This window comes from Mercurialis annua, linkage group LG3, assembly GCF_937616625.2.
Source record: "Mercurialis annua linkage group LG3, ddMerAnnu1.2, whole genome shotgun sequence".
In the NCBI taxonomy this organism is placed as follows: Eukaryota; Viridiplantae; Streptophyta; class Magnoliopsida; order Malpighiales; family Euphorbiaceae; genus Mercurialis; species Mercurialis annua.
The window spans coordinates 4,341,621-4,402,568 of record NC_065572.1 but is presented as its reverse complement, the minus strand read 5'-3'; the positions used below and the strand labels follow the sequence as shown (position 1 = coordinate 4,402,568).

At 31.8% G+C, this 60,948-nt stretch overlaps 5 protein-coding genes across 6 annotated transcripts; 3 read left to right on the top strand and 2 right to left on the bottom strand.

Annotated features, from left to right (window-relative positions):
* Window positions 1-1,184: 1,184 nt before the first annotated feature.
* LOC126675325 (dehydration-responsive element-binding protein 2C-like) lies at window positions 1,185-1,927 on the bottom strand. The gene has a single exon (XM_050369945.2). It carries the CDS (start codon window positions 1,904-1,906, stop codon window positions 1,349-1,351), a length of 558 nt encoding a protein of 185 aa, XP_050225902.2. The 5' UTR covers window positions 1,907-1,927; the 3' UTR covers window positions 1,185-1,348.
* A 2,025-nt stretch (window positions 1,928-3,952) lies between these two features.
* On the top strand, window positions 3,953-30,695 carry LOC126674123 (protein ILITYHIA). Its single transcript, XM_050368504.2, has 60 exons — window positions 3,953-4,280; window positions 5,477-5,853; window positions 5,942-6,070; window positions 6,202-6,583; window positions 6,708-6,854; window positions 7,008-7,192; window positions 7,295-7,421; window positions 7,512-7,585; window positions 7,667-7,743; window positions 7,830-7,866; window positions 7,958-8,124; window positions 8,573-8,756; window positions 10,803-10,880; window positions 11,261-11,380; window positions 11,488-11,547; window positions 12,331-12,456; window positions 12,592-12,688; window positions 12,782-12,951; window positions 13,495-13,797; window positions 13,881-13,997; window positions 14,100-14,201; window positions 14,291-14,440; window positions 15,818-15,982; window positions 16,110-16,286; window positions 16,713-16,835; window positions 16,970-17,050; window positions 17,141-17,257; window positions 17,355-17,527; window positions 18,279-18,356; window positions 18,441-18,588; window positions 19,075-19,197; window positions 19,290-19,346; window positions 19,422-19,532; window positions 19,626-19,817; window positions 19,911-20,084; window positions 20,877-20,987; window positions 21,069-21,138; window positions 21,231-21,309; window positions 21,639-21,741; window positions 21,834-22,004; window positions 22,130-22,252; window positions 22,334-22,447; window positions 22,806-22,912; window positions 22,999-23,050; window positions 23,135-23,241; window positions 23,344-23,403; window positions 23,490-23,604; window positions 23,797-23,907; window positions 23,980-24,117; window positions 24,189-24,311; window positions 24,403-24,474; window positions 24,981-25,093; window positions 26,393-26,551; window positions 26,782-26,878; window positions 26,958-27,140; window positions 27,836-28,030; window positions 28,121-28,300; window positions 28,400-28,532; window positions 28,709-28,787; window positions 30,271-30,695. Exons 1-60 carry the CDS (start codon window positions 4,172-4,174, stop codon window positions 30,311-30,313), a joined length of 7,875 nt encoding a protein of 2,624 aa, XP_050224461.1. The 5' UTR covers window positions 3,953-4,171; the 3' UTR covers window positions 30,314-30,695.
* A 13,837-nt stretch (window positions 30,696-44,532) lies between these two features.
* On the top strand, window positions 44,533-52,107 carry LOC126675258 (uncharacterized). 2 transcript variants are annotated; one of them, XM_050369869.2, is made up of 8 exons: window positions 44,533-44,614; window positions 44,860-45,335; window positions 45,440-45,526; window positions 45,904-46,188; window positions 47,272-47,442; window positions 49,309-49,362; window positions 50,902-51,048; window positions 51,629-52,107. In XM_050369869.2, the coding sequence occupies exons 2-8, from the start codon at window positions 45,138-45,140 to the stop codon at window positions 52,004-52,006; spliced, it is 1,320 nt and encodes a 439-aa protein (XP_050225826.1). In that variant the 5' UTR covers window positions 44,533-44,614; window positions 44,860-45,137; the 3' UTR covers window positions 52,007-52,107. The 2 variants fall into 2 exon arrangements, with proteins under 2 accessions (XP_050225826.1, XP_050225825.1); XM_050369868.2 differs by lacking the exon at window positions 44,533-44,614 and having other exon boundaries at window positions 44,654-45,335.
* Window positions 52,108-52,942: 835 nt separating this feature from the next.
* Window positions 52,943-55,189, top strand: LOC126671276 (uncharacterized). Its single transcript, XM_050365032.2, has 6 exons — window positions 52,943-53,177; window positions 53,719-53,793; window positions 53,949-54,037; window positions 54,186-54,270; window positions 54,490-54,571; window positions 54,835-55,189. The coding sequence occupies exons 1-6, from the start codon at window positions 53,004-53,006 to the stop codon at window positions 54,924-54,926; spliced, it is 597 nt and encodes a 198-aa protein (XP_050220989.1). The 5' UTR covers window positions 52,943-53,003; the 3' UTR covers window positions 54,927-55,189.
* Window positions 55,190-55,442: 253 nt separating this feature from the next.
* On the bottom strand, window positions 55,443-57,795 carry LOC126671153 (DNA-directed RNA polymerase II subunit 4). Its single transcript, XM_050364871.2, has 6 exons — window positions 57,654-57,795; window positions 57,346-57,454; window positions 56,603-56,680; window positions 56,149-56,182; window positions 55,995-56,063; window positions 55,443-55,763 (listed from the first exon to the last, which is right to left on the bottom strand). The coding sequence occupies exons 1-6, from the start codon at window positions 57,700-57,702 to the stop codon at window positions 55,686-55,688; spliced, it is 417 nt and encodes a 138-aa protein (XP_050220828.1). The 5' UTR covers window positions 57,703-57,795; the 3' UTR covers window positions 55,443-55,685.
* Window positions 57,796-60,948: the final 3,153 nt, after the last annotated feature.

Sequence of the window (60,948 nt, the reverse complement as noted above, 5' to 3'; positions counted from 1 at the left end):
CAAATTACTGAACTTTAAAATGTTTTAAACTCCAAATACTTTTTTAAAAAATTCAGTCAACTTATATAGTAATGGAGGTAACACTTTTTAGTTTATTACCAATTATATCAACATTATGCATATACAAGATGTATATGATGGTCAGTTGTTTGACTAGTTTTTAACATATTAAAGGTTAGAACTAAGTATTTTTACGGCACCATATTATAATTTTCTATAAAATGATTACTTAATTATAAAAATTAGAAACTGATTATCGACCTAAAGTTTTTGTAACAAGGTCCCACTGGAAATCGATAATAAGCTGGTTGTTGAAAAGCTTGTCGATGACTCATATGGTGCTTTTATATATGTTAATACTCAGACCGCAATTCGTGCTATCATTCAGAGAAACTAGAAAATTAAAATCTCTCACATTTACAGGAAATCTAATTCTACGGCAAACCAATTAGGCGGAAATTTAATGACAATTGGATTGACCGTACCTCTCACGTTTACTCCTCCGACGAGTTTCTTTTACCAGATTTACCATGATTTAACTAGTGTTTCCTATAATAAGTATGTTTGTTTGAATGTTTACGGCAAACCAATTAGGCGGAAATTTAATGACAATTGGATTGACCGTACCTCTCACGTTTACTCCTCCGACGAGTTTCTTTTACCAGATTTACCATGATTTAACTAGTGTTTCCTATAATAAGTATGTTTGTTTGAATGTTTACTTAAGTCTTGGCCTTCTCTTGTAAAAAAGAAGACGTTGACAAAAAAAAATGGAAAATTATTCAATACAACAATCGCGTGATATTATCTGTATAATAATTCAATTGTGCGTTAGTATGTGATATTTTTAATAATTAAAAAATTAATAATAATTAAAAATTTCTCTCATTTACTTGTTGAAAATATAACATGGCACAACCAAAGTATAGTACAAACACTCAAAAAAAAATTATAACTTAATCTTTTTAATAAAAAAATAATAATTAAATAACTTTTTTTCTACTTTCAAAAAAAAAAATAACTTTTTTTCTAAAAATCCGGTTACTTCAAAAATATTTAACTTTAAAAAGTCAGTTGAAAACTCCATCTAATTTAAAATCAAATCTCATAAAAACACAAAATCAATATTCCAAATAACAACTTGCAAAAAAAACTCCAACTATATACATATCACTTGATAAAACAAACAAAATATGTACAAAATACTAGAGATTAGAGAAGAAAGGTGGCATATTATATGAGCTTAACAAGAGCTCAAGAGCTGTGATCATAGCTAAGTTACTAACATGTTTTGCCAGAGAAAACATTAGACAAAACAAGTAATTAACTATGAATTAATAAAATTTACTCAGAAGCTCCAAAGATCTCGAGTCCCATCCCAATTAATCAACCCTTCTCCACCCATTAATGCAGAACTCCCATAATCATTCGTATCCAAGAACTCATTATGATCACCAATCCCAAATTCCGGCCACTGAACTACATCATCCGACACTGAACTGCATGAACTCTCACCGCCGCCACCGCCGCTTCCACCCCCACCGATCGATGACAATAACGAACTCACATCAGGCTCAGTAGAACAGATATGATCTCGATTCGAACTCTCATCGAACACACTAGGGCTCGTTGCGCTGCTGCTGTTCGTAGTCCCAGCAGCAGATGGTTGTGGTATTAAGTTAAGGGCAGCAGAAGAGCCGTAGAGTTTAAGGGCGGCTTGATCGTAAGCTTTAGCAGCATCATGGGATGTACCAAAAGTACCTAACCAGATTCGGTTTCCTCGGTTTGGTTCTCTGATTTCAGCGACCCATCGTCCCCATGTTCTTTGGCGAACTCCTCTGTAAGTGCAGAGTGCATTTTCGGGCCCTCCTTTGCCTTTCATGCACCCTTTTCTTGATCTTCTCATTGCTACTTTCTTTTCCTTTCCTTGTTTTTCCATTCTTTTTGCCCTATGAACAAACAAGTGTTCATACTTATATGTACTATTTTTAAAACCGAACCGATGATCGAATCGAAGGTCATTGATTTATGGTCAATCACCAACTAAACCGATTGAATAAATATAAATATAATTAATAGTTATACATAGTAGTATATAAGTTTATACTTTTAGAAAATTATATATGTAACCCATCTCAAAATAACTAACAAATATAATTCAAATGATATAAATTCTATACAATGTTCTGTTGAGTTATAGGTTCACTTTTTCCAACAAACGCCCCCTCATGCTTTCAATTGTATAAAAAAAATCTATTTTAAAATAATAGTAAGATATATAATTCAATTAATAATTAAATCTTTTTCATACATTATATTTTTTGCTTGTATAATTTGTTCAAACTATTACTTTTACTTTTGAATAGTGTCGCTGATCTGATAAAGAACCAGCATTAAAAAAAACTAACAACAATTTTAAATTATCATTCCGATATTTTTATAAATAAATTCATTTAAATGAATTAAACTTTTTATATTTGTATTGTCATAAATTGTTTATTGTTTTGAAATAAAGGATATTAATATTTATTAAATTAATTAATTTTTATGTTCGACATACGGATCAAAATTAGATATTTCATATATTTTTTTTATTCAAACCGGTTGAACTATATTTTAAATTTTTAAAAGGGACCAAACCATATTGGCCGCTAGTTTATGGTTGAACCGGTAGAATTGATCGGTTCAATTCTTAAAACATTGCATATATGTATGGAGATGTTGGACACTTGTCCTTTTCCAAACCCCAAGGGGAAGCTCAGTGAAGTAACGAGGTGATGGGCGTTTGACACGTGTACATGCATAACTTGGTGATTGGGCATGTTCGAGAAATATAAGGAGACAAGTAGCTGCAGTCAATCAACACTTGTCTACTATACTTTCAGCTCCTTCACCGTGAAGTACTTCAAATTTTTATTTTACTTTTTAATTTATTTTAATTACGTCCTTGGAGAATTGAATTTGTTCAAGACAACATTGCATCATAATAATATTTGAGTGTCGCTTTTTCTTAAGCAGAGCAAAAGCTGGCGTGTGACGTCTGGTTTGCGGCTATGGCTTTTCAGGAGAAATAGGGGCTAATGACTGAGCAATACAGCAAAACATGAGTCATTGTTGAACAAGTTTTATAGAGAGCCACGTGTCGATTTCTGCTCACGAGATGGATCGAGAATTTCTTCTTCTGTCATTTTTCTGGAACTTTCTGCTATTTAATTAATGTTCACATCAGCGTATTCGGGCGCAGATAAGTTGTTAACTTTTTTTCTGACTTAAATAATGCAACGCCCTCTCATGGTTAAAATCCATTCTGAATGATGTATTTTGTAAAAAAAAAAAAAATCATCGTGAAAAAGAACTTCCATCTTTAACCACTTTTCGTTTATATCTCAACGTTGTAATATCTAAAAATGTATCTATTACAAATATTTAAAAAAACATTTCAGACATGTATACTAAAAGTTAATATATATTTAAAAAAATTATATTTGAGTTGTGTTTGACATGTATCAATTATTTATTTAATATGTATCTCAAACATATTGATGCATTAATTCGGTGATTTAGTGCTAGCGCGTTGGACGCACTAATGCATCTGATTGACACTAACGCAACATATGCTAATTTTTTATTGAGGGGGGTAGAAAATATAAAAATATAGTGATTGTAAAGATTTTAGAGAGAGAATATTTTTTTAAAAGTCTACCTTGTTTAGAATTTGTTTTGTAATTTTCTCATAGAAAACCTACGAAGGCATATAAAACAGTTGTAAGCCCAATTTCATAACATTCACAGAAAGCTAGCCAACCTCCCAAATAGCTTGAACTAGACCATTCTTGTCCTAGTTCATTAATTGGCCCATTAGATCAGGCCCATTTACACTTGAAACAGATTTATACGGGCCATATCCAAAGCCCAAAAGCTCAAAACATACATCAAACAAACAAGAAGTTCAATGTTCTTCTCCGGGTCTAATTCCGTAAACATTCTCTACACATAAACTCTCAGTTCAGTGAACAGCTAATCTAAAACCCTAATCATACCAACAATTCCGTTACACTATTATTGCAGTCTTCTTCATCATTGCTTACTACATGCCTCACACTTCAATTGACAGAGGAGCTTGAAGACCCGTTGAAGTTACTCGGATCCTTATTTTCGGATCTTCAAAACAATGGCGGACTCTCTCATTTCCGTTGCCGCTTCCGTCTCTACTCAGTCCACCAAAATACGAGTCCGGATTTTCCGAGATGATATACCTTCGATTCTCAGTAGCATTTCAGGTAACTTTTAATACACTAGCATTTATTTAATTATCTGTTTGTGAATTTATGAGCTAAGCTACACATTGAACTCATTTGATAATTGTAATGTTAAGATATGCAATAGTTTCTTATGTTTGTGTAATATGTGCTGTTGAGAATAATGTAATTGAATTTATTATGGAGACTGACGAAAATGTGGCCTGTCTGAAAGTAAATTATCATGTCTAAGCGTTGAAGTGAATTGTTGCAGAAATTGTGTAGTTTTGTCCAAGGTAATTAAAAGCATCAGGTGCACTCAAGGCGAGATAGCCATATATCGCCTTAGTCGAAAAATCATCTTAATGAATAAGTATAGAACATTCAACACATAAATAAATTGAATTCTTGCAGAAATTGTGTAGTTCTGTCAGGATATAGCTTTGTTGTTGATATAATTATGGATTGTTTTCCTTTTTCATTCATTTATGAAGCTGAATGAATTGAATTTTAGCGAACATTTATCTTTTTTTTTTTAAAAATGAATGAATGTTATCTTTTTCAGGCAGTATACCTAAAAACTCCCTATATCTGCATTAAACTGAAAAATGAAACTAAAAAGAACGTGGAAAATGATACTCCCTCCGTCCACAAAAGATAGGCTTGTTTCTATTTTAGGCGTCCCAAATTATAGGCCTGTTTCCATTTTAAAAAGTAGTTGACTAGATAAATATCTAAAATACCTTTAATTAAATTAGCTTTAGTCAACTAAATTAAATTGATAATGGCTTTGATAACAACAATAATGAATGCTTTTTGCTAGTTCCAATATTAAAAATAATTTTATATATGCTTTATAAGTGATTTTGAATTATTTATTAATAAAAATACATTGAGAAGAAGAGTGCATTAATTATTTAATAAGGGTATTATAGGGAGTTAGTATTATTCTAACTAAATAAACTAATTTTCTTAATATTTGTAAACGAAACAAGCCTATCTTTTGTTGACGGAGGGAGTATTTATTAATATATTGTAGGATGGAGTTCTTCTGACCTCATTATGTTAATTGATATTGTATTTTATTAAGTTTGCATTCTAAAGTCGGCACTCCTATAAACATACTATTTATGTGTCTGAGTTGTTATTGAAGGCAAAGCTATAGTATTTTCCAGATCACATACTGTACAGTGTACATAGTCTTGTTGTCTAACATTTGCAATGTTGCACTTTGGCAGAGATGACTCCTGAGACTTCTGCATTGTTGGTAGATATAATTTTTACGACGCTATGTATATATGAGGACCGTAGATCGAGGAAAGCTGTTGACGACTTGATTGTAAAAGCTTTAGGTGAAACCTTATTCATGAAAAGTTTTGCTGCAGCCCTTGTTCAGGGCATGGAAAAGCAGTGCAAGGTTCAATCTTATGTTGGTTGCTATAGACTTCTCAAGTGGTCATGTCTTTTGTTAAGCAAGAGTCAGTTTGCTGCAGTTTCAAAGAATGCAGTATGCAGAGTTGCTGCAGCACAAGCATCTACTCTTACTTTAGTTATTCATAGATCTTTTCGTGAGCGAAGAGCTTGCAAGAAATTGTTTTTTCAGTTATTTTCACAGGTTGCTTTACCTACTTGCTTACAATCAATAAATTTAAGTTATTTTTGTAGTCCAATTTATCGATCATATTAATGTTTTTCTTCCCCAGTCGCCGGACATATATAGAGTCTACATTGAGGAATTAAAGGAGTCACGAATTCCCTACAAAGATAGTCCTGAATTGATGTCGCTATTACTGGAGTTTTCAGTTGCATCTTCTTCTTTTGGACAATACAAGGTTATTAGCCTTCCATTTTTCAACTTTTAGACCTATATTTTTAAGTATCTTTCCAATGGTAGTTTTATGTTTAATTCCTCGTGTCTTAGTTTTTTTTTGCTAAATATTTGACTCCATTTTTTTTTTTGCAGCAAATTTTTTTAGACACATATGTTAAGTCGGTTTTAAATGCCAAAGAAATGCCTGCAGCAATCCTTAGTGAATCTTTCCATCCACTATTTATCCATTTATCACATGAAGATTTTCAGAGTGTTGTCATTCCTTCTGCAGTAAAAATGCTAAAGCGCAACCCTGAGATTGTGTTCGAATCAGTTGGAGTTCTTTTAAAATTAGTTGACCTTGATTTAAGCAAATATGCCAATGAACTTCTTTCCGTAGTATTATCTCAGGCTCGTCACACAGATGAAAGTAGAAGACTTGCGGCATTGGCCATAGTGAGATGTTTGAGCCAAAAGTCAAGTAATCCAGATGCTATGGAATCAATGTTCAATGCTGCTAAATCTGTAATTGGAGGTACTGGTTTGGTCTATGAAGCTTTTCTTAGTTATATAGAATACTATTTAACACAGTTCCAGATGTTGTATTGTAATTTTTTAATCTTGACTGAGCTTGTATTTTCTCAACTTTATGTATTCAGGCTCAGAAGGAAGACTTCAATTTCCTTACCAAAGAACTGGCATGTTCAATGTCATTCAAGAGTTGTCATATGCTCCTGATGGGAAATATTTAAGCAAGCTTTCAGTTACAATATGTGGGTTTCTCTTGTCTTGCTACAAGAATGAGGGTAATGTATTGCTGATCACTTTTTCCATTGCTGTTGACTTTAATTACTATGTTTGGTAGCGGTGCGGCTGTGCCTTCTTTTCACATCCACTCCCGGTTTTCATTGCATTGAGTCGTTCTTGGCTCAAATTGTGTTAACTGTTGCATTTTTCAGGAAACGAAGAGGTCAAGCTTGCAATTTTGTTTGCTATTGCATCTTGGGCAGCAAGATCTGCTGATGCAGTTCAGCCAGATCTTGTCTCTTTTATTGCTTCTGGTCTCAAAGAGAAGGAGGTTTTAAGAAGGGGTCATCTTCGATGTCTACGGGTCATATGCAAAAATGATGATGCTGTTTTACAGGTAATTTGCGTCGTGCAAAATTTACTTCTCTGAGCTTTTTGTAGTTAAAAATAGTCTAAGCCGACGCTTTGTCAATTTGGTGGATCTTAATTATGGTCGCAGATATCCTCTTTGCTTGGGCCTCTCATTCAACTTGTTAAAACTGGTTTTACGAAAGCAGTTCAGCGTTTGGATGGTGTGTATGCTTTACTTATTGTTGGGAAGATTGCTTCTGCTGACATCAAAGCAGGTTGCTCAAGCTACTCTTACTACTAATAATTGTTCTAGTTTGCGATATGCACTTTTTGAATTGCCTTTTTTTGTCCTTTTTGTTTCTTAGAGGAGACTCTGGCAAAGGAAAAAATCTGGTCTCTGATATCTCAAAATGAGCCTTCACTTGTCCAAATTTCTATGGTACCTAACTGCTCACTATTTGCTGCTCAATATTTTCATTAATTATGTCTATCAATGTAGCTAAATCTGGTAATTGTACAGGTTTCGAAGTTGTCAGCCGAGGACTGTGCAGCATGTGTTGATCTTCTGGAGGTGCTCTTTGTTGAACATTCACGCAGGTAGTTTTGTTTATTGTATATCATTTTCTGTCGTAAATCATATCTCACTGTTAAAAAATTGAGTGTCCCTTTCATATGATGTGCAGAGTGTTGGAAGCTTTTCCCGTCAAATTACTGTTACAGGTACCATGCACAACTAGCAAGCATTCTATGCCTTTTCGCTTTTTTTTTTCCTGATATGATTATGTTATAACTGGTGCTAAATTGGCTGCAGTTAGTAGTCTTCTTACTATGCCATCCAAGTTGGGACATTCGGAAAATGGCACATAATGCTGCCAGGAAAATAGTTTGTTCCGTTCCACAATTATCTGAAGCGCTTGTAACAGAGTTTACAAATTTTCTTTCTGTAGTTGGAGACAGAGTTGCTTTATTGAAATCAAGGTCAGTTTTAAACTGATAAATCTCGTCTCCTCTCTTTGTTTAGTCTAGCTAGTTATAGTTAATTAAATATTAAGAATGCTGCATAGTGATTTAAACCAAGCAGTGATCTGTACGTCCGGTGGTATTTGTGAACACAAGATTAGACTGAACACTTTTGAGCTAGGCAGTACAAACACGGACACAGGTACAGTGAAACTGTGTTATTTTAAAGCATCCTATGTAAAAATGAAGTTTTGTGTCCGGAACGTCAAGTGTCCAACACGTTCCCGAAACGGAAAACGTTGATTATATGAAGGTTCCGTGCTACCTAATTTGAGTGACCCCCCTTTTCAGACTCTTCTAACTGTCAATTGTTCAAATTTTGCTGCTTAAATTTTTGTTCTTGTGATATTACATCATATTGTCTACCTAGTCTTTAGTGATAGAATCTGACATTACATCTATGTAGGGACACAGATTCTTCAATCGACACTCAAATTCCTTTTATTCCATCCGTCGAGGTATTAGTGAAGGCTCTCGTAGTGATATCATCTGCGACTTGTGCTAACTCTCCAAGTATATCCATGCAAATTTTATTATGCTCGCATCATCCATGCGTTGTTGGCACTGCAAAGAAAGATGCAGTTTGGAAGGTAGATGTCATTTTCGCTCACAGTTTCCTTTCTTTTTTCCTTCATAAAGTGTGTATATAAGTTATATCAGATATGCAACCTTGTCTGTTAGAGCTATTATATGTAAGATTATGCTGATTCCTGAAGGTCAAAGTGAACTAAGAAGCTGAACCTGTTATATTATACATCTTTATGGTTGTATTGGTGTTAGGCAAAGGAGTTTGGTGAAATTACTGAAGACTTCTGGTTAGATAGTGCTTGTTCTTCAGCCATCACATTTGAATATAGCTGTTGAGCTCTTGGGTCTTCCTGGTTACAATTAAGTAACAATGCCTAACAATGCTCCATTATACTCTTTATTTTCATATAAATACTTATAATTGTCTGCTTTAAATTGTCTTGAAAATTGCACATGTTAAAACAATACATTTTTATTCCACTCTCTATTATTTTTTCTTGTTAATCCAATTCAGTTACTCTTTTAACTTGTATTGAGCATTGTTCATGTCTCTACCACAAGTCTTGAAAAGTTAATATGTAACTATTAAAATAAGACATGGAGTCATTTGCCTCTTAAAAATATTGAAGGAAGGAGTTGAAATATAAGAGGCTGTTGTAGCAGTGGTTTAAAGGTCTCACTCCCTATATCATCCATAGCATAAGTAGTTAAAGCAAGTGAATGCTTTAAAATTCGAGTTGTTTCACGGAATAACACTCGTATAGAAGGGGCCAGGCTCCCGGTAGAGCAGAGGAGACGGTTAGGATAACAAACTTGAGAAAGAACCAAAATAAGGAGGCTGTAAGAGTTGTTCTTACAGGCTCTTGGTAATCTACTCTTTAAATCTTACCTGTTGATCCCATTAAAGTATGCTGCGCATGAAGTAGTTTTCTGATAGTTCACTAATGCCTAAGAATGTGTGAATTCTCTTTGTGCATTTTTGGGAATTGTTTTTATGCTTTTACAGGGTAATATTTTATTATGGGGACCATAGTAAGGTTCATTTTTATTCAAGTTACGTTTTCATACAAATTAATTGAGGTAATAATTTCCAACTTCATGAGGTTTGATATATTACGCTTGTTAGACCCCGACATTTATAAATATACTAAAACATCCCTCAATTTTGTAATTTTATACTTACTAAAATAACTTTAGCTAAAATAAATTATTGTGTTCTCCCTGATGTTTGACATATTATGCTTATCGATCCTTTTATTTGACATATTATATACTTTACCACCATCTATGTTTTTTAACACAGTTAAATGTGATATCATTAGAAAACATATAAATAGTAGAGAAATATAATTCTCATATCTTTTTTTCTTATTTAATTATACTTTTTGGTAATAATTTGTGATTTATTTTCCAATATAAAATAAATTTAAATAGTGATAAGTGCACATTGCTGACATTTATATGTTTACATATTTTTATAGGAAAAATAGACAAATGAGAAAAAAGTTTAGTATAATATTAGAAGATGAAAAGTTATAGATTTTAATAACAAATAAATGAAAAAAAAAGAAACAAATAAGACAGAATTTTAGAAAATAAAATAGATGATTAATAAATACACATTATTTTCAATTTTTATTTTGATAAACATATGTTTTTTTTAAAAAATATCAAGATTCGATGAGTATAATATATAAAACCAAAGGTGTTGACAATAATTTTCATTCTAGAAGTATTAAAAACTAATTAGCATGAGGGTCTAAGTATATTTTCATTGAGAGATGTTCAAGTATATTTTTTAAATGTGAGGGTCTAACTAGTGTATTATATATATCAAACTTCAGGGCATTGAAAGTAATTACCTCTAATTAATTTGATGAATATGGTTAGAGAAGTAAAATTAATGATTAGTTTTCTTGTTTTAAAAGCAATACCAGGTTATCCTATTTTGATGAAATGGGCCTAGCGTATACAATAATCAACTGTTGGACCGATAAAGTAGGGAATTGGTGTAGTTTTCTGGTGAAAAAGCAGTCACCCTTTAGCAAATAATGTGATCTTTTTGCAATATATATGTTTGATAGATAACAATCATTTTTCATTTGCAGAGAGTCCGCAAATGTTTGCAAACACTTGGATTGGATGTCTTTGGCATTATTTCTGCAGATGTTGCGGTTTTATGCAAGGTGCATTTTAAATCTCATCTTACTTTTAATTTTTAATGCTATGCAACTGTGGAGGAGACTTCATCTACTGTTCACATGCTTTTCTTGCATGGTATAAGTCGATCATGCTAACGGAATGCATGTGTATCAATTATCCCCACTGTACTTCAAATTTAAATGGAGATCAGAAAATTGAAGTTTTTCTCTAAAACCTATTTGCTATGTATAATAAAAAGATATGTAAAGTTGAGTCGTTGTTATCACTTGCTGTAAGGTGAATCTTCCAATTTAATTTGAATGATGAAAGTTTTGTATTTCTTTCACAGCATTGCTATCTGGATCCAGTAGGATACAGCTTTACTTCTGATCAGCTACTAACACTTTCTAGTTAATCTTTATAGGGTCTACTAGGGCCGATGGGGTTGATGAGTTTGAATGTCTCTGAACAAGAAGCGGCTATTAATTCTCTATATACTTTGATGTCAATTACGCCCCGAGATACCTATTTGGAGTTTGAACAGGTTTTGCTTCATTATATAATGCTTCAAATGGAAAATACTGAGTTATGGATGACGTCCCCCTTTCCCACATTGATACTTGACAAAAACTTTCTTTTTCTTATCGTCAGCACTTAACAAATTTTGAAGACCGTTATTTACATGATATGCTTTCGGAAAACGAAATTCAGGTAAAGTATTTATATTCTATTTACTTTGTGTCCTTGATTCCTTAAATGAAAAAGCAGTTTACTTTTGATTGATTTATTTAAGAGTTACTCTTAGTTGTTGGATGCAGACTGTAGCTTCATAGCTTTTACTATATGTTACACTCTCTTGTTTCATAGCATCATAGATTGGGAGATTTGTTAATTTTTGGGTCGCGCCTTCTCTTTTATTTCTGCATGACAAGACTTTCCAACCGAGTAGTATTATAGCCTGCTACATGGCTTTGCTACTCGGGAGAAGTTGAGGTGTAGGATACAATTGCATCTGACTTCTAAATGTAAATGGAGAAGTAATCCTTGAGTCGCAAATGTGAGGCGTTGATTTCATGTTATGATTAGGTTTAGGAACATAACTTTTGTACTTAGTTGCTTTGTTGGAATATTCTGTCGAATACTCGATGCTGTTACTGAATCTATTTGTTTAATGCTTTTACTGAATCTGTTTTCTTGATGCTATTACTGAATCTAGCTGTTTGAATATTCTGCCAAATACTTACTGGTATGAGGTGATGGGGATTGTGTTCAAGACATGTCCTCTATTGGAGATTTTAGTAATCCTTCTATGTTCTGTTTAATTTCTTCATTTTCTTGTTCACATTTCAATTTTAGAGATTTAATATGTCGCTTATAGTTACTGGTGTGTTTTTTCCATGCATCGATTCTGCTCATCTTCATGTTCATCTTTACCAGGCATCTGAAGCACCTGAGTTTGCTGCTTGATTATTTCCTTTTCTTTGTTTCCTCCAGATTTTCCGTACTTCTGAAGGAATGATTTCCACTGAGCAAGGTGTTTATGTTGCAGAGTCTGTTGCTACTAAAAACACAAGACAGGCCAAAGGCCGTTTCCGTATGTATGAGGACCAAGATGACATGGTGATTATTAATTGTCTTCCGTTGTGAATTATCACTCTATTTGTTTTTCCCCTCAATTCTTATTTTATCTCGTGGCTCTCCTTTTCCTGTGTTTTTGAAATATTTGCGTTGTCCAAATCATCTTGCTGATCCCAGGATCATATTAGCTCTAATCATTCTGTCAAGAGAGAACCAACTGGTAGAGAAGCTGGTGTGGGGAAAAAAGATGCTGGGAAGTTAACAAAGAAAGCTGGTAGGTTATTTGCATTTCAAATTTTGGTTGATTGCCCATGTACAATTGTTTTTTCATTAATATATTTTAGCTCTGTTACCTTTACCTCTATAGAGAAAGGAAAGACGGGAAAAGAAGAGGCACGTGAACTATTGCTGAAAGAGGAGGCATCAATACGTGAGAAAGTTCAGAGTGTGCAGAACAATTTGTCTTTAATGCTCAGAGCACTTGGAGAAATGGCTATCTCTAATCCTGTATTTGCACACAGTCAATTGCCTTCTCTGGTCTGTGTCTTGACTCCTTCGACCAGCTTTTCCTCATTTTTCTATAAATTCTATATGCACAACAGATCCTCGTCTAAAACAAATATAGGTTGGCAAAGTCAGTTTCAAAATTGTATTTATTCTCAGCATGTTTGTCTATGTGTGAAAAATCAATGCTGACATCATGTTATAAAAATGAATACCATAATAGCTGCAGCAGATGCCCCAGATAAATGAGTTTCCTTGGTTTCTAAGCTCCAAGATAGTTTTACGTCGATCTAGCTATAAGCAGTACATGGGAATATTATTATCATTCGACTTGCACCAACTGTCTTGTTAGGGGATGCTCTTTATTGATTTGTACTTTCTGATGGATTATTCAAATTTTTTGTCATTACATGGGCATGCTTTCTAATACTTGAATAGATGCATGATCTACAAGATAAACTTTTATACACTCTTATTCTTTTTATACAAGTTAATCTCCTTACTTCCTTTTATATGTTGTTTCTCGTCTCCTTTTCCCCCTGATCATTTTGTTCTATTTCCTGGGTTTTACATCAGGTAAAATTTGTTGATCCTCTTCTCCGGTCACCTATAGTAAGTGATGTGGCCTACGAAACCTTTGTGAAGCTTGCCCAATGTACAGCTTCACCGCTTTGTAATTGGGCCCTTGACATTGCCACTGCATTACGCCTTATTGCAACAGAGGAAGTCAGCATTCTACTGAATCTAATTCCAGCAGTAGCTGATGGAGAAGCCAATGAAAGACCATCTTTGGGCCTTTTTGAAAGAATAATTACTGGACTATCTATCTCATGTAAATCTGGACCTCTTCCTGTAGATTCTTTCACTTTTGTCTTTCCGGTAAGTCCTTTTTCGGGGGGTGCAAGACTGTTTGATCAGTGATGTAACTTTCTTACTAATACAAAATTGACATGCATTGCCAGATAATGGAGCGTATTCTGTTATCTCCTAAGAAGACTGGACTTCATGATGATATTCTTCGGATTCTCTATTTGCATATGGATCCCCAGCTGCCCCTTCCAAGGCTTAGAATGTTATCAGTTATATTTCTTCTTTTTGATGTTTGAATATGTTAATATGCAATCATTAGACTTAAATGCATTTATTTTGTTGCTTAACATTGTTTACTTCTTGCATTGCAGGCTCTTTATCATGTACTCGGTGTTGTTCCTGCATATCAAGCATCTGTTGGAGCAGCTTTGAATGAATTGTGTCTTGGTCTAAAACCGGATGATGTTGCTTCTGTATGTTCATTGCATGCTGCTCGTATTGGTTATTCATGTAAATTGTAATGCAGTTAAACTTCTTTTAATTGCTAACTCTTTTTTTACAGGCTTTATTTGGAGTTTATGCGAAAGATGTTCATGTAAGAATGGCCTGCTTAAATGCTATAAAGTGCATTCCAGCTGTTTCTAACCGTTCTCTTCCTCGGAATGTTGAGATTGCAACCAGCATTTGGATTGCCCTACATGATCCAGAAAAGGTCTTGCTTGCTACTTTTATTCCTCACATTCTATATCTGAAGAAAGCATGTATATTATGTAATGTGTATGAAAAGGCCATACTCTGCATACCAGATACGCTACATAATGCTCAATGAAATCAAACAGAACTTTTGCTTGCAACATAACACATGCCTCACTGGTGCTTAACCCCAAAGCAGATTTTTTATAAAAGATATCTTTTATTTTAGAGACTAGAGTACATTCCCATTTGGAACAAATTATCGTCTTTAACTTCAATAGAACTTGGAAATATATGGCCGTGTCCTTCTGCTTGCGCCAGCGATGCAATTCTTTCTTTGCAGCATCACTTTTACATGCTTAGAAGTATGAACAAATTCCAATAATAGCAAAAGTAGTCACTCATAAGCAACTTAATGATAGAAATGACTGATAGTTTCTTGTTCCCTTAGACTCGTAATTCTTTTGTTATTGTAGTCGAAGAGAAGTCCAAGCAAGCACAGATATACAGAGCATGCTATCCTAAGCAGTTCTTTCCATGCAATTATGCAAAGATTTTTATTCAAACTTATCATATTTTTGTTCTTTCACATTAACTATCATATTATGGATTGAAGAAATGCTCTCCTGAAAATTTTGTCACCAACCTCAAAGGAACTTTTAGATCTGTTACCCTCTTTAAATTTCTCAAGGAAAGAAAGGTCATTCACTGACTAGATACAGGCTTCATTATCATAAACCCTGATTTTTTTTTGTTGAATTCATCAAATCTCATTAGATCGAATATGAAACTCTTACATTTGTAAGAAATTTGGGAAAATTAAAAAACTAAACTCGATGATCAGACATGGAATAGACAACGCACTGCCTACGAAAATAAAAAGTTAATTATCAACTGTTTCAAATAAACCACTGATTAATTTGAAATTCTATTTAAAATCACTTATATAATTAATAGGCATTTAGCCACTTCTGCCTTCTGCTGTCAGCTATTTTCCCATTGGTTTGATTTTTAACTTCTTTCTTTTCACTTCTAAGGTTCTGTCGAAATAATATTTAATTATTAATTAGGTTTTATGCAAAATTAATCTGCTGGCTTGCTGATCGTTAGATATTGTGTATTGACAGCCATTTGCCTATTTGATCTGAAGTTAGTTTCTTAGTGAAGTTTCTTTCATTCAAGGCACTTACTGGTTTTGTTTTGTTTTTGTTTTCTTCGCAATCAATTACGTTTTATTATTCACTTGTTTATATGCTTTTAATACTAATAGAAAGAAAGGCTGGTACTAGAAGCAGGTGTTTCCAGTGCTCTTCAATCACATTGCTCTTGAACATTTTGGTTTTATTACTTTAGTAATTTTCTAATTATCTGGCCCATGTTCCATTTCTTTTTACAGTCAATTGCTGAAGCTGCGGAGGATATTTGGGATCGTTATGGACATGAATTTGGGACTGATTATTCTGGATTATTTAAAGCGCTTGCTCATATAAATTATAATGTTCGTATAGCTGCTGCTGAGGCGTTGGCTGCTGCATTAGATGAAAACCCAGATTCTATACAGGTTATTTTGAACAAATTACTTGTTTCAGCTCCCTTTGTTTTTTGCTGGTTGTGATTCCTGCAAATGAATGAGATAGTCATATGGTTGTTTTGAACGAGTTATTGAATTGAAATTTAAATTATCTCAGGAATCGCTTTCTACATTATTTTCCTTGTATATTCGTGATGCTACTTCTGATGAGAACAATGTTGATGCTGGGTGGATAGGCAGACAAGGAATTGCATTAGCTTTACATTGTGCTGCCGATATTCTCAGAACAAAAGACCTCCCTGTTGTTATGACTTTCCTCATATCACGAGCACTGGTAAAGATTTACTTTTTTTTTCTCTGAATGAACTTAAAACTTGCCCAGTTTTACTAAATATTGTGGACTGGTCTCATAGCTTTGTCTGTAAAATTTACAAATTGATGCGCATAGCTCTTTATTATGCATTCTTAATCCATATGTTCCATTAGCTGCGCTGTTGCAGTAAGTACAGCAACACCCTCTGAAACTTTTTATGCTTGCAGTTGCAATTTATTGTTGATGCAGGACATGGTCCAGCGCCAATGCGCTGTTCCTCAAAACCAAAACAAGATTTTATGAATCTGGATTTTAGATGATGATGTGTTCTTTTAGTTAAATATTATGATCATGATAGTATGATTAGCCTTTTACCTTGGACGGTTCTATTTTTGTAAGAAATTTTGATAAATGGTCCAACTCTTTTGATTGCTTTTGTTGTTGTAGGCTGATCCTAATGCAGATGTTCGAGGACGAATGATCAATGCTGGCATAGTGATCATTGATAAGCATGGGAAAGAAAATGTTTCTTTGCTATTTCCTATTTTTGAGAATTACTTGAACAAAAAGGTTGTATTTTATTTTGAGTTATAAATGCTTGTGTGTAGTTCTTTTTGGTATTTCTTTTTTTTAATTAATTCTCGGCCTTTCAAAGCAACTGTGTAATGATCTCTTATGCTGTGTTGCATCTCTCCCTTATGTAGGCTTCGGATGAGGAAAAATATGATTTGGTTCGTGAGGGTGTTGTAATTTTTACAGGAGCTTTGGCAAAACATTTGGCAAAGGTTTTAAATTCTGTAATATCATTATTCTTCTTGAGGTTATGTCTGACACAATCGTCTTATTATAGCTTGGAGATGTAAATTGTGTTGCAGGATGATCCTAAAGTCCACTCTGTGATAGAGAAGTTGATGGAAGTGTTGAACACTCCATCAGAAGCTGTTCAACGAGCGGTATCAGCGTGCCTATCTCCGTTAATGCAATCAAAGCAAGTATGCACAATTTTTTTCTCAAACTTAAAGACTTTATAATTGTATACCTGGATAAACTTAAAAATTTGTATTGTAATGCAATGTCTTCTTGTGTCAGGATGATGCAGCTTCTCTTGTTTCTAAGGTGTTGGATCAATTGATGAAGAGTGATAAATATGGTGAACGCCGAGGAGCAGCTTTTGGACTGGCGGGAATGGTCAAGGGATTCGGAATATCTAGCTTAAAGAATTATGGCATTGTTGCAGCATTAAGAGATGGCCTCGCAGACAGGTATGTGTGTGCTCTTCCATTTTTAACATCATGAACTCTTAAAGGGAAGTGCTGTTATGGAATGCTGAAACATGGAGCAGATATGGGAATTTGAGTACAAATAAAATATTAAGAATCGTGTTTTTATTTATTTGTAACAATGATCAGTATAAATATCACTGTATATACTCAACTGATATTTAGAATAATAGGGGTATATTTTGATTATTGATTTTAAGATAGTAAACAATAAATTAAGTTTTTAAATACAAAGAGAAACAATGTGTTATGATTTTCATAGTAACAAGTGTAAAAATTCCATATATGGGACTTTGATGTAGTGATCTTCTTTCTTTCCTTTTCGGTTTCTTTGTTCTTTCCTTTTCAAATTGAAAAACATTTCCAGTTTAGAAATGAGTTCTTCATTTTGATAAATTATGGAAATGGATTTGAAACGTTTCAGAGAAAAGTTTTTTTGGAGTTTAAATTATGAAACTATTTTGAAGTAATGTTATAGGTTCTGTATTAATCTCAGACCTCATGCACACTGTGGTACTGGCCCAATGGCATTCATCGTCTTGTTTATGATTTTTCCTGCTGCAGCCCCTTTTCCAAAAACTTATGTGTTATATAATTAATAAGTCTTATGGTCCTTTTCAGGTTTATTTTCAAATCACATGCTACAATTCATGAGTATTACTAATATTGTCATTATTAGTTTATATCTATGGGCTATGACAGTTGATAAGTTTACATTTATTTAAAACTGTAGGAGTTCTGCAAAATCTCGTGAAGGAGCTCTTTTGGCTTTTGAGTGCCTCTGTGAAAAGCTTGGAAAATTGTTCGAACCGTATGTATTGGAGCTAACTGTGGCAAAATAGTTATCTCTGTTTGTTTTACAGCTGATTTCTTTCTCTTTCTCTCTCTCTTCCAGGTATGTGATTCTAATGCTACCACTACTATTGGTGTCTTTCTCTGATCAAGTAGTTGCTGTCCGTGAGGCTTCTGAATGCGCTGCTCGTGCTATGATGTCTCAACTTAGTGCTCAGGGTGTTAAGCTCGTTCTTCCATCACTTTTAAAGGTGATCATTGATAATGCTTTCATGTGGCATGTGATTATGATGAGAAATGTACCACCTGGTACTTAGAAATCATATGACCTGATGAAATCATGAATATAGAGTTGTTACACTTGTTATAACGAGGGTTAATAGTATTCAGTTTGGGAACCTTGCACAAAGTTGAAGATATACTGACGTTTTCCCTCATGGAAAGACCAACCTTATCAAATTTATTAGCTGGAACTGTTTAAACTTAGAAATTTTGATCTCAAATGATAATGATACATGACAGTAACATCAAGTACACTTCTTCTGTATCTTCACATGCTGAAGAATTACATTGGTATACCTTTGATATAGTTTTGTAGTAGTAATTACTAGTAGCTTTACTTGTGTTCATTTTGCTCTTTAACTTATTAGTCATTACCTTACCCTGCTATGGAAAACTTAAATGATTACCAGAGTGTTAAATCAACTGCTATGTTGTACAATTGCATGTATATTTAGGGACTTGAGGATAAAGCCTGGAGGACAAAGCAAAGCAGTGTACAGCTTCTTGGTGCTATGGCTTACTGTGCTCCTCGACAATTGTCACAGTGCCTCCCCACAATTGTGCCAAAACTTACAGAGGTTTATCTAAATCTGAACATGTGTTTGATAGTTAGTTATCTCAAAATAAAAAAGGATTCTGTTAACTCTAAAATTTTGTGGTATAATCATAGGTATTAACCGATACACATCCCAAAGTCCAGTCGGCAGGTCAAACAGCACTTCAGCAGGTTTTATTCGTCTTCTGTTTCATTTATCCTAATTTTTTTAATGTGGTCACTAATACTAGTTAGTTCTGTTCCTAGGTTGGAAGTGTTATAAAGAATCCTGAGATATCATCTCTTGTCCCTACACTTCTTCTGGCTCTTACAGACCCCAATGACTATACCAAGTATTGTCTGGACATTCTCCTCCAGGTCTGCTGCTAAAAGAAACTAAAAGAACATTATATCTTATAAGATTTTTTTTTGATAAAACCCTGATTTGTTAAATGCTAATCTTTTCTGCAGACAACTTTTATCAATTCAATTGATGCCCCTTCACTTGCGTTACTGGTACCAATAGTTCATAGAGGGCTAAGGGAGCGAAGCGCTGAAACTAAAAAGAAAGCTGCACAAATTGTTGGAAATATGTGTTCTTTGGTTACAGAGCCGAAGGATATGATTCCATACATTGGTTTACTTCTTCCTGAAGTTAAGAAGGTATCTCACTGTAGTTGCACATGCTGATAGTGGTATTTACCTTTTTTCTTGTATAACATATTATTCGCCATGGTGTTTATGCAATGAAAATAGGTTCTTGTGGATCCAATTCCGGAAGTTCGCTCTGTTGCTGCAAGGGCTATTGGCTCACTTATAAGAGGATTGGGTGAAGAGCACTTCCCAGATCTTGTCCCATGGCTGTTTGATACACTAAAATCTGATACTAGTAACGTTGAACGCTCTGGAGCGGCTCAAGGACTGAGTGAGGTTAGGCTTGATCAGATGCTAACTTTTGGTTTTGCCTTTTCTTCTATAGGATAAATCATATTTTTTGGCCTAATCACTCAAAAACCCCTCACCTTTAAACTTTTTTTCAATTCTACCCTGACGTTGAAAATTTGTCAATTTTACCCACTTTTGAATTTTCCGTTTTCAATTGTACCCCAATATTTTAATTTTTGTTAATTTTTTTACTTAAATGATGAAATCATTCAATTAATTAAGTCTAAACATGAAATTAAATTTTTTTTTATTCAAAAAAGTACTAATAAGTCCTTTATTTTTAAAAACTAATTAAAAACCATAATCAAATTAACACTAATTTAAATTCTTAATTAATTTAACTAAATTTAAATAAATTTTAAAAATATACAATTAATATATGCGAGACATGTAGAATGTTTTAAACAAATTTCCAAACGCAAAAGACGTTAATTTAATTTTTCAGGGTACAATTGAAACACAAAAATGCAAAATAGGGTAAAATTGACAAATTTGCAACGTCAGGGTATGATTGAAAAGTGGCTAAAAGGTCGGGGTTTTTTAAGACATTAGGCCTATTTTTTTTATTTGGTTATGTAAATAAGTAATTGTATTACATGAGGTATTTGATGAAGTCCTAATTGCAACTTATGATATTAGAATTGTAGGGTGAACCTGTGCCTCTAGATTTTATATGCATTTTGATATTGATATTGTTAGGATTGTGCAGTGGCTTTAGCTAGAAAATATTTCTTATTAGCTGTACTTTGTGGGTTGTTTTCTGTGTCTGTCCTCCAGGTTTTGGCTGCATTAGGAATAGCATACTTTGAGCATGTACTTCCTGATCTTATCCGGAACTGTTCTCATCAAAAAGCATCTGTACGAGACGGCTACCTAACACTTTTCAAGGTGAAGATAATTGTACTTGTCAAATGTGTTTTGCTGCAGATTTTGTTTACAGGAACATTCATTTCCCTTTTATTTGTGCAGTTTTTACCAAGGTCTTTAGGCGTTCAGTTCCAGAACTATTTGCAGCAGGTGCTGCCTGCTATCTTAGATGGTAAGTTACTCACCTCTTACTTCTTATGGATCTTTGTGCTTAAACTAATTATAAAATTAATTTGTACATACTCTATGGGATTCTTATTTTAGGTCTTGCCGATGAAAATGAATCTGTGCGCGAGGCAGCGTTAGGTGCTGGACATGTCCTTGTTGAGCACTATGCAACAACGTAATGCACCCTTTCCATTCTTTTTTTTTCTTTTACCTGGTCGAAGGCCAAAATTTAGGTCTAAGATCTGTGACATTGACATATCACTCATTGATGGAAGGAATTCACATTTGAACTATAGGATCCAACAACATTGCCTTTCTCTTTCAAATGATGTGAAAACTAGTCAAATTTTAACTATAATATTTTATATTCCTTCATTCCATTTGCTTGATGGGCAATTTCATAACGTGAAAAATCTAGCTGTCCTAAGCATTGGACTTCTTCCCAATAGTGTAATTTCCAGATGAGTTCTGCTTTTCTCTGATTTATTGACTTTTCATTCACAGATCTTTGCCTCTTCTCCTTCCTGCTGTGGAAGATGGTATCTTTAATGATAGTTGGCGCATACGACAAAGTTCCGTGGAATTGTTAGGAGATCTCTTGTTTAAGGTTTCTTCTACTTGAGACATTCAAGTTATTCTCTGTAAATATTTCGAAGTATGCAATTTTCAGGTTGTTCACTGCTGCATTTCTGTATCTAGGTTGCTGGAACTTCTGGAAAGGCTTTGCTTGAGGGTGGCAGTGATGATGAAGGTTCTAGTACTGAAGCGCATGGACGTGCTATAATTGAGGTTTTAGGAAGAGATAAACGTAATGAAGTGCTTGCTGCACTATACATGGTTAGGACTGATGTGAGCCTATCCGTACGTCAGGTAGTGACCAGTTTATTTGTTTAATTTTTTAAATTTTAGATGACTTCAAATATATGCATTTTGTACGTTTGTATGGTACTTGACAATGACGTGTAGATTGAAATTTTCCCATCAATTCTTCTTAGGCTGCCTTGCATGTATGGAAAACTATTGTGGCAAATACTCCAAAGACTCTCAAAGAAATTATGCCAGTTTTGATGAATACTTTGATAGCTTCCCTTGCATCATCTTCATCCGAAAGGCGACAGGTTTGTGCTTCCATCCGCCTGCTCTTACTTTTCTCCTTTACTGTTCATGAACTTCAAATAAGAAATCCGGTTCTACTGTAGGTTGCTGGACGAGCATTGGGTGAACTAGTGCGGAAGCTTGGTGAAAGAGTACTTCCTTCAATTGTCCCAATCTTATCCAAGGGGCTAAAGAGTCATGATCCCAGCAGAAGACAGGTAATGTCTCCATTGTGCAGCTATAATTTTTATACTCTATCCCTCGCAGTTTTACTTATTTTGCTACGATTTTCTGAGCAATGTTTGCTTGCAGTTATTTGTTTTGTTCTACTGTTACTTCCCCTTGAATTTTCCATTTGGCATATGTTGTATTGTATGACCACGAGGTCAAGTATTTACGATGATTCCTATAATTTTTTGGGGCGACAGACAGGTAGCCTCAGAAGATGTTAACCATCACCTTCCCCTGTTTTGGGTGGATTTATGTTTGTCCGTAATTGTAAAATAACCGAGGGCTTTTTTGTTTGGAATACACTGCTATATAAGTAAATATGTTGCTAATATTTACTAGTGACAGGGTGTATGCATTGGTCTGAGTGAAGTAATGGCAAGTGCTGGGAGGAGCCAGTTGTTAAATTTCATGGACGAGCTTATCCCAACAATTAGGACTGCCCTATGTGATAGGTAATATTACTGATTCTCGTTATCTATTTTTTTGCACGAATTTTTTTGATTTTTTAATTTTTTAATATTTTAATTTGTTGAAACAGCATGCCTGAGGTCCGCGAGTCTGCAGGCATAGCATTCAGCACACTGTACAAGGTGCCGTTTCCGATTCTTTTGTTTCATTATCTGTTTGCAATTTTTTTGCAAGATGAAAAAAAATTAAGCTGTCATATGATTCAGAGTGCTGGAATGCAAGCAATTGATGAAATCGTTCCCACATTGCTGCATGCTCTGGAAGATGATAAAACTTCTGATACTGCTCTTGACGGCCTCAAACAAATCCTAAGGTATAAATCTTCACGAGTTATCTACTGTTAGTCTGTTATTCCTTTTAATTATGTTATCTTATACTTAACCGTATTATCTACTTTTTCCTTCATCAAATTCAGTGTCAGAACTGCAGCTGTCTTGCCTCATATTTTGCCCAAGCTAGTCCATCTTCCTCTATCGTATGTGTCACTACTAGATTTTCTATAAACTTTTTCCATCTATTTATTCTAGTAATTGTGCATCTATTAAACTATCACATATGCAGCGCTTTTAATGCACATGCTCTAGGGGCATTGGCAGAGGTTGCAGGGCCTGGACTTAATGTTCATCTCGGTACTGTGCTCCCTGCTTTGCTTTCAGCAATGGGTGGCGAGGAGAAGGTATGCGTGAAGTTTTATAAACTTTCTTACTTATCATATTCTAAATATTTTGTTCTCAATCAAGATCTTGTTTTATGGGAACTTAAGATTTTAATTAGGTTTGATACTTCACTCCGTTTTTTTTATAGAGAATTAGAGATCATCCTAATCGCTACTTATTGCATTAAGTTGCTTAATGTTTTGAATTTGCAGGATGTTCAATCTCTGGCAAAGGAGGCTGCAGAAACAGTGGTCTTGGTCATAGATGAGGAAGGTGTTGAATATTTGATATCAGAGCTGCTTAAAGGCGTTGGAGATAGTATGGTATGTCATGCAAATTATACATGATTTTTAATGCCTCTCTCTCTTTCTGACTTTTTCCCTTTATGGTCACAGGCTTCGGTTAGAAGGTGTTCATCTTATCTAATAGGATACTTCTTCAAAAACAGCAAGTTGTATTTGGTTGATGAAGCTCCAAACATGATATCTACACTGATTGTCTTGCTTAGCGACACAGATTCTGCAACTGTGGCGGTATTTATTATACGTGTTTTAAGATGGTCTTCTATCATTCTATGGATCATATTAAATATTATATTTAACAGGTTGCTTGGGAAGCCTTATCAAGGGTGGTTGGCTCGGTTCCAAAGGAGGTACTTCCTTCATATATAAAACTGGTCCGTGATGCTGTGTCTACATCCAGAGATAAAGAACGTAGGAAAAAGAAGGTTGGTGGCTTTTATTCTGCTCAAAAGTGATCCACTTTTTACTAATCTGTGACTGCTGATTTAATTAGGATCCACATTTAATTATTTGCAGGGAGGATTAGTTCTCATTCCTGGATTCTGTCTCCCAAAGGCTCTTCAGCCACTGCTTCCAATATTTCTTCAAGTATGTCTCTAAATCTTATTATTATTGTTAGGATTTTTTCAAGTAGTGGCTTTTTCTTCTGTTTAAAATCCATTCTTATTTTTATATGTTGGTTCTTAAGCTTGTTGATTTTTTTTCATTTTTCCTTTTCAGTATCAACTCCAAGACTAAGGGTTGCATATCTTTATAGTTCAATTATCTTTCTGTTCCTTTTGCTGTTGAATGACTGTACTGTACTTTTTTTTGTTTGGACGTTGTGATTTCATTATTAAACTCTCCGCCACCATGTTCTATATTCTCAATATATTTGAGACATGAGTGGAATTAGCATTTGGTTCATGTATGACTATTTACTTTTACTAGAGAGTGAGCTCTGTTGACTTGATAATCCTTTCCTAGTATTATTTTGCTGTGTTCCATTTATTGTTTCATTTTTAAGTCATTGTATTACTTTGTTGTGTTTCATTTATTGTTTCATTTTTAAGTCATTGAAATTAGACTGACTTTTTTTCTTTTTGGCATTTCAGGGCTTGATTAGTGGCTCTGCTGATCTAAGAGAGCAGGCAGCACTTGGCCTTGGTGAGCTTATTGAAGTCACTAGTGAACAAGCACTGAAAGATTTTGTCATCCCGATAACAGGGTACATACTATGTATTATAATCTTTTGCAAAACATAATCTACGACTTAATGTTTATGCTTTGAAAGTTGGATTAGTTAAATATCAACTAAGATAGAAGAACTAGATTGGCTTGGATATGAAGCACCGACACTCCTCCGGAGTGCCGTATTTAGGGGGACACTTCGGGGACACGGGGACACGCCGGGGACACGCCGGGGATACGTACCCGACACGCCACGTGGCGTGTCCCCGTACCTTTGACTGGTCAAAGAGGGGGACACTTCGGGGACACTTCGGGGGGACACTTCTAGTGATATTTAGCTAATTTTAAGTCTTTTTTTAGTATGAGTTTTTTAATAAGAAATTTAACTAAATGGGCCCAAACCCAAATACAATTAGATAGTAAGTGAAACTAAACCCTATTTTTAATTTAAAAAAAAACACAGCAGCCCCTATATCTAAACAGAAGCAGTAACCTGCTTTCAAAGAAGAAAACCCCTGATGTAAAAAAAGAAAGCAGCTAACCTCCTTTTAATTTTCAACTAATTTACATATTAATTATGCATCTTATAACATAAGATTCATTGTTTTTGCATCTTGAAAGCTTATATATGACTAAATATATATTTTAAAAAAAATAAAAAAATTGCCGTGTCCCCGCCGTACCCGTATCCTATTTTTTTCTAAAATGCCGTTCCCCGTACCCGTACCAGTGTTCGTACCCGTACCCGTACCCGTATCGGTGCTTCATAGGCTTGGACCTGATTTCTTAGCTTTAGTCTTATTTGTGGCAATTCATTCGTTTTATGTTTGTGTTTTGATAATGAATCTAAATCACAAGTACTTAAGTAATCATATTGCATAAAATTAACTCTTTTTTTATGGAGTAGCTTGCAATTTGTTGCTAATCTTTGTGGCTTTGACTTGGAAACCTAAAGTCAGTTTACTATTGATCTCTTTTGCATTTTATTTGTCAAATGCACATCCAAATGTGTTTGAGCATTCTGTTCTTGAGATCAATCTTAAAATAAAACAAGTAGTTTGTAATTAAGCACCATTTTCTGAAGGCATGTCGGCATATGACCGAAAGGCAATAATGGTCTATGAAAGAAAATGAACCCTGAAAATTCCATGTAGGTTTAATTTATGATCAAGACCATTAACCACGGCACTGCAGTTATAATAGACTGTTGTATAGACATTCTCCATTCGTTATTTTAGTTAAATGTCTTCTTGGCCAAAAATTTCCTTAAAGCTTTTACAGTTTTACCTGACAAATACTGATGTCTGATGGAATATAACTTGTTCTTCACTTTCAGGCCTCTTATCAGGATTATAGGCGATCGGTTTCCTTGGCAGGTGAAGAGTGCCATATTATCTACCTTAATCATCATAATAAGAAAGGGGGGAATGGCTCTAAAACCTTTTCTTCCCCAACTTCAAACAACATTTATCAAGTGTCTACAAGATAATACAAGGTATGTGGAGGAATGTAAATTTCGTATTATTCTAGCTATAGAGCTTTCCAGTATACACTGGTCTGGATGTATTTTAAACAGATGGTAGCTTTTTATTTATTTTTCCTCTTTTTGTGTTGTTCTGTAAGATAGGTGTGGAAGTTATTTGAACATTGTTTTCCACATATGTTTCTTTTCAATTTTGCTTGTTATATATACCATATTGCTTATGAGATGTTATGTCCATGCAGGACGGTTCGTACAAGTGCTGCCCTTGCACTTGGAAAGCTTAGTGCACTCAGTACTAGGGTAGATCCTCTAGTTACTGACCTCCTTTCCAGTCTGCAGGTAGACTGGCTCGTCTTACTTTTTTAACAGCACATTGATCTTTTCATGATCTTTACATTGCTATTACATACTGTTTTAGGTGTCAGATGCTGGTGTAAGGGAAGCAATTCTAATGGCTTTAAAAGGCGTCCTAAAGTATGCTGGGAAAAGTGTGAGCCTCACTGTCAAAATTCGTTTAATCGCTCAACTGAATGATTTAATCCATCACGACGACGACCAAGTTCGGCTTTCATCTGCTAGCATTTTGGGTATCACATCACAGGTCTGTTGGAATATTCAAGTTCTCCTTGTTTTTCATAAACTATGGGTTTCTCGTTGGGAATGTATGAGTAGTAGTAACGAGAACTTATTGAGGCCCACGAAAGTTCTTTTGGACTGGTTAGCCTGGCTCACAATGTGATGTAAGGCCTTATCTAATTAAATGAAAAGAGTGATAGAAGCCCATTATTCATCTGCTGGTCCCCAACCCTAAGTATTCTAAGTTGTTTATGTAACTCACCTACAGTGTTGGATCTGATATTGAAGAATTCTAAGTTGTTTATGTGACTCACCTACAGTGTTGGATCTAATATTGTCTTTAATGTGTGGAATGATGCCAAAGGAAAGATCAACATTAAAAATGATTATCAGTTTCAATCCACAAGCAATTTGAACAGATCAGCTGTACTGCAAAAATCCTAAAATGGCATTGATACCTAAAAGACCCTAAAGGGGGTTGTTCAATTCATCTGGAGTAATGGACCCGTTTAAGTCGCAAAATTGGAATGTGGCTAAATTTTAGTATGGCTCAAGTTTGCAGCAGAAATGACTGAGCAATATATCCAGTTGTAGTAGTGGGTTTTCCAGCCATACAATCTCTCTAATCATGATGTAGTGATCTATTATTTTCTCAAAGCCTTCTCTACTTTCTATTTCTTCTGATTTCTGTTTCTCTTGTCTTATATGATGAAAATACAGTACATGGAAGCTGCCCAGCTCATTGACCTGCTTCAGCAACTCGCGAATGCAGCTTCTTCTGCAAGCTGGGTTTCTAGGCATGGTTCAGTACTTACTATCTCTTCATTGCTCAGGCATAGTCCTACCTCTGTTATGACTTCTTCTGAGTTCCCATCTATTGTGAATTGCCTTAAAGATGGCTTGAAAGACGAGAAGGTATTTATGCTGTTAAAATTTCTGACTAAAAAAATTTGAATGCTCGTGTATCTACTGATTTTTGAAATCACAATTGCTTCTGCAATTTAGTTCCCTCTCCGAGAAGCCTCAACCAAGGCACTAGGAAGGCTTCTTCTTCATGAAGTTCAAAGTGATCCTTCAAAAACATCTGCTCATGTGGATATCCTTTCATCAATAGTCTCAGCTTTGCGTGACGAGTCTAGTGAAGTCAGGAGAAGGGGATTGTCTGCTTTGAAAATGGTCGCAAAAGTATGTATAGACTTCTTTAGCGCAACTATTAATTTGTTTAATGCTCTACTTACAGCTGTGAATTCCTGGGCACTCGAACAATGACAAATGTTTTTGCAGGCAAGTCCACCATTCATTATAGCCAATATTTCACTTATTGGCCCTGTACTTGCTGAATGTTTGAAAGACAGTAGCACTCCAGTGAGGCTAGCAGCTGAAAGATGTGCCCTGCACGCCTTCCAGCTGACAAAGGGTATGTCGATTCCATTTTTATTTGTCATTTTATTAGCTACTCGACCTTTCCATTGGCCTAAATATAACATTCACAGATGCTCTATATATCTTTAACCTGGTCTCGTTTTCCTTTTCATTTTTCTCCATTGAGTATTGGTAAAAATAAAGAGTGGTCATATCCATAATTCTTTTCAGGTACAGAAAATGTTCAAGCTTCTCAGAAGTTTATCACTGGGCTGGATGCAAGGAGACTTTCCAAGTACAATGAGCATAGGTAATATAATCGAACATTTACTTTTGTTTTGGATTAAGTGCTGAGAAATCCGGCTATCCTAGATATATCTTTTTCTGGTCATGAAATTGTTGCTTTTTTTTTTAATATTTTCTTTGTGTCATATACTTGTGTGCAGATTTAGATTCTACTAACTGATGGTCTTATGCTACCTGTTGCTAGGGGTGTTATTGAATCGAATGCTTAAATGTTTAGACCTGACTCACTTTTTTTAGCAACCTCGAGAGTAAGATTGAACTCAATAAAAATTAAACTAAAGTCTGGTTTGAGTTTGAATATAACAACCTTAATATGAGCTGGAGTTGGGATCGAGTTTGGCTCCTAATTTGCTTGCTATTAAGTTCAAGTTTATTAACAGACTTGTATTTAACTCAGCTGATTTTGGATATAATTGATAATGCGAATAAATAAGTAAAACTCAAGATCAACTTGACATAAACTCAATATCAACTGTAGATACACTTAAAATATTTAAAGATATTAAATTTAAATAAATAATATTTCATTCATAATGGATAAATGACTCAATTTAGGAGTCCTTAAACAAGGCAGCTCACGGACAACAAATTTGACTAAGATTGCAAGTTCAACCAAGTCAAGGATCGCTAAGCTTTAAGTTTCACTCGTTTATGAAAACAGCTTCTAAACTAAGATTAAGTTTGGTTAGTTTAGTTTGAATAACAAACTCGAAAGAATTGTTCTTTGAGTCGAGTTCTGAATAGCTTGCGAGCAGATTGATTCATTGATTGACCTACCTACTGCTTTCACTTCCTTGAATTTTGTATTGATGCCATGCATGCCTATAGATATGGATTGTGTAATCTCTGTTCTGATTGCATTTTTTAGGATCATATTGCATTGGTTAGGTAACTACACACATTTCTCCAAGAGATACCAAAACAATTTCACGATTTGAATTTTCCCCTTTGACAAAATGGGGAAAAGTGCTCCAAGTGTGTACTTTGTTTGCTTTCCAAAGAAGCCGAAACGGCTCTAATTTGTTGAAGTCCGATAATCAATAGAGCTAACGACAATGCACAAGCATAAATGGTAGAAAGACCGAGTAAGTGTAAAATGCATGACTTCTATTTTTGAGATGTACTAAATTGATCGAGTGCTGGAGTTCTCAATCCAACAATCAAATGTTGATCTCATACTTATCAAACAAGACTGCCGGAGCTGTTCTTTATCCAAACAGTAGTTAAAAATTTGTTATGTTTGCCATACTTTCTTTTCTGGTAGAATATGCTTGGATATCTCATAGCACTGTTATCTCGTAACTCAGTAAACTTCATATTCCACAGAAGAGTCGTCTCAGAAATGAAATAAAAACTGCCTGACAGCATGATAAATTTCAATTTTGTCTACACACCCATATATTCTTTTTATTTAATTAGATTTATTGTTCATTGTCAAATGTTTCTAAATTTGGTATTTATGACGATTATTTGTCTTGGACATGCAGTGATGATAGCGACGATAGCGGAGATGACTTGAAAAGTGGCTGAAAGATTGTTGGTGGTCATTCTACTTTTTGAAATTGTTCTGGAACGTAAGTAAACAGCTCATACCATCATGATGAAGTTCATTTAGCGGCATCTTGTGTCTATAGGGATTTGAGTTATATACACATTGTAGCAAGATACAGGATTTTGATACCCAAATTTTCTCACTTGGGTCTTATTTAGCTTTCAAGTAGAGTCATATAATAGAAAATGGCACATGTCGGTTCTTATTTTTGTATAATTATTGCAATTATCAGTTGAAATAGGAAAGGCTAACTGTTAAAAAGACCCCTTTTTCTGTAATTTATGTTCAGTGTTACCAAGGTGACAATTTTGTTCCATGGCAAAATAGTATTAAATACTCGAAATGTAGCCATTTCTATCAGATGTTTATTTGCAGTGCTAGTTTTGGAATAAAGTGGTGATCAGAATCGCACTGCTTTATTATTTGATCAGTGCATGCTAAATTCTTTTGAGATGCAATGGTGAACTGATTTTCATTACTGAGTTTGACGCCAGTCTAAAATTTAAAGCTTTAATACAAACTTGATTGTGTTTTATTTTAGAAACTCAATTTCTAAGTCAACAGGATAATTGAGATTTGAGTTCTACTTGACTTGTTTATTTGTATAAATGTTTAGAAATTAAATTTTAACATTAAAATAAAGGTACAATTATAAATAAGTATAATTTTTTTTCTGATAAATTATAAAGAAGTATAATTATGAAGGGTAAAAAGTAATTTAACAAAGCTCAATTAGGCTTGCAAAGTTATCAAGCTGAATATTTTAATATTCTAATTTGTATTGACTATTTTTCTTTTTCCAATATAATAATTCTAAATTAACTCAAAAACCAAAAAAGGGTAAAAAGGAAGAATTGTTAGTATTTAATATTTTCTTAATATGTTTGAAAATAGAAAGTGGACAAACAAAATGGGATAGAGGGAGTATTTGTTTTGAGTTAATTCTCGCTGGCTCGTGAGCTGGTTCGGCTCAGTTACATCCTAAGGAGAGATGACTGTGCTTGTATTTACAAATAGTTCTTTACTTCAAGCAAGTTAAAGTATTGAATTCAGTTGAAGAGTATTCAAACCTGATAATGAAAAATTATTTTAGAAATTTCCCTCTAATGCGGTTGTGGTGGGTTGCTTAGACTAGGTTTTGAGCACATAATAGTAAAAAAATGAAATGTGTTTTAGCTTTTTGAAAAGACTGAACTTTTACTGCTTTGATATTTATCCACAAAATGTAATACAAGTTTGTTTAAACCTGTTAAGGCTATGCCAGAAAAAAAATCAAGCCTTTTTGACATTTTGAAAATGGCTTAATGGTAAAAAAAACTCAAATCTTTACGACTTGTTGCAATTTTATCCAAACCTTTTAATTTTTGAGATAAATTCTATATTATTATACATCAAAATAATAATAGCCTAATATCTTAATTGAAAACAACAAGTTTAGTCATCAATTTGGCTATTATTGCAATAAAAAATGCAATTTGAATATTATTGCAACAAAAAAATGCAATTTGGATATTATTACAAAAATTAAAAGATTTGGATAAAATTGCAAAAAGTCGTAAAGGTTTGGTTTTTTTTTTTTACCATTAGGCCTTTAAAAATCTATCAAAAAATTTCAAATGCTGTAAATTTATCGTAATTTGATTAATCCGCTGAGAATTTTTTAAAAAAAATTAATTTAATTATGCATGCATAGTAATTGAATGTATAATATTTTTTTGAAAAAAATTGAAAAGCGGAAGAGCTTCCAATTAGAATGTCACATGGTCTAAATAAATTTATTTAAAAAAATAATAAATCAATTTAAAAAAAATTAGATAGATTTTTAACAAATTGAGATAAATTTACAACTTTTAAAAAAATTTAAATAAATTTCTAAAATCTATATCTATAATCTATAATCTACATTTATGATCTATATATCTATATCTATATATATCTATAACATATATAAAAGTGTATTTATGGAGGTAACACTTCCATTAACGGACAAAAATATCCTTTCCACAATTTATAGACTTTAATTATAAAAAATCTTTTTCAATCATAATCAACAACTAACACCTATATAGAATCTTTTTCAATCACTATCAACCACTAACACCTATATAGAAAAATTCTTAGATAAACTCAGTTTACCACGTCATCCATGGACTAAGCCTATCACGTAATAACACGTCATTGAAATGATGGCAACCTTTATTATTATTCAAATGTGTAAATAAGTAATAAACAAATTTATAAAATTGCAATCATTTTAATGACGTGTCATTACGTGATAGGCTTAGTCCATAGATGACGTGGTAGACTGCGTCTACCTAAGAATTTCTCTACCTATATAAATATAAAAATTCTCTACATATTTTCACTTTTAAAGAAACAATCCCTAATCCTAATCAAACAATTAGAAATCTGTTTGAATCCTAATTCAATAGACAATGTTATAATATCTTAATTATTGGAGTATTTTTATATGCATTAAGTTATTTATGTTATTGATTTAATTTTTAATTTTTAATTCTATATTTAAATAATATAAAATATAAATCACGATAAATATAAAAAAAAAACTACGAGCAACAATCTCAATTATAAATTACGATAAGTATAAAATTAAAAATTTACGCTCAATCTCATAAATAAATAATTAATTAATAGATAATATATTAATGGATCATAATATAAATCATTATATTAATTAACTATGTCTAACAAACAGGTTCACGAATATATATGTCACGACCCAAAACTATCGAGCCGCAACCGGCGCTAGGGAACGGGAGTGGTTGCTCCGGAACCCGTAGCAAGCCTAAAATCACAAATACATTTTTTTTTAATTAATAAATGAATACATTAAACATTAACCAACGGAAGCAACACATTTATATATATCACGTAATTAAACATATACACTAACTGTTTCAAAGCCTCGCGGGGTCTAGTTACCGTACCATGTACGAACTGGCCTCGCGGTACTATATACATCAGTTAGTGTCTCAAAACATCACACCGGCATCTGGGGCCGTGGATCATATACTAACCGCGTAGCCTATCAAAAAGCATTTAAACAATGACAGCAGTTAATATATACAATAAAAAATGAACTGCTATCTAGGCTACTATTCTATTGACGCAGGACCACTACTGCAGCATTCACAGAAGTCATAAACTAACATATACAGATGACTTCTGCACTCCAAAATTGGCTTCTAGCTAGGTTCACAAACTAAGCACCTGTAAGACATCAAAGGTGAGGGGTCAGTATTTGGGAAAATACTGAGTGAGTTGACATTTACTAACAGTATTAATATAGAAACATAGCATCGCATCTCAAGAAAATGTTAATATAAAACATATAAACATGTATTTGATCCGTACGAAACTAATATCCTAGCATGCGACACATTTCTCGAATAATCATTATCATTCAACCCAATCGTAAATATCAATCGCGAGTCCAACTCGCTGGTGGCCCAGCCACTAGATATGGGGACTCCAGACTACACCGTAGCCGAGTGCTCACTCGTATCGAAATCATAAACTCAATCGTAAATTTCATAGTCATCATCAGCTCCCAGCTGAGTCACATCATTTCTCAAATGCAAACATACTAGACTGACTCGATACTGGTGATCACACAGCCTATTGACACCCAATAGGTAGCTAGTTTCTTCGGATCGCATACTAGTTCTCATATATAGAAATTAAATAAACATATAACATTTCAATCAATTATATATAGTGCGATGCGTGAAAACAGTATATATATATATCAAATAGTTTTAATACATGATAGTAAAAGTACAACTCACAGTGACCGCAATCCAAGAAATGATATGATCGATCTGATGGTACGCTCTCGCTAGTCCGCCTCTACTGACTCCACTACTCGCTGACACGTCTGATAAATCTTTAATAATTAGACGTGATTCTCGCATTCTTATACGTATAATACTTTTAGGTTTTAGGATTTAGTTTCGTTTTACACTTATTTACGTATTCAATAACTTGAGTCGTATAAACGACTTAGCGAATACTATTTCTCATAATTGAGAATCGCTTAACGTCCTTGACGTTTTCCATTATTATAATTCATTTAAAATGTCGAGAAAATCTCGAGATTAATAACTTTCCAAGTCCGAAATCCATCCTTTCGCGTCCAATTACTCTAGGCGTCAAACACCTAGGTCAATTACAGCTTGTATTCGCGTGGGGGCGAGTTGGGGTGCACGAGTGTGCGTTTTAGTGGGTGCACGATCGTGCAACCAAGTACACGTTCGTGCACCACAGGGGTACACGTTCGTGTACTTATTGTAAACGTTCGTGCACCATTAAAAGTGCACGTTCGTGTACTTCAGTACACGATCGTGTACCTTGCTAGGTGCACGTTCGTGTACTTTCAGTACACGTTCGTGCACCCGTGGTGCACGGTCGTGCACCACGTGCACAGCCCCAGAAATCAAGTTTTTCGGGGTTTTTCCACAATCCCGACGTGCTTCACACACCCACACTCAATACCCATATCTCGGTTTCTTCAAAAAACGCCATAATAAATCCAAAAACGTCAAATTTCAACTTAAACTTAATCCTAACTCAAAACAGCCAACAAACCATCGTTTTCATACCATAACCCGACCTCTTACCTTAATTTGATGACCGGAAATGATAGAGCTTTCGGTTCTGAAGAAATCGCCGCTTGAATCGGACGTTGAACGGAGAAACGGCGGCGAAACGACGTAATCGAATGAATTTCTCTCGCTCTCTCTGGATACTTCTTCCTTCTTTCTGATTCAATTCTAAAACCTTATATGTTAAGGTTAAAAGCTCACTTTGATCCTTATTCTTTTTCTTTATTATCATTTATCTTTTAAACTTTTCAATCGTACGATTTAGTCCATAACTAAATCGATAAACTCTTTTATTACGACTTATACGTATTATTTATATCCTATAAATAATACAAAGCCCGACATTAACACTTTCCCGTCAAAATCCAATATTTCTATTTTCGACATAAAGTGGCTAAATTACCACTTTGGTCCCTGTGCCCTATTTTGGACTTTTCTTGCCATTTTTCCTTTAAATTCCAATTCTAACTTTAGAATTGAAATATAATATAAATTTTCTCCATAATAGTCTATTCTAAAACCGACCTATTAAAACTTATTTATCGGAAAACTTTCCAATATCGCCACTTCTGCGACTCAAAACTGGACACGTGGTCCAATTAGCTAATTAATTATTTTTGGGTATTACAATATATATATTAATTTTTGAAAATTATAAGAAATAAATTTAAAAAAAGCATGTATAACTAAAACATTTTATATTTGTATGGTCATACGTATTTATAAATCATGTTATATTTATAAGGGTTAATGTCAAAAAAATTCACGAACTTTACACGTTTTCTCATTTTAATCACACAGTTTAAATTTTCTCATTTTCATGCACGAACTGCCACTTTTTCTCAAAATCATGCACGGTGTTGAGGTGTCACGGCACCATTAGTGTAATTTGCTGAGGTGGAGGTCATTTTACACCAATAAATGTGTGCCACCTCAGCACCATGTATGAATTTGAGAAAAAGTGGTAGTTCGTGCATGAAAATGAGAAAATTTAAATTTCGTGATTAAAATGAAAAAATGTGTAAAGTTCATGATTTTTTTGACATTAACTCTATTTATAATTATAAAATTATATTCAATAATCTCATATATAAATTATGATAAATAAATAAAATATGACCACGTGCAGCGCACGTACACAATAAATTAGTATTAAAAGAATTAGCTTTTAGCATCATTAGTCCTTACTTTAACCTCCTAGTACAATAATTCAACAATTGTGTATACCACCATCATTTTGGAGACGGTTGCTTGAGGGTTAGTTCTGCCCGGTTCTGGCGATGTGGATGCTAGAAATGTATTTGGGTAAATATAGAATAGTAATAAGTCTTCATGCACATGTCACTCATCCTGTTAGCCTCTTTCTTTGTTGATACATTTATACTTGCTTACGCTACATAAACTTACAACCGCCCAATTGCCTCTGCCATCCATGTTGTATTAAAATGGGAAAAAAATTGAATTAAAAGAACTATCATATCGACCCGATAAATTTTAATTCGGTTCAATTTTTGTCATAAAAAATTATAGTTCTTATTGAAAATACAACCGAACCGACTAGTTTGATTAGGTTTGTGCAAAGATATATATCTTTATTCATTCAATTCAATTCAGTTTAGTTTAAATAAAAAATAAAATCTGATTTGAATTAGTTCGGTTTGAACAGAATGCATACATAACACATCCCTATGTGCAACAAGTATGGTGGATTTTATATAACTAAGGAAGATGGTCTTAAAAAGTTGATTTTTGCAAAATCTTTAAGTTGGAATAAAAATAAAGTCAATAGATAAATTAATGTTAATTTTGGCTAATATCTAAGCATAATGAAAGCTTAATTAATCTACCTAAATACTAATAGACATTTGTTGAAGTCATAAATTGCAAAGGTTTATTTGGATTAAATATAGTAAATTAATGGAAATTCTGAAGCTAGGATAAGTAGACCTAACTGGAAAATAGATTTTATTCTCTCAAATGCTCCAAATATAAAAACCTATGCTTTTTAGTTGAATATCAATTATATTCATTAATGCAAACTAAAGATGTAAGTCCTTTTGTTCAATATGAATAGTCTCATCTACAGTATTTCATAAGTGTTTTTTAAGAAATATTTATAGATGTAAAGGTTCTGCTTTAGACTTTACACCTAAAAAAAGGCAGAAATTCCGTTTAAAACAGCTAGTTATTTAATTTAATGGATGGAACTACCTTAATTGTTACTTTACACTGTTTATCATGAAACCTACATTCATAATTTGAACTAACAAAAAATTGAAAAGTTTTATAAAAGTTATCCATTTAAACAAAATTAAATCATTTGATTAAATAACAAGTTGTAAAAATTTATAAATTTAAAAAAATTAAAAAAGCATACATTTTTCATATTTACAATCTCATGTCTTAAAAGAGTAAGTGATGGATTGTTATAAATTTTTATCATTTAAAACTTATTTTTATAATATATTGAATTTTTATTCAATTACAATAGTGAATTTTTTAAATCAATGTTTTTATATATTTATCAATTTTAACTCTCAATCCAACGAGTACCATAGTCTTATTCTAGTAAGTTTTAGTATATACCAACCAATTTTAAAGCTTAATTTTTTTTTATTTCTTTACTGGTAAACCCTTATTATTATTAAATAATTCTGATTTGCTTCCGGTAATAATACATCCAATTATCAGAATGATTGTTAACGGTAGTTTTACTATTAATGTTAGGCACACCTGACCACATAATTAAAATTAGGAGTATTGGTAAAATAAATTCTAATATTTTATTTTTTTAGCGATTTAAGCCTAATGTTAAAAAAATTAAGGAAAAAATCTTAACCTTTCCAATTTACTCTTTCTCTATCAAACATTTTGATTACGAGCCTTAAGTTTGAGTACTTTGAGAGAGTTTTGTCATCCGGATTAATCTTATTTGGTTCAATTCGAATTAATTAGGATAGTGATTTCGAATATTGAGCAATACATTTATTTTTTGAGAATCAAAGGATATATTATTAATAAATTAAATCTGAAACAATTACAGGCGTAAGAAGTTCAGAATAATTCGAAGACTAGATCTGATGATCTGATAAAGAACGGGCGTACTACATCATATTGTATGTCCCTGATTTGCATATCGACGATATCGTATATATGAACCCAAAAAAAAGTAATTAGTTTGCCAATCATTACTCAAGAAAAATAATATTTCTGATCAAAATATATTTAAAATAATTAAAAAGTGAAAAAAAAAGAATATATATCATGAATGAAGGTGACATGTCTTCTTTTGGAATCTAAATTTTTAAGAATCAACTTAATATAACCATACTATGACTACAATAAGAGATAATTAATTTGTGTTGACAAGATATATAATTTATATACAAATCAAAATCAAATTTCAAATTTCAGAGATTTAGGTTATTTGGGGGAGTCAAAGATGCTGACAATAAAATTTAAATCTACAATGTAATAAGAAGGCAGCAATCGAGATTCGAGAATAGAAGCTTACCAATCTTAATTTAATCCTCTTTTAAATAATTTTTTTAAAATAGTAGTGCTATTTTTTATATATTTAGATTCTTAATCAATATAGTCATATAATAGCATACAGTAAGCATTTATTTTATAAAATCCATAGTACCCCACATGGAGAGAAGTGCATATCGTAGCACACATTAAGGTAGTCAAAATCGAAGAAAACAAATTTATCAATACTTTCAATATACTAACAACTAGTAGTATGTAATATGACATCACCTCTCTAATTGTCTCTACTATTTTTCTTGCGTTTCATTACCTCAAAGACCAAATTGTCTATTTTATTTATCATATTCAAAAATGATTTTTTTAAAATTTTAATTATTGTATTTCTAGTAACCTTTTAGGTTAAAAATATTCTTTTATTTATTATTATATTTTTAGAATACATTACTAATTGTTTTTTATAATTGGAAAGAAATAATGTTTGTGGGAAGATTTGAACCCACGATCTAGCGGTTCATATGTAAAAGAAAATACATTACTAGCATTTTAAACACAATTAGTTATAAAAAATCATTAATAGTATATATAAATTTAATTACATAAGAAATTTATTTTCTTAAAATATATATATGTGAATTTTATAAATGGAACAGGAAGAGAGTATAATTTTTTACATATTAAAAATAATGATCTATTAATTACTTAGACATCATCTGGATTAAAAGTTTTTGATATTCATAAATTTTACTAACCAAGATATGTAAAATTGATGAATTTACAGATTTTGATGTTTGAAGTGAACATTAAATTCTTATATTTATAAGGATATATTTAAAATATTTAAATTGTAATACAATTCATCATTCATTAAATAGACGGATTTTAACTTTTCTACCGATAAAATAGAAAAAAAATTAAATGATAGTAGATTTTAGACATTGATCAGCGTGTCACAATTCAAAAATTCTCATTATATTTTTACACCAAACAATATATTCTAGAGAAGATAACAAAAATATTCAAAAAATGGAAGAAAATAACAAAAATGCTAAGTTTGTTGAAATATTACATGAGCACCTCAAAACAAGTCAAAAAAAATCAAAAACGCATCAGAATAGGTCAAAAACGCGTCAGAAACGCGTCTGACATGTGTCTGCCACGCGTATCAGAGTTGTGCACCAATCACGCGTTAGTTTGTCAAAACTATTCAAACATGTATCATTTATGTATCTGTTATGTATCAGATATATATCAAGGACATATTTGATTATTATTTTTTTATTTTTCTTTAACAAAAATAAATAAATAAATATATTATTAATATGTATTATTTATGTGACTCGAAGGTGTATGTATAATATATTTTAAATTAAAAAATATATGTATCACATATTTTAATTAAAATTCACGCATTACATAAATTATGTTACAAAAAGAGTATTCATAAAAAATGTTCTTGCTACATGTTTGATGCGTGCCTTGTTCTTTTATTAATTATGAATATATATATATATATTCATACACACACTCTCATATATGTGTATTAATAATGTGTCTTTAATGTGTATGTATAACATATTTAAATTAAAGCTACATGTATGATATATTTTAATTAAAATTTACGCATCAATAACATTTTAATTTGTTACTCGATATAAACATCTTTATAATTTGGTTGCCTTTTTTTAGCTCAGTTGCCTAACATTTTAAAATTATGTGTATCTTGTATGTATGTACAAGATATTTCTAACATATTTTAAGCATTATTGTTTCAGATATATCTATCAAAATATATGACGTGTATCTGAAATGTATTTATAACATATATCATATTAAAAAAATATGTGTTCCATATATGTATAAATATGTATCCTATACATATATATATATATATATATATATATAAATCAAATATTAGAGATTTATCTAACAAATACAAGTAAGAAACATGTCAAAATACGTTTAATTAATTAATATATATTTAAAATGTATACATTTGAACTGTTTTTTGATATGTATAATTTATATATTAAATAGAAAAACACAAATACATCCAAGATACATTTCAGATACGTCATATATACATCTCATTTTTTTCAAGGTGTGACTGAATAAACTTAGTTTTTAAATTCATTAAATGGCCGAGAAAAAAGTGATGCTAAAAAGTTATAACTATCGCTCAGATAAGCATTTCCTTATATTTTCAATTATTGTAAACCATATACCAACAATTACTCTACAATTATAATGATTCACTAGTTTAAAAATCGATCGATGTATCTACAATATATCAACGATGTATTGGTAATGTATTATTGATGTATGTGTGATGTATCTGTAATGTATCTACAATGTATCGACGGTACATTGTATTTGAGCTGTTTCTAACATGCATTTGATATTTATAACATATGTATCTGATATGTATTCAAGATGTATCTCGAACACAGTCACATACTATTAATGGAATTTATTGAAAAACTATATCTTAGACATGATAAATCTTAAATACATAAATAATACATTTTGTTCTCATTTGTAATGCTATCATATTTTCTAAATATATACTGTCATTTTTATAAAACAAAAAAATTGAATTAAACTCTATCGAATTATACACTTCCAGCAAATGGATTGAATGACGAGGTTGATGAGTTTTGGTTGCAAAGAATTTTCACAATTCTTTTTGCTGGCAACACCTGAACACTAGACCTCTTGAAAGTTCTAATTTCCTCCTCCACATCTTTATCCCACGATGTATCAGAGATGAATCAATAATCTATCAGAGACAACTTAAATACATTTTCTATACATCTTAAAGACAACTTAAATACATTTTCAAAAAAAAAACTATATACTAAACTTCTCACTAAAGACACTGTTAAAACCATAAACTACAAATAAAAAAAGCACATAAGAGATGTTAGCAAATAATAATATACTATTTATATCACATAATGTATAAAAAAATAAAATAAAAACATCTATTAAATAATATAAACAGATGATACATATGAATATATAAATAATACATCACTTTTTCATTTGCTTTCTCATATTTTTTTAAAAAAATGCATTGCCATTTAACATAAAAAAAAATTAAATTAAATTCTATTGTTTAGAATTGAAATAAATTAATATAATTAATAACATGATTTTCATCTCTAAATCAATTTATATAAATAACATACAAACATAATTTGAATCGTCGGTTACGTCGTCGGTTACGTCGAATCGGTGGATGTGATTAAAACAAGAGTGATGAATATGAAGGTGAAGCCAGGGGAAGCTCCGCCGTTCAGTGGACTGGGTTTTAAAGACTGAGAGTTGAATACAAGAGCCGTTTATGATTGTGCTGTTGGTGATGTTGGAACAAGTCGGACGAGGGTAATATTCCGGTCGTACCATGATGAGTCGACCTACACAAATCAAAAAATAAAAATAATGATAAAAAAGAAGAATGATTGTAGCTTGTAAATACGGCGATGAAGCGTAGTAAAAAAAGGGCTTGAGTGAAGAGAGATAGGTGGGTTACTTAAAGTGGTGGAGAAGAAAGAACATGTATAAGAGAGAAGAACACGTGGGAGAGAGACCTGACACACTATGAAATATTGTGTGTGGTTTAGCATGTGTTCTTTTTCTTTTTTTTTGAATCAACTTGCCAGGTGTAGAAGATGAAACGCGTATAAGTTGTAAATAATTACCGTTATTGGCTTTTTAATGAAATTGAAAACTTAGCATGAGTGTAAAAAATTAGACCATTTAGTAATTTTGTTATAATTGAGCGTGTTTGGCTCAGTTTTGTAATTTTCTCTATATTCTATTGATTGTACAAAATCAATGAGTTTTACTCCTCCGAAATCCATTAATATAAATGATGTCCTAATGTTCTTTCATCTAGCTAGTAGACTTTGTTAATTGTACTACATTTCTTCATCTACTTTCTTTTTATTTGAATTATAGAAAAAAAATTTAGGTAGACTCAGTCTTCCACGTCATCCGTAAACTAATCCTATCACATAATGACACGTCATTAAAATGATGGCAATTTTATAATATTACTATTAAAATGTGTAAATAAGTAATAAACCAATTTACAAGATTGTCATCATATTAATGACGTATCATTATATAATATACTTAATTTACAGATGACGTGATAGACTTAATCTACCCAAAAATTTCTCTTGAATTATGACTTGAATTTCATAAAATAGATATTCGGTTATTAAACAATTTCCTTAATAGTTTTTGTAATCTAACCCTTAAGATATTAGGAAAATGTATGAAATTTAAATCAAAAAATAATTATTTTGTGCATGCAACAGAATATAATTTGAGACTAATGCTGAATTAATGTCCTGATATAGAGATATTTGAAAGTATATTGTGGATTAAAAAGAGTAAATGAAGATTTTTTTTTTTTGGTAAGTCCATCCGGTTTCCAAGGCTTCACCTTGACTAATCCGGATCCGACCCGTGTCGCGCACCTGGCATGGTGGGTGAGTCTTCCAGTGGGAATTTTCTGCATTCACAAGGACTCGAAGCCGAGACCTTACTTAAGCGATATCAAGCCGCTTACCACTTGGACCAACTCCCATTGGTGTAAATGAAGATTAATTAAGAGGGTAAGATGTGATATTACTATTAAAATGTGTAAATAAGTAATAAACCAATTTACAAGATTGTCATCATATTAATGACGTATCATTATATAATATACTTAATTTACAGATGACGTGATAGACTTAGTCTACCCAAAAATTTCTCTTGAATTATGACTTGAATTTCATAAAATAGATATTCGGTTACTAAACGATTTCCTTAATAGTTTTTGTAATCTAACCCTTAAGATATTAGGAAAATGTATGAAATTTAAATCAAAAAATAATTATTTTGTGCATGCAACAGAATATAATTTGAGACTAATGCTGAATTAATGTCCTGATATAGAGATATTTGAAAGTATATTGTGGATTAAAAAGAGTAAATGAAGATTTTTTTTTTTGGTAAGTCCATCCGGTTCCAAGGCTTCACCTTGACTAATCCGGATCCGATCCGTGTCGCGCATCTGGCATGGTGGGTGAGTCTTCCAGTGGGAATTTTCTGCATTCACAAGGACTCGAAGCCGAGACCTTACTTAAGCGATATCAAGCCGCTTACCATTTAGACCAACTCCCATTGGTGTAAATGAAGATTAATTAAGAGGGTAAGATGTGATATTCAAAAGAAGATATATAAAGCTGCATGTAGGTGAAAGAAATGAGAAAGAGTGAAAGACATGCCAAAAGTATACCAATTGAGTGCTACTTGGAGTTTAAATTAGGTAATACAAAGGATTGGAGAAGCTGCTAAGGTAAGAAACCTATATAACTGCTGCCACCACCAAACCTTAATTAATAAGACTATATACTTATGAAAAAACTTTTCATATATTAATAATACTTAAACTTTTCAAAATTTATTATTTTAATATATTATACAGAAGTTAATTTTTTAGTGTTACAACCTTTTTAAATTATATCGAACAAGTTAGTTTAGCTGTTTTTCGATCAAAAGTATATTAAGAGATAAAAATGAATCTCAGTTTTACTTAAATTTAAACATCATTCTAGTAAATAAAATATCAAATGTGTGTATGAAATAAGTTATTTTTGGCCTGATGATGACCGAAAAATAATTAAAAGGCTTATTTAATATACTTTTAAAAAGTTGAAGCATTAAATAAATAATATTTTGGACACTAAAATACTCTTCCAGTTCATAATATTTGTTATATTTTTCATTTTACATAAATTAAAAAAATAATAAATATATTTTGATCGTACTTTTTTTTATTAAATTGTCCATATTAATTATAATTTTGTTATGTTTAACTAGTCTTTTTATTCTTACAAAATTACTTATAAATAAAAATAAATTTAGAAAAATGGTGATAAATGTTCTCTTTATATTTTAAAGTGACAACTATTATAAACTATTTTTTTTTCTGAAACGCTATGCAAAGCTCAGATATTAATAGCGTAATTCTTCTAATACAATTCACACTTTTTTCCAATCCTTAAAATAAAATAAAAAGAGAGGAAATTCATATTAATGGCAAAGTTTAATGGTGGCAGATGCCACATTGAAGAAGTGCAATAAAAGAGGACCTGTAATAGTTGGGTAGGTCTGGTGTTTTTATAGTGCTTTCAAGGCTTTGTTTCTTTTCTTTTCCTTTCATTTTTGCATTTGCATTGGTTTCAATTCCAAAGAAAACAAAATTAAAAGCAAAAATTTATTTCAATTTCATCCTCTTCAATGCTTATATGAATCCAATGCAACAGGGCAATGATGATCTTGAGGCTTAATATACAACAACCCTATTTTTATATATATATTTAAAAGGTCCCTCAATTTCTTTTTTGCAGGTCAATTTAACCCTCTTCACCCACCTCTCTTTCTCACCATTAATTCTGAACAAACACACCAATTTATAGACACAAAAGATCAAAGAAAAGTCATTTTCTTTCCTTCACCTTTTCTTGATTGTATGGGTTTTTGGTGCAACTATTTCTCAAGAAAATCATAAGTCAGATTTTTTTTCAGTTTGTTCTTTTTTTATATTTTTTTCTAGTTATGGTTTGTTAGTTTTCTCAGTTTCTTGCTATTTCTTGAACCTTTGGATAAGAGAAAACAAAACAAAAAAATGGGGTTTCTTGCAAGAAAAAGAAACTTGGTGTCTTTTTTTCATATTTCTCTTGTTCTAGTTCTTGTGTTTCTTGAAGGTTTCACATTGGTTTCTAGTTTAAATTACACTAATTATAGACAAGTTAGTAGCTTAAGACTTCAAAGAATTCAAAAGCATCTAGACAAGATTAACAAGCCTCCTGTCATGAGCATACAGGTATTATAAACATATTAATTTCTTGAATAATAAAATTTATTAAGCTTATTTATGTAAATTAATGTTAATGTTAATGTTAATATTAATTTTTTGTTTGTTTACAGAGCCCAGATGGGGATTTCATTGATTGTATTCATAAAAGAAAACAACCAGCTTTAGATCATCCTCTTTTAAAGAATCACAAGATCCAGGTGCATACCCTTTAATTTTTTTTAAAATTTTTTTGGGTTTATTCAAGAATTTAAAATAAATGAAATTATTCAATGGATAATACTATATGAGTTGTCCATATTAGGGTTTCTTTTTCTTTCTGTTTGTACTAAAATATTTCTTTGAGTCCTTTTCATTTAGGTTGTTCTAAGATTTTGTTAACTCTAGTAAAAAAGGGTTTTTTTGGCTTCATATATTTTGTCATCTTCTTTAACTCTAAAATAAGGACACTAAAAACTTATGAGTTAAGGGCACTCTTTAAATATCTCTATTTTTCTTTCTTAATTTTTTTTATATTACATAGTTTTCGATGACACTAATTAATTAATTATGATTATCTTGATAATGATGTGATTAGAGAGTCCCATCAGAATGGCCTAAAGTGAAAGTATTGAATGAAGAAGAAGTGAAAGACCCTAAAATTAAGGGCAAGAGTAATGAAGGAGAAAGTGTTGCATGGCAAATGTGGCATAGAAATGGAACAAGGTGCCCTAAAGGAACTGTTCCGGTACGACGCAGTACAGTGCATGATGTTCTGAGAGCTCAGTCTTTGTTTGACTTTGGGAAGAAGCAGCACCACCGTTCGATATCTCATTCTAAACGGACTGATCCACCGGATGTAGTATCTGGCAATGGACACGAGGTATCATATCTTTCTCCCTTGTATTTTTTCACTCCCTCCCTTGTAAATACATTAATTAAGAAATTAAATTAATAGTATCTAAATTTAAGCGTTTTCTAACTAAAATATTCCTGGTAAGTTTCTTATAGCAAAAATACTAACCAATTTTTAATATAATGAACGCTAAATTTGAAAAAATAAATAAATTTAACTTCTTTTCATATTATGAAATGACAAATTTTATAATTTTAGAAAAATATTAAGTGACTACTAGTTTAAACGGGAACAATATTTTCATAAATATGGTGCTTAAGGTAAACATCAAAAGCGAAGCTTAATTTCTCTTAAATTAATCAAATCTTTATGGTTTAATTTATTTGAAAATGCTACTATAATTTAAATGATATTTCACCTCTTTGACTTGGAAAACTATTAGGCTAATTTTATTGATATTTAGGCTATAAAGTTTGAGAAACTTTGAAAGTAAAATATCTCCACCAATTAATATTTATATTAAGGAAATTAAACTATATAGTCTTAATATATATAGCCTATATTAATGTTTATCATAAGTAAAATAGACAAGTAAAATATATAACGTAAATATTAATTTATGTTGATGTATAGTCTAGTAATAGGCATGTAATATCTAAACCTAAAAAGGTCCGATTTCAACACTTTTTTCTCCTTTTAATTAAAAAATTGTGTACCATAACTCATTTCATTTGCATAATACATATAAAATTCAAATTCATTACTAAATATGAGAGAAATAATCAATTTACACCATCGTTTTTTATAACCAAATAAACATCAATCCAATGGCATAAAAAGAAATTCATATGATGCCGCCTAGGTAATAAATTCATATTCAATACAATCATGTTCCTATGCAACCGAAAATGATTCCATCTTATTAATTACTTACATATGCATTACATATTCATATTCTTCTGTACATAATAAAAATCTTAGCCCCATATCTAATTTTCATTTAATTGACCCACCAAATTTAATAATTCCTTGAAATTCGTATTTCATTTTTTTGATTTTGATTTTTGATGCGATCTTCTAGTAATTTGCATGTATTAATTTTGTTTGTAGCATGCGATCGCCTACACTGGATCATCACAAGAAGTCTACGGAGCTAAGGCTACTATAAACGTGTGGGACCCTTCGATACAAGTAGTCAACGAGTTCAGCTTGTCGCAGATCTGGATTCTTTCGGGATCATTCGACGGCTCAGATCTCAACAGTATAGAAGCTGGGTGGCAGGTACTTCTTCCATCTCCTGTCCTCGCATGCACACAATTCTATATGCTAATAGTATCTAATATCTATATAATAAAACTGGGTTTCTTATGAACAGTAACCTTCAATTACAATTCTTTTTATGCCCATAACTTCCCACTTATTTTTAAGTTATGACAAAAATTGGTTGACTTCCTTTTATGTCCATAACTTTCCACTTATTTTCAACTTATGACAAAAATTATTTGAGTCAACTTAATAAAACTCCTTATTTGAGATAATTTCAGAAATGCCACCCTAGAATTTATATTTTTGTTTTCTATTTTAATCAATTTAAATTTTATATTTATTATGTAAATAGTCACTGTTTGCTGTTTAATTACAAAAAAAGCCAAAATATATTAGTTTTTTTTAATTTGTTTTGTCTCTATATAATTACTGGTTGGTTAAAAACACCCTTTTTTTTTGCTTTATTTTCAAAAAATATGTCCATTAATTTATTTTTCATTTAGATATATTTTGATAAAAATTAATTTACTGTTTTACTAATAGCCATGTTATTTTTTTTACAAAACAACTATGTAGAGATGAGGTAAAATAGGATAAAAAAAATTAAACAAAGAATCTGCATGCTTTTAAATTTGTGTCTTAAGGTCAAATTAGTCATTTTTAATTTTTTTATCAACTAGATTCCAAATTTTGTGTTTTAGGTCAAATACATCACTTTAGTCAATTAGATCGCAAAATTTGTAATTCGGGGATCAAATAAGTCCGTATTTGAAGTTTATAAATTTGGAGTTATTTGACCTAAATTTAGAGAGTTTGAGAATCTAATTGACTGATTAATTTAAAAATGACTTATTTAATTTCAAAATACATATTTGGTGTTCTAATTGGTTAAAACAAGTTAAAATGTATTTATTTAATTCCTAAACACAAATTTGAGGGCAGGGCTAATCCTTCATTCAAAAAAATTCTATTGTTGTCCTTCATTTTACTGATGAATGTACAAAAAAAATCTTAAAATTATTCAGAAAGAGTACATAAGCTCTTTTGTAGCTTTTTATTTTGTAGGCCCTCAACATTTCTAAACATTGCAGAAAAAAAAACCCGTAAATATTTTAAAAGACCACTAAATCCTTTTAGTTTATTTTTCAGACACACAGCCCCTCATATTCTTATTTATTTCTATGATTTCTTTCAACTGTGAGGGTTTATTCGTACCATTTAAAAATATTGAAGGCCTTAATAGCCAAAAAACAATTAAAACTTATATACGCTTTCTGAATAACGAGAATGAATTTTTTTTTACTTTTATCTTACTTTAATTAGTGGAGTAAAAAAAGTATTTATTAATTTATTTACTTTTAGTATTATTTATATAAAATTATTTTGTCATTTCTATGCAACTTTAATGATTTTGTTAATATGCATGTTTGCTAAAAGTAGACATTTAAAAGAGTTGTTGATGGAGTAATTTACAAGTATTTAATTTACAACTTGAATGTAATGTAATTTAAATAAGTTATTTATTTTATGTATAATTATTTGTTAAATTTTCAATTTATTAATATAATTTAAAATAAGAATAAATAATGTTATATAAAAAATACTAGACCCGAAGCGAAGCGAGGGCTTTGTACTAGTTTTCTTTAATTTGCAATTATACGATATAGTAATAATTTATTTAATTCAGTACGTGTTAATGTCATACTTAATTAGTTTTATAGTTTTGAATTTAAGCAAAGAGTATTTGATTATTTTTATAGCTTTGAATTTAGGGTTTTGCAAGTTACAAGATCTTGCTTGGAGATCTGTAATTAATATAGACATGTAATTAAATATTTCTATAATTGGATTTTCTAAAGTTGTGATTATTTTACTAGTCAGGTCAGTCCGGAGCTTTATGGTGACAGCAGGCCAAGATTATTTACTTACTGGACAGTAAGATCTCTCTCTCTTTGCTTAATTATTAATAATATTCAAATAATTAATTAAGATCAAAATACATGATTATATCAATATAATAATTCAAACAACAATTAAATTGTTATTTAAACTAATCATGGGCTTATTGCATTGCATGTATCTCTTCATGTTATTATTTTATTGATTTCATTAGTTAAGGTCAAAGTCAGCTTCTTGTATCAATGAGAGAGCTCCATTTCCAATATTTCATACAAATATTTTAAGTACTATAAAATTTGGATATCTCACTTACATTAGAGATTTTTGTGAATTATATGTTTTATCCGGACTATTAGGTATTAATAAAAAATTTAGTAATTTATTTTAATTATAGACTAGTCCATGCAATAGAGGAAGACTTTATCTACCAAAATTTTCATTATAATTTTACTAATGCTAAGCTTTGGTTGATACATAATATATATTAACTTCATCATCCATAATTTTATTCTGAGTTTTATTGAAAAAATTTCGGAGCATGGTAGGTATGGGTGTGCAAAATTCAAAACAAATTAAACCTGGCAAATTTGGTTTGATTATGTTCAATTTTTTAGCATTAAAAAATATTCATCTTTTTTAGTTTGATTCGGTTTGATTTTAAATGCCGTTTGGATTGATGGATTCTAAACGATGGATTCTAAACAATCCATGGATTTGGACAAAATCTATCGTTTGTCTAGAAAAAAAATTAATAGAATCCATGGATTTATAAATTCCTTCATTTTCTACAATCCATCATTTTTTAGGGTTTTGATTTTCCACCTATTAGGTGGAAAAGTCCAAATCCACCATTTTGTATAGATGATGGATTGTTATACTATTTATTATTTTCTATAAATAATATTAAAAATCCATTGATTTTATATTCAATCCAAACGATGGAATTTTAAAATCTATGGATTTAAATTCCATTGATTTAAAATCCATCTATTTTGCTAAAATCCATGGATTTTAAAAACCCTCAATCCAAACGGTGCCGTCCATAATGTTTTTTTTAGCTACGCTGTATTGCAAACCAAATCTAACAATTATCTGAACAAACTAGTTTAGCTCTGTTTTTTTTTGTCTGAAAAAAAAAAATCAATTCCCTAAATTTTTAATTCAATTTAAAAAAATGTTTGATTTGAACCGAATGCATTACACACTCATATATGGCCAATTGTCCCAGAAGGTCCTTCTATGGGGCACATCATAATTAGTATGATGATTAATGTGGTGGGTGTTGTAGGGACTTATGTATTAAAATTTCATTAGTCTTGCAAAATTTGCTATATTATTGATTTGTACTTTGAGAAACATTTGTTACACAAATTTAACTAAACATCACTCAAAAAATTTACATATTTTAGATTTTGTTGCAATAATTGATTGCAACTAATCATGGTTATGTTTTTTTTTTATCTAATTGAGTAAGAATGATAAATTTGTTGTTAACAAAATAGTTAATCAAATTTTAAGACCCTTATTAATTGAATTTTTCTTATATTAATTATTGTTTTGATTTTAATTTGGCAGAGTGATTCATATCAAGCAACAGGATGCTACAACCTTCTATGTTCAGGATTTGTGCAAACCAATAGTAGAATTGCAATTGGAGCTGCCATTTCCCCTATATCATCATTTACAGGCAGTCAATTTGACATTACCATCCTTATTTGGAAGGTACAAATTAAAATGCAATTTAATTTTGGAAAAATTGCAAATTAAACCATGAATTTAGAGAAATTCTTATGTAGACTCGGTCTACCACGTCATCCGTGGACTAAGCCAATCATATTATAACACCTCATTAAAATGAGGGTATTTTTATAATTTCGTTTGTTATTTGCATACACTTTTGAATAATGATATTACAAGAATACCCTCATTTTAATGAGGTGTTATGACATGATTGGCTTAGTCTAGGATGACGTGTTGGACTTAATCTACCTAAGAATTTCTCATGAATTTAATTAATACATGTATTTTCAATTTTAGTAATTTTAAACTTAAAAAAATTAACTTTTTGCAATTCGAAAAGCACAAGTATATTGAAAATCCAATTGGTGTTTTCAATTACAAAAATTTAAAAACTGGTATTTGAAATTACCAAAGTTAAAAATTTGTTTTATAATTGTAAAATGCGATGAAGTTCGTAATTTAATTTATAATTAACCATTTCGTTTTCTACTTGAATTTAAGCTAACAATTTCAAAATCTAATCACTTTAATCTTTTATTTTTTTTATTTGTTTGATGTATAGGATCCGAAACTAGGGAATTGGTGGATGGGATTTAGTGACAATACCCTGGTAGGATATTGGCCAACTGAGTTATTCACACACCTCGCAGACCATGCCACCATGGTGGAGTGGGGTGGTGAAGTGGTGAACTCCAAGGCGAACGGGGAACACACTTCCACCCAAATGGGCTCCGGTCACTTCGCCGGAGACGGGTTCGGAAAAGCTAGCTATTTCAGGAACTTGGAGATTGTGGATTCTGATAATAGCCTGAGTTCAGCCAAGGATATCTCAATATTAGCTGAGAACACAAATTGTTACAATATTAAAAGCTCCTATAATAATGAATGGGGCACACATTTTTACTATGGAGGACCGGGGAAAAATCCGCAGTGCCCATGATCACCATTAAGTTCCTGTAATCATGATTTGGAAATGTAATTTTTTTTAGGGGTATGTACGTATTAAATTCTTTAATTATGTAATTAGTTGTGTTATTTCCATTCTTATTTGTGCTATTCTTTTGAAGAAGGGAATGTGCATGAATTTGCATAGCATAAACATGCATGGAAATAGCAATATTTTGTTGATTAGTAATTTCTTTTAAATAGAAGAATTCTATTGTTTTTTTCTAGCTTCAATTTGCTAATATGAATACTTCAAAAAAATTTAGTAATTTCCTGAGCGGGTGTGAGAGAATATAAAAAGGGAAGCCGAGACTCTTCAAGTAAATGTCCTAAATAAATAGTATGGGTGAGAAAAGAACTGGCCGACCGAATTAATTTCCTAAAATGATGATTTTCTGTAGGTTTAGTTTTGACCAATCTTACCGAATGCTCACCCCTATTTAATAAAGGGAATTAAATATTTGAAGAGAAAAAATTTATTAACCGGAGATTACATGAGTACTAGAATTAAATTATTTTAGCAAGTTATATTTTTATACACCATTTCACATTTTTTTATAAAAGTGTTTTTTAAAAGTGGTTGCTCTATATTTAAAAAAACCATTTGAAAAACCTTTTTTAGAAATGGTCGCGAACTATGTTTTTAAAAACCATTTAATCTATTTATAAATTGTCAGATCGAAATAAGAAATAACGTGCAAGAGTAACAAAAATAAACTGTAACATATGTTTAAGTAGAATTTTTAAACTATAGGATAATGATGCAATTTTATAATTTTTAGGTATTTTTATAAGCATGAATATATATATATATTTTTAAAAATTGAGATAAAAAGGGAAAATGGGCAATGCAAGGCCTGGGCCATTAGAGAAACCTCACTTACATGTGGGCCTGGGCCTTTTCCTTATAGTTAGGAGAAATTAAGAGCTGCTACTGGTAGCAGCATAGCGGCACTTTTGAACAGAGAACCAGAAGAAGAAAAAAAAAGTAAATGGAAGAAGAAACAATGGTGACTCCGGGAGATATTTTAGGTAAATCAACCGAATTAAAAGCCGGTAAAGGTTCATATATCGCACCCTATCGTAACACTGATATCCTCTATGTCTACGCCTCTCTCACCGGACTCCGCCGTACTCTGTCCCCTCCTCCTGACTCCAATGACCAGGTTTCTAAAATGTTGATGCGTTTTGCTCTCTTACATGAATTTAAATCATGGGTTCTTCATGTTTGGTGTGTAATTAACTTCCTATAAATAAATTTCAATTCTTTTTTATGTAGTACTAGTAGTATATATTAGTTTAGTACTAGTGATGAAATGGAAGGTTATATTCTATGTAGCACGGACACGGGACAACACGGCGAAATGGTGTTATTTTAAGATTTGCTATTTAAAAAAATGGAGTTTTGTGATGTTTACGAAACAGGACAGGTTGATTGAATGAAGTGTCCGTACTACCTAAACATATTTGTGATTCTACTTTTCATAATTGTATTGTACCTTAATGTTTCTGTTCTGAAAGAGGTAATAAATTGAACTGATTTTTGTTGGAGCCTATGTTGATTAGTGTAAGAAGAAGCAGATTTTAGACATCAATGATCTATGCTAATTACTGAATCACTGAATTGTTGAATTTTGTTCTTTAGTTTAGATGAAGTTTTCATTTTTTATGCTTTTTTGTTCTAACTGATGATCCTAAGCATTTCAGAGACCAACTGTGGAAGTAACTGGACTCAAGGCTCGTGGTGCTGTTCCAGAGGCTGGTTCTGTTGTCATTGCTCGAGTGAGTTTCTTATTTGTCTCATTGGATTGCTGCATGTTGGAGTCTTCTACTGTTATTGTGTGTCTTGCGTGAAGGATGTTTCTCTTTTATCATTGATAAGATTTGTTTAGAAATTAAAAAAACTATGTTTTTTCTCTTTGCTATGATTTGTATAGGTTACGAAAGTAATGGCTAGGTTGGCTTCAGCCGACATTATGTGCGTAGGTCCCAAGGCTGTACGAGAGAAGTTTACCGGCACAATTAGGTAAGCGACTTAAGTTCATCTATTATATGGAGTCGAATGATCGTATAATATCTTGTCTTCTGTTTTCTCCTCTCAACTGCTGCATCACGTGACGGTATGGATATTTGTTCTGTCGATCAATTATGAGCTCAAACTCTTCTTTTGACAGGCAACAAGATGTTAGAGCGACTGAGATTGACAAAGTGGATATGCATTTATCGTTTCGCCCTGGTGACATTGTCAGAGCTGTAGTTGTATCCTTTGTGCTTTCAGCTTTGAAGTTTTGCTTTTTCTTTTTTTAATAAAATCAACATGTTTGTTTCAGTATTGATGTGTTGCCAATCCATGATATTCTCATGTTAATTTCCATTGTGTTTTTGCGATTGTGCAGTTCTTTTTATAAGTATTTTAGCTTGATATTTGATGTAATAGTATTTGATTGAAGCTTTCCTTGACAAAATGCCTTCCACTAGTTGTCCCTTGGAGATGCACGGGCTTATTATCTTTCTACAGCCAAGAATGAGTTAGGAGTGGTATCTGCAGAGAGTGCATCAGGTAAACTTATTTGTTCTATTTGGTCAGGCATTTAAGTGATCGCCATCTTTTTTCAAAATTTATATCACATCTCAGAATCAGTCACAAGTGTCTTGTTAGTTTCAATTATATTTTATTGCTTTTCCTAAAGGATTTCTTTGTTTGAAGTAGCTAAGTCATGTTCTGTTGTTATTTATGCATTTATACAGCTTGTGTAGTCTCAAGCACACTGTCTGCTCTATATAACTCGTAGATTTGTCTGTGGACGTTTGTGTTTGTTGTAGGTGAAGCAATGGTGCCGATAAGCTGGACAGAGATGCAATGCCCATTGACTGGCCAAATTGAACAAAGAAAGGTTGCTAAAGTTGGAAGTTAATCTTATTGTAAAATAAAGCTTCATTGAGAGGCATTTTAACTCTGCTTCTTCCTGTGATTTTTTAGAGGAAGGTGCACGCTTTCCGTCGTTTAGGCAGTGTTTCCAATTTTCAATGATTTATAGGTTCTCCAGTTATAATTTTCTTTCAATCATCTTTAATGAAATTGATGTTCCTGATACGGCTCAATTCCTTTGTAATCGACATACCTTGATTAGCCATAAATACAAGGACTTTTCTGTGTCTTGGTGATGCACTTTCTCTATTCATGATCTCTATCCATTTGCATTTAGCAAATAGGAATTTTTTGCCCACATCGAGTTTATAATGGATTGTTCATGTATGAGTGAACTTTGTAATTTAAGAGTAGTAAAAATTCCTCACAGGAGGATCATGAAAATTCAGTTCAGACAAGAAATTCTCAGTAAATTACCTCCGTGAAGCTATAATAGCTTTAATTGTTATTAAACGTTGTTATTATCAGGTTGAGAATGTGATTTGTATTCAAGAAATTAAGGTGAATAGCATAAACACTACATGTAATTAACCTTTACTTAAATTAGGTCCTGTTTTGAGTTGAACAAAATTAGAATCTTAGATTCAGAGGAAAAAGAAAAAAACCTTCAGCAGCTGGATTTACAGAACAAGCTTCCATGTAAAAGATTTCAAGACCATGCCAATACTGAATGAATTATTTGCCATGACAGATTTAGAATTACATAGCTACTGATAAGAAACTCTCAGAACAGATGCTGAGGCGGCTATTCGAATTTCTTGATCATCGACAGGTCAGTCAACATTTTCTCAATTGCTTCATCATCATGAGCCCGTCCTCTCGTCTGCACAACAAAGATAATTTGTTTATAATGAGTTACTATAACAAGAACCACAACTGATATTCTTGCTCAGGTCATCAAAAAACAAAAATTCTAATAAAAACCAAATAACGACATCCATAAAAACTAGGGATCCGGCTTCACCAAGTTATTAGTAAATGAATAGACAAAGCAGTATACAGATCTGGTCTAATAATATTAAGAACAAAGCTCAGGATTTTGAACACATTATACCCTGATAGAAGGCACCATGGCGATAGCTTCCTCCACTGTTTCAGGGCAAAGGTTGCCAAGGACACATAGCTGCAAAAAACAAAAAATGGTAAATATGCTAATGTTTCAACTTTTAGATCAAACTTACAAATTCAGCTCAACAGTTGACACTTACCTCAAATTCAGCCAACTGGTACCGGCTTAAGATCCTGACAATTGGTTAAAGTTTCACAAGTTGATACAGGAAAAATGATAGAGAAAAGTAACTACAAGTGCACGCTCAAATTGTCAGCTGAACTAAACATTTGCAAGCTCGTACGGTCAGGTCTTACCAATAAATGCAGTTTGCTTCTTTTTCTTTCCTAAACCAATGATTTGATCAGGTAATTAAATAAAATGGATTTATTCATTTTGAAAGCAGCTAAGAGCCTGTTAAGTTGTGTAGTCAAAGCATATATGAAACCTAAAAAATTGGTTGACCAGCACACCAAACAAAACAAAAAAGAACACCAAAAAGTCTCGGTTAGTTAGGACATGTAATGAGATAAAAAGATCAAGCATAACATGATACGATAAAAACATATCCTAATTAGATTTATTCATAATTTTATAACGAAGTTCATGGATACTCTCGAACTTGTCTGACAGCATCAGGATTTTTATAGCGGCTAAAGCGCTTCACATACTGCAGCGATTTCTCAAATACCCTGCAAAGCAAAACCAATAATGTTTAACCTCATATGGCAAGAGCAACATAGAATGTAGGCTGGCAAATCTAAGAACATCCACATTCACCAGGCTGCTTATGATTATAATTCAAATTCTAAAGAATACATTGAGCAAATGTTCAACAGATTGCGAGAACACGGTGCATGAAAGTTCTGAAATGCACCATGAAGAAGTAGGGAACTTAGAATAGCCAAGGGACATGACTATAAATTTCTGATATAACAATACAATGACGATCAACACAATAGCTCACATTGTCATGGAAGCTGATGAAACCAATGCACTATGTTTTTTTATTAGCCAATAGAAAGAGGATTTTATAGGTCAGCTAATTCATGGCAGTCAGCTTCACGAAACAGATGAACCAGCAATAGAGGTAATGCAAACTATATGACTACATTCGCCACAGAAAATCGGTATCAAAACCAAAAGCAAAAAGTAGGTAGCTCGGACACTTCACTCAATCAACGTTTCCCATTTTCGGACTAACATCGGAAACCTTAAAATAAGGTCGTTTCCCGTGCCCGTTTCTGTGCTACCCCAAAACCAATTAAGTAGATTTCACACAGTATTCTCATTGAAATATGACAAAATTGCATCTAGAAAACTGTAGAACTGCTAAATTGTGTGTGAAATTACTTACTGAGAAACTTGGTTCATTGGATCACTGGACATCTGCTGAAGCTGCTCATATTTATGTTCAAGAATTAACGCTACTTCACAATTCATCAAGCACTTTGCCTTCAAAAACTCTGTCAAACACTCAACAAAAAATCATTGAATTCAATTATGAACATACAAAAATACTAAATAAATTATATAAAAAAACAAACTTGGCAATCAAACAGCATGAAGAATTAATATTTCCATTTTATACACAGAGTTTAATATTTTTAGCTAGAATTTAGATTTTATTGAATTAATTTGTCTATTTTTAAAGAAAATAGTTACCATCGCCGATTTTGAGCTCGGAAGCGTTTTCTTCTTCTTCTCCAGACATACTTAGATTTGGATTTTGTTTTGGAAAAAGAAGGAGAGATTAGGGTTTTCTTTAAGGTTTTTAGTGAGGCAGAGAAACTATAAAGGCTTTTTGTACCTTTTGCCTAATAAATACTACCACCAAATTAACACAAGTCACAAATATACTTAAAAATAAGCAATAATGTTAAAAAAAATTAAAAAATTTACATATTATTTTATTTTAATCACGCAGTATAAATTTTATTATTTTCATGCACGAACTATCACTTTTTTTTCAAATTCATATACGGTGTTGAGGTGTCACGGCTCCATTGGTGGAATTTGCTGAAGTGGAAATTATTTTACACTAATAAATAAATGTCACTTTAACTCCATGTATAAATTTGAAAAAAGATGATAGTTCGTGCTTGAAAATAATAATATTTAAACTGTTTAATTAAAATGAAAAACATGTAATACTTTGATGCATTAATTTTATAAATTATGATAATATTATGGAGAAACAAATACAAAATGTAATTAACTAAAATATTATGTATTCCAATATTTTAAATTATTTTATTATAAATTAAAAAAAATAAAACAATTATGATGATAAAAATTATTTTAATAATAATAATATATAATGTTTGATAAAACTAAATAAAAAATTATAGTTTTTTAATAATTTCATATTTATCATAAACATAATTTTTTTATCAGTTAGATCTTCATCCTTTTGGATATAATTGTCAAAAAAATTGACTGATCGAGTTGCTAAAATTATTTTAAACAAATTATATCAACTTTATCATAATTGTGAATGTATATAATTGTTTTACTTTTTTATTAATGTGGATTTAACAACATTGGTGTGTATTACGTGCCAATTTATATCGAACTTCTATTTTATCCCTTCAATATTTTAAATATACATTAAATACAATTCAATTTACAACATATAGATTATTATTATTAGGTTAGATTAAGTTAGATTTCACTAATTAATAGAATAAACAAGATAAGATAAAATAAAATGCTATCATGTTTGATTAATTTTAGTGTAAAAGTCATCTAGCCTTTTTTAAACAGAGCGAGGAAATGTATGTTTACATTATATATATACTTTTTGTATCTAGGTATACTAAATAGTCTACTAATATTTTTCACTTATTAATTGTATATTTTTAATATGTTGTCTAATACTTTAGGCAAAAAATATAGTTGTGCTAATATACCAAGCATACTAGATTTACAGTTTCAGTATTAACAATATTTATTTATAAATATATTATAAACTATTTCTATTGTTCTTTTCTTTTCATCCTTCACGAAATGATAGAAATAAATGAAAACAGGACAAAACAAATTAGCAAATAAAAAAATTATACGTACTTGAGTAACATATTGCGTTGAAAATATCATCAGTTCAAATAAAAAATAGGCGATTGTTCAGATTAATACTGCTTGTAACTTGTTGCAGAGTTATTGCGGTGTTTTTTTATCACAAAAAACCTTAAGACCATATATCAAATTTGGTTTATGAATATTCTTTTAGATTTGTTTTATGCTGGTTCATTTAAATGCTAAAGAAAATCGCCTAATTTAGTACTTAGATAAATTAAGTTATTGGTTTGTTTAATACCTAGGTGAACGAGTTCCACTGACGCGTTAATATCTAAACAAACGAGCATGCTATCTTTTGATTAATTTCTGATAACAGAGTTCATGCAAGATTATTTTAATTAAAAAGTTAAAAGTTTTTGGTTTATGTACAATAATAGTGTGCATTTCATTCACATCAAACCAAAATAAACTAAAATTAAAATTTTAAAAAAATGCCATGAATTAATAAAGATTTAAATTAATTCAAACCAATCAGTTATGGTCGATTCGTTTTTTTGATTCATTTTGTACCAAATGCAAACTAGAACAATTTTACTTCTAAAATTAAACAAATCTAAAATCAGTAAAAGGTTTTTGGTTATAATTTAGCTAATGTTAGAGGTTAACTTTTGATGATTAACCAAATAGATTAAGAACTTTTTATTTTCTTGAGTTCCAAGTTTAATCAGGAAAATAAGAAATTGGTATCTTCGTGCCGTGGGATGTGTGAAGTAAAGAGATAAATTAGGAAATAGAGTTTGGGTAATAAATGACATCAAACTGAAGGTCAAACAGTATATTATATAGATTCTACTTCACTCTCATTTTTTTTTCAAAGCTATGAATTAGATAGATAGGATAAGTTTACAAATTGATGAAAGTCATATTAACAAAATCTAACCATATGAACTTTTAAAATGCAAACCAAAGACAAAATTAAAAATACATATGAAGCTTATAGAAAACAAGCAAAAAATAATCGTAAAAGCATAATCTAAGCCGGAATCCGCTAAACCTAGCACTTGAATTTTTTAAGAGAGCGGGGTTAGATCCATGAACTCGTCCGATTTCGCCTTTGAACTCGCTTGCTCCCTACCTTCATCCGCATCTTCAACAAGTCCCAACAAAGATAGAACAAACAAACACCATACCAACATCAAAACTTCTTGGATCATCAAAATTTGAAAATAAAACTCCAACAAACACTAAAAATCTTTGAAATAATCCAAAAAATCCGACATGCAACAAGAAAAACCATCCTAAAAAATTAATTCAACCATAAAAAAACTCTAAAGGGAAGGATTTATTGAATAAAAGAATAGAAAAGTAAAGAAATAAGAAGTCAAAAAATGGAGGAGATGATTTTCCGGCCAAGAGACCGGAAAACCACCCCCCTCAAGCACAAGGTTTTGATGAGAGGTTTTTAGAGAGAAGGGAGAGAGAGTTTTTTAGAGAGAGTTATTGAGAGGTCAAACTTAGTTTACTTCACTCTCACTGGCTATTAACAAAATGTAATACTAGTACTATTTTTTTTTCTCTTAATTTCTTAATTAGGGATAATACTTTTTTTAATTAATTACACTCTACTTCTAGAGAGATTTTTAGATAAATTTAGCCTACCACGTCATTCGTGAACTAGTCTATCATATTATGACACGTCATTAAAATAATGGCACTATCGTAATTTTGATTATTATCTTTTTACACTTTTGAATAGTAATATTACGATAATGCCATTATTTTAATGACGTGTTATAAGATGATAGGTTTAGTCCATGAATAACGTGGTGGACCGAGTTTACCTAAAAAAATTTCTTTTTGGAATTTACTTTATATTGTGATTCTGTGAATATTGGTGTAGAGATAATAGCATTTTAAGATTGAAATAAGGAAAATTATA

Excerpts from the sequence above, each read along its gene's own strand:
- LOC126675325 (XM_050369945.2), bottom strand. The coding sequence starts at position 1,906 with ATGAGAAGATCAAGAAAAGGGTGCATGAAAGGCAAAGGAGGGCCCGAA.
- LOC126671276 (XM_050365032.2), top strand. The coding sequence starts at position 53,004 with ATGGAAGAAGAAACAATGGTGACTCCGGGAGATATTTTAGGTAAATCA. Across the intron at positions 53,178-53,718 it reads CTCCTGACTCCAATGACCAG|AGACCAACTGTGGAAGTAAC; the intron begins GTTTCTAAAATG and ends TAAGCATTTCAG. Across the intron at positions 53,794-53,948 it reads GTTCTGTTGTCATTGCTCGA|GTTACGAAAGTAATGGCTAG; the intron begins GTGAGTTTCTTA and ends TGATTTGTATAG.
- LOC126674123 (XM_050368504.2), top strand. The coding sequence starts at position 4,172 with ATGGCGGACTCTCTCATTTCCGTTGCCGCTTCCGTCTCTACTCAGTCC. Across the intron at positions 19,198-19,289 it reads TTGTGCCAAAACTTACAGAG|GTATTAACCGATACACATCC; the intron begins GTTTATCTAAAT and ends GTATAATCATAG. Across the intron at positions 27,141-27,835 it reads TTTTGGGTATCACATCACAG|TACATGGAAGCTGCCCAGCT; the intron begins GTCTGTTGGAAT and ends ATGAAAATACAG.
- LOC126671153 (XM_050364871.2), bottom strand. The coding sequence starts at position 57,702 with ATGTCTGGAGAAGAAGAAGAAAACGCTTCCGAGCTCAAAATCGGCGAT. Across the intron at positions 57,455-57,653 it reads CGAGCTCAAAATCGGCGATG|AGTTTTTGAAGGCAAAGTGC; the intron begins GTAACTATTTTC and ends AGTGTTTGACAG. Across the intron at positions 56,681-57,345 it reads CCAATGAACCAAGTTTCTCA|GGTATTTGAGAAATCGCTGC; the intron begins GTAAGTAATTTC and ends TTTGCTTTGCAG.
- LOC126675258 (XM_050369869.2), top strand. The coding sequence starts at position 45,138 with ATGGGGTTTCTTGCAAGAAAAAGAAACTTGGTGTCTTTTTTTCATATT. Across the intron at positions 47,443-49,308 it reads GTATAGAAGCTGGGTGGCAG|GTCAGTCCGGAGCTTTATGG; the intron begins GTACTTCTTCCA and ends TTTACTAGTCAG. Across the intron at positions 51,049-51,628 it reads TTACCATCCTTATTTGGAAG|GATCCGAAACTAGGGAATTG; the intron begins GTACAAATTAAA and ends TTTGATGTATAG.